At 38.2% G+C, this 72,089-nt stretch overlaps 2 protein-coding genes across 3 annotated transcripts; both read right to left on the bottom strand.

The window, feature by feature from the left end:
- Positions 1-37,179: 37,179 nt before the first annotated feature.
- On the bottom strand, positions 37,180-45,122 carry LOC141610523 (uncharacterized). Of its 2 annotated transcripts, XM_074428623.1 has the most exons (7): positions 44,755-45,122; positions 44,595-44,642; positions 43,304-43,593; positions 39,541-39,751; positions 38,661-39,441; positions 38,373-38,459; positions 37,180-37,464 (listed from the first exon to the last, which is right to left on the bottom strand). In XM_074428623.1, exons 1-6 carry the CDS (start codon positions 44,810-44,812, stop codon positions 38,402-38,404), a joined length of 1,446 nt encoding a protein of 481 aa, XP_074284724.1. In that variant the 5' UTR covers positions 44,813-45,122; the 3' UTR covers positions 37,180-37,464; positions 38,373-38,401. The 2 variants fall into 2 exon arrangements, with proteins under 2 accessions (XP_074284724.1, XP_074284732.1); XM_074428631.1 differs by lacking the exon at positions 44,595-44,642 and having other exon boundaries at positions 44,755-44,946.
- A 12,357-nt stretch (positions 45,123-57,479) lies between these two features.
- LOC141657800 (putative mitochondrial protein AtMg00860) lies at positions 57,480-58,353 on the bottom strand. The gene is made up of 2 exons (XM_074465148.1): positions 58,289-58,353; positions 57,480-58,146 (listed from the first exon to the last, which is right to left on the bottom strand). The coding sequence occupies exons 1-2, from the start codon at positions 58,351-58,353 to the stop codon at positions 57,480-57,482; spliced, it is 732 nt and encodes a 243-aa protein (XP_074321249.1).
- Between the last annotated feature and the right edge of the window lie 13,736 nt (positions 58,354-72,089).

Below are 72,089 nucleotides of genomic sequence, written 5' to 3'. Positions count from 1 at the left end.
AGATGTGAATTCAAGGCAACTAATAACGAGGCAGAATACGAGGCCTTGATATTAGGAATGCAGCTAGCTCTGGAATTAGGGGTCAGGCACCTGCACATATCCAGTGACTCTCTACTAATAGTCAACCACGTGAATGATGAGTTTATAGCCAGAGATTCAAAGATGATTGCATACTTAAAAATAGCAAAAGAGCTAAAACAGAAATTCAAAACTTGCAAGCTCAAGCAGATTCCCAGGGATCGAAATGTGGAAGCAGATGCCTTAGCAACTCTGGGAGCAACGTTCAAGCCAACAGAACTGTCCAGCATTCCTATCGCACATATGCTAGAACCTTCTATCCAGAAGACAGATGAAATAGACAAAGGAGAACTGGAGGATAATCGGGACGAAGTGGGAGTTCAGACAACTACGGAAGCCGGGGAAGGCTCTCAGCCAGTTGACCAGCCGCCTGATCAACCATCTGCACAGGCAGACGACTGGGATTGGTGCACACCCTACCTAGACTGGCTGCGTCATAATAAGCTGCCAGATGACAAGAAGGAAATAAGGGCTTTCAGAGTAAAGGCCTCCAAGTTTATACTTATTGATGATGCACTATTCAGGAAGCCACTAGCAGGTCCCTACCTACGATGCCTAAACAAGGAGGAGGCGCAGACTGTATTACATGCTCTCTACAGTGGTGAATGTGGAAACCATGTAGGGGGCAGGAGTCTATCAAATAAAGCTCTCAGACAAGGATACTTTTGGCCCACAATGAGGGCAGATGCAACAGAATACGCACGTAAGTGTGACGCCTGCCAGCGTTCAGCACCAATGATCCATCAGCCAGCAGAGCCCTTGCACCCTATCATTTCTCCTTGACCGTTCATGACATGGGGCATGGACATAGTAGGCCCCTTACCAAGAGCCACAGGGAACAGAATATGGATGCATGCAATAACAGATTACTTCTCCAAGTGGATAGAGGCAGAAGCATTCACAGAAGTGAAGGACAAACAAGTCATCTCTTTCATAAAATGCAATATCATTTGCAGGTTTAGTATCCCATCAGAGATCATTTGTGACAATGGCTCACAGTCCATCTCCAACGATGCTGAAGGGTACTGTGCCAGATGGAACATCACCTTGAAAAAATCAGCACCCAGGACTCCAAAGTCTAACGGGCAAGCGGAGTCCAGCAACAAAATTATCATGGACAATATGAGAAGGAGGTTACAGGAGTTAGGAGGAAAGTGGGCAGATGAATTGCCACTGGTGTTATGGTCAGATACAACGACGCCAAAGATAGAAACAGGCCAAACACCCTTCAGCCTGGTGTTTGGCACGGAAGCAGTCATTCCATCAGAAGTTCTGGTTCCCACTCACAGGTATGGATGTATGATAGGGGAGCTGAACAATGCAGAGATGGTCAGAAGCCTGGACACAGTAGACGAACTGAGAACAAGTGCAAAAATACATCTGGCTGCCTACAAACAGTCGGTGGCCAGGAGTTACAACAAGAATGTGAAAGTCAGGCTCCTGGAGGTAGGGGACCTAGTTCTCCGTGAAGTATTTCAGAACACTAAAAACCGAGAGGCAGGTAAATTCGCCTACAAATGGGAAGGACCATACCAGGTAGAAGAAGTTGTTGGCCATGGTGTATACAGACTGATGACTATGGATGGTCAAATCATACAATGCCCATGGAACATACTTCACCTGAAGAGATATTACTTTTAATAATAAATAGATTTTAGCTTACGGAGTAATGTACCATGAAAAGCCAAATTATTTTAAGCAAGGAAATAAAATCCGGTAGTAGGAATACTACCAATTCCATATCCTTTCCTGATATCTTTGTTTTCTTTTAACTTTCAAACTACTATTAGATGGTATGGTCTGATAGCGTCCTGGGACCACAATTGCTCTGGTACCCCATGAGATGGCGTTAGGTACTTCATACCATTCTAATAGACTTTTCTTTTTTCAGGCTTCTCTAGGTACATCACTCTGAATCCTAATATCTATGGTACGTTGAAAGTGTATCTAGCAGGACTGTCAACTACCAACGCGGAGTGACAAGGCACATGGCACTCCAACATGCCTAACCTACTTTCTCCACTAGGAGCACCCTCACCAGGCGGACTGTGGAACATACGAAAGGGAGCCTGGTCGACAGCTAAACACGCTTACCCAGCTACCCCTGATACCATCCCCTGGACGTAGCTCGCACTAATCGCAATTAATCAGGGCCCCAGCATGCATGCACACAAATATGGAACGTAAGGATCTCTGAGCTACCAGAATCCTGCAGCGTCCCATCGGTCCTAGAACGACGATAAACTTGCCTAAATTACGCCCCTGTTGGCTTTGAACGTGATGAACACACCTTGCGTCATGAAAAAGGTTAAGTAGTCCAAAAACTGCGGCATACCCCTAAATCAGTCATCAGACTGACACGGTAGCTAGCTGAGTCTAGTTCAACCTCTTCAGGCTGACACGACTGGTCTAAATCAGCCTCTAAGGTTGACACGGCCACCCCTCCTTACACTACGGCACATGCCTATATCAGTCAACAGACTGACATAGCAGCTAGCTGAGTCTGAGTCAGCCTCCTCAAGATGACGTGACTCGCCTAAATCAGCCAACAGGCTTACACGACAACCTCCTAAACTAAGAAAACCTAAGAGACAAGCACACAAGATGTAATTAAAACTTGCCTAATCACGGCAAGGAGCTTTCCAAAACATGGCCAAAAGTACGTCCCCAGAGTTTCATCGCCGCCATGGCGAGCTACCAGAAAAAGTCTAAAATATTACAAATCTGCCACCACAGGGTCAGACTACCCAAAAAAGTTCATTGATATAAAAAAAAACTTCTTAATTATCGGTCACGTTAATGACCTCCACATCTGGCGTCTCCTTTGCCTGCTGACCATCTGTTTCAGGTACCGAACCAGCTTGCACACCCTCAGCTGCCATAGCTTCCTGAGCTCCATCAGCAGCATCATGGGGCAACCCAGCATCTCCATCAGCAACCTGTTCAGCCAGCACAAGAGAATTCACCTCGCCAACCTCAGGCATCAGCACACTCAGATCAGGTTGAGCGGGGTAGAGCATCTCCAGCTGCCTCTCTTCCTCTTCTATGGCTTGCTGGGTTGGAGCCTCCTCAAGGGCAGCACGCATCCCGCTGATCTTTCCCCGCCAGGTGGCATAAGCAACAATATTTGTGGCCAGGGTGATCAGCTCACTGATCCTCTCCTCAGAACGCTTCAAAGAGTCAGAGAACATGGTGTAAACCTCTTGAGTACGAGCCAGCTGATCAGCTCCCTCCTTCAGCTTCCTCTTTGCGCCAGCCAGATCTGCTTTTAGCTCAGCTACCTTCCCCCTCATATCAGCATTAGACGCAATCAGCTCCCTGTTTTTGGCGCTGGTGGCACGGCTGGCGGTCTGCACTATGTTGATCATCTTCCTGTTGTAAAGAGCAGACTGGAGGGTCTGGGGCAAGAAAATTTAAAAATTAGTAAGGAATTAAAGGTAAAATTTAGAGCAGGTGGAAGACGAAGGCTACTCACCATAAAAGCATTATGCACATCATTCTCAGCCATTTCTTCTGGAGAAAATTCTGAGAAGGCCTCTTTTAGAGGAGGAAAAAGCAGCTGGTCGATTTCTGGCCAATATGGCACCTTATCAACGTTCCCAAAGCCCTCTGGGAAGTGAGCAATGATGCCTCCACTAGCTGAGGCACGAGGACTGGTAGGAGGAGTTGGAGGATGACGAGACAACGGGTCGACTTCCAAGGGTTCAGGCCTAGCAGAGGTGGAGTAAGTAGGAGGAGTCAAAAAAGAAGCATCAGAAGCACTCCTCTTGGAGGCAGATGCCACATCAGGGCTGGCAGCGGATCTCTTTCTTTTTCCGCTCTGGAGAATAGCATCCAAAGGGTCAACTTTTGAACCTGCAAGCAAACATCATTTCAGGCATCAGGAAAATTGAGCTATCAGCAAGGTTGCACGCAAACTAAAGCGACAACAGAAAGCTTACCGGAAGACATGCTGTGAGACGATTGAAGGGGGTTGGAGGAAGAAGCAGGAGAAAATCCAGGAAGGAGGTCAGGAAACTTCCTCTCTAACTGAGGAATGCAGAATAACTTGTTGCGGGCAGGGATCTGGGCACCAATGCGGGTCAGGTAGCAGGGACCTGCACGAGGACGATGAAGTAAGCTAATAAGCAGCAAGATAAACGAATCAGATGACAGGAAGGCTACTTACTCGAAGTTATGACCCATTTATCGAAGATGTAATCGGCAAGCGGCTGGATAGAAGCCTTCCTTACAAATAAGAAGTCCTCGAACCATTTCTCATCCCGAGATTTTGACACATGCCTGAAAGGAGCCTCTCTAGAGCTCCGGAACGAGAATTGGCCCCTACCCAGGGACCTGATATCAAACATATGGTCCAGATTGCCCAGAGAGATGGAGTTGCCAGTATTTTGACAAGCGGCCAAGGAGTAGTGAAGAACCCTCCAAACAGTGGCAGAAATTTGTGCCATGGCAAAGTTATTTGTAAAGATGAAGTCTTGAACGAGTTTGGGAAAAGGGAAGCGAAGACCATATCTAAATGGGTATAGATAAAAGCAAACCCACCCTGGACGGATGGCATCAGCCTTTTGGCCGGGTTCAGGAATGGCGACATCCACCCCATCACCAAGACCAAGTAAATCCTTGATCAGAGGGATGTCGGCGTGGGTCAAGGCAGAGTCACAGTCATGGGGGTGAGTGAAGAGTCCTCGGGAAGGAAAGACTGGGTCAGGGTTCCGATTAGAGGGAGTAGAAGTCGATGATGAATGTCGGGTTTTTCTCATGGCGGAGAAAGAGAAAATGAGAATGAAGAAGGAAAGGGAAAGGAAAATACCTGGGAACGACGGGAGTGGAGCAGTGAAGCCGGCAGAGGAAGGAGGGGAGGAAGGTTAAGGATTTGAGAGAGAGAGTATTTATGGGGAGTAATTAATGAAGTAAAGGAAGGGAGTTGGGATTATAAAGGAAGGGAGAGAGGGAGGCGCGAGAAATGAGGAGGAGGGCGGCAACAATGATGGATTTGCATGAAAAGGAGTGCAAATGACGGCTTAGGGTTTTAACAGTTGATACGTAAATTCCTTGTTCGACACCTCGAAGCGTACTTCACAAGAAATTTGGGGCAAACTGTATGGCCTAAAAATCACATAATAGGAAAGGCCCACTTGATAAGTAATGGACCATAAGAGAAGGGATAGAAGAAGGGGAGCCCACGGTTGAGGTAAGCACCAGGAAGGGGGAATGGGCCAGAGCGCGCGTGGGAAGAAGGCAGAAGCCCATTAAAAGAAGCATCTGAACTTAGGAAAAAGGAGTCAGGGAGAAGTCAGGGAGATCAGGGATAATAGAGGAAGATCGTGCTTTATGGCAAGAGTTATTATGGAAGTTGTATTCCTTTCCAAAATCAAGGTAGAATACGTCTAGGGTTCTTACCCTATAAATAGCCAAGGAAGCAATCAAAGAAGGGGATTCACATATACATTCATTCAAGATCTCACACACAAAATACCTCGTGCTATCAAGATTTACATTACGTCTCAATTGTAATCATCCTCCTATTCAAAGCTAGTACAATATTTGGCAGGGTACCGTCCCTCCCGCGGTTGTTCCCACATTGGGTTTTCCGCGTCACCAAATCTTACGTGTCAATTTACATTACAAGCATTATTTCCTTATTTAAGTATCATCATACAAACGATTAATCAAATAACCAACGAGTAAGGCCACATTGACCTAAAACAACCAATTTGGTAAAAATCACCTAGACAGATGAACCTCAAGGGAAAAGCCAAGAAGCTCGTTAAGTCCGCAACCAAGAAGCGCAAGGGCTCCTCTTCATCCGCTCAAGGAGGGATGCCACCAAGACACCACCGCGCTGTGATAATAGGAGGGGTGGAGCAACTTGAGTACTTTCCGGAAGTGATCTTCACTTCCAATGAACATCGCAAAAAGTTCACCACATTGCTAGGTAAGCATTATGAGCCGACTCAATTCATTGATACCAAAGTGTTAGAAGTCCTAGGTATAAGGTATCATACCGAAATGTTCTTTGACGGTTTGGGGCTTGGAAAACTATTCTATGCCCACGAAGAGACCTACCTTAGCCTTACCCTGGAATTCTTGAATAGCCTCCGCATCGTCACAAACACGCAAAGAACCGTTTGTATGGAATTCCGATTGTGCAATCACGACCATAGACTAACCCTCGACCAATTTGCAAGTATTTTTGGTCTTGTTGTGCCAACGGAAAACACCGACAAATTCGCCGACTTTGATGTGGACCAAGTTTGGAGGGCTATTTCCGGGAGGGACTTCATACATTTGAAACAATGCTATACCTTCGCAATTCAGCATCCGGTGATTCGAATCACCGAGCGATTCATTGCCAGCACTATTAATGGAAGATTTAAGCAAGATAGGTGCACTCTTCTTGATTTGACTTTTCTAGAGTCCTATCTAAATGTTCGGGGAACAAGGCCCTATAGCTTCAACACCCCCCTTAAGATGCTCACAAGGTTCTTCGACTTTGCTCAAGGGAGCTCCCAAATCAAGACCTTCGTGATAGGAGGTCTAATTACAATGTTGGCTAATGATCTCTGTCCCGGATTTAACATTTATGGGGCTTATGTGCGACTTGAGGGTAGCACTTTAATTGATGAGGATGCCATCTTCAACCACCACCGGTGGTGTACCTACACTCAAACTGGGAGTGTAGAGTGGTTTACAAAAGGGTGTTCCTCTATTGTTCTTACGGGGTGGAATGTACCCGGTACCGACCCGCGGTTGAGCCGGTATTCACCTATGCCGAGTTACCTCCTCGACATTAAAATATACCCCAACCCCCCTCACAGAGAAGAAGCACCCCGCCAACCTCAACAACCTCGTGGGATGCCGGTAAGGGCTAACGCCCCACCATCCTATGTACCCATCCCACCATACCCCACTCTTCATGTGCCATTCACGCCACGAGTGCCCAATGCTCCGAATGTGAATGATTTGATGGATCTTATGAAGAGGTTTGATCTTGGAGTATATGATGGGAGGGTCGACAACTATTTGGCCCTTTATCCTCAATACTACCAAATGGCACAACAAGGGTATATCGACCCTAATGGCCCTCGTCCATCTTGGGCTCAACTGCACCTTCTGTTCCCTAGTCAAGGGGACCAAGCCGGGAACTTTGGCGGTCAAGGTGGGGGATACTATGGTCAAGGAGGATGATATGACCAAGGAGGTTCTAACGGGTATAGATACCGCGATGATGGTGATTTAGACGAGTGAGAGATGCCTACCACACCATCTCCAATTGTATGATACTCTTCCCTCCTTATCTCTTATGTATAGTTGCATTGCATTTTAAATTACCTTGTATTTAGTTTACGCTTCACTTGCATTTGTATTATATTTCATATTAGTTAGTTCATTTAGTATAGTTTCCATTGTAATATATCTCACATGTCTCATATAGTTAGTTGCATTCGTACATAGTCACTAATGACCAAACATATTCCTTTCTACACTAGAAATAGTGCTTAAATTGGTTTGGGGAGGTTTGATCATAAGTGACCATAGTTTAATAGAAAACATGCATCATTTAGTATAGTTTAGATTGCATTCATTTGTTATATATGTCATATAGAATTGCATTTAGTTAGAGCATGCATTCATTCATATCATTGCATTTATTTAATAATCCAAAAAAACATGTACTTTCTTTTTCATTCCTACTCCTACGTGTACATTGAGGACAATGTCCAAAATAAAGTGGGGGGGTGGGAATTTATATTCCAAAATTCATAAAAATTGAAAATTTTTGAAAAATACAAAAACATGTCTTTTTGTTTCATAAACATAAAACCTATAAAAATTTGAAAAATTGAAAAACCAAAAACATGTTCATTCTTTTATAGTGTAGTATTGTATATATTGTATATACTTGTTTGTTTGTTTGTCAATCCTTTTTCACATTGATTGACTACGCCACATCCGAGACATGAGGATATTGAAGACCGCATGGTATGATCTTTCCAATCTCCTTTTTTCTCTTTATGTTAATGACTATGTGGCTTTATTTTGATTGATGCGGTATAAACAATGTGAATTTAGGATTGCATTTAGTTTATTTGGCATACTAATTGGTAGAAGCATATGCATTAGGTTATATAAATGATAGTTGCATCATGGCATATAGTTTCATTTAGGAAAAATTTTGTGAAATCACCTATTTGGGAAACTTGACAAGTGTATATAGGCCCTTGTAGATACTTTTTCTTCTTGAGACTTTGCTCATTAGAATACTTGTAAAACACCCTAGGATGTGTCATGCTAGTATCCTTTGACCCATGGATTAAGGCCTAGTCAAGAGTACCTTGTGGTGTGATAACTTCTTGGCTACCGTTTATTCCAAGGTGACCCTTGAAACAATGCAACCATCCATCATCCATGTTCTACCACATTTTGTCATCAAAAAGGGAATGGGCACAAAAATTATTCAAATTTGAGTTCAAGCATTGAAATAAAAGTCAAAAAGTTTGCAAATGCATCAAAAGAAAAGAGTAACAAAAATAAAAACTCATATGCTTCAAATATAAGCACCCTCACTACAAATGGGGTGACTTTGAAAATGTTCAAAAGAAAATGCAAAAAGTTGAAAGTTGTCAAGTATTGAAATGCCAAACTTCAAAAGAAATGGCAAAAAGAAATTGTTCTCAAAATGTTAATGCCACAAGAAATTGGGTGGAAAAACAACAACAAAAGCAAACTCCCACATGAAACTCAAATACTAATGATCCCTTTATCCATCGAATCCACTTTTGTGCATGGTAGAGAGGGGACGATCCTTCTTCTTGTCTAGGCAAGAAGGGGAATTCCGCGATCCTCCAGTGTTTCTAACGCCCATAGGGAGTCTACTCTTGATGAAAGCATTTAACAATTGAGGAGAAAGGTACCCTAGCTTGACACAACTTGGAGGTGATTTATTAGCATCCTTCTAGGCTTAGTAGTTTGAAGAAAACATATCTATAATGGAGTGTGTACCCTTAAATTGCTTCCCTTGTAGATAATTTCTGCCACTTAGATAAGGAAAGTGGCTTTTCACTTTTGTAGATGCATCCATTACTTGATCTTGTGTGCTTTAATGCTTGGATGTGTCGCCATTTTGGCAAGCCCTACCTTGCCTTGCAAGAAGACATCCTACCTCATGGTTGTCTTGTTGTGAGTTGAAGGGGCGGAGTGAGACCCACTAATTATCTCACATCGGTTATATTATTAGGATAGTTTAAATAAAGGTCTAGTTTTTGTCACCTCTTTACTCGGGACGAGTAAAGGTTCGGTTTGGGGATATTTGATGTGACTCGTAATTGCGCACATTTAGTCCCCTAATTGAACTTATTTTGCATACCATTATAACATTCCATATCCATTTTATCCGTCAAAGGCTTTCTATTTTGCTTTCCTAGTGCATTTTGTATGTTTTGTAGGAAAGAAGGAAATGAGGCGAAATTCCCGTCTCTCGTGCTTATTTGGAAGGTCATTCATGATATTGGGTGAAAGAGTATAGAAGGAGAGGCAAGAACTAAGGTCAACAATGCAAGAATAAGAAGTATGTGAAAGGAAGAAGCAAAGCATTCTGAAGGACAATCCGAGCCTCCTAACTTCAAGAAGCTCGTCCCCCCCCCCCCCCTCAAGCAATCCGAGCGTCCCGACGATTGAGCCGCTCGTCTCCCCTGCCCACAATCCGAGCGTCTTCTCCCAGAGACGCACGGATTCCTTGGTAGAACCAACCGTGCTTCAAGACGATCCGATCATATTGTGGCGGGACTAGCAACGTAATATGCGCATCTCCTTCGAGAGGAGCAGTTCCTCAACTTTTCACTTAGCAATTCTATTTACTAAACTACCCTTGCTTAACCTAATGATGTACTACTATATATACTCCATTTGTAATAATAAAAAAAAAAAAAAAAAAAAAAAAAAAAAAAAAAAAGAGGGAGAGCCCTCTTATGGAGGCAAGTTCTCTGAGATTAGATTAAACCTTCATTGGGAGTAGATTAGAATAAATTACTCTTTAATCTTTCCATAAATCACACATTAATCTTTCCTTAATTATTGTTCAAGTTTCTTACTTTTGGGTAATTGAAGATTATTGGGTTATTATTGGAGGATTGACAACCCTTCATCAATCAATCAAGCTCTCTTCTTTTATTCTTGCTTTATTATTTGCATCATCTCAAGTTTGGTATAATTCCTTTACTCTTTACTCTTTATTGTTTATTTCCTTAAAGCTCTTATCATGTTTACACTTGTTGTGATGATTGACACCAATAATGACATGTTTCCCATGATAATGCGTGAGTAGTTTTCTTAACTAGGATTAGTGGGTAATTAAGGGAAGTAAACATGGGGAATAATCATGCTTAATCCAATATGTTTCCATAATTAATTTGCTTGCTTGTTGTGATGTCAACCTATGCACATGTTATGTTTGATGAAATGCTAAGCCTATGAATCCTTGCATTTATAACCATCTCTTATCTATTCAACTTGACTTGTAAGATATAAATCAACTCGAGTCTAGTTAGACCATACATAGAAGTGATTAGTGGGAAAGTAAGTCGACTTGTAGGTGTTCTACAATCTAATCGATTCGGCTCCGGGACCCAACTCTTCCTAAGAACCGTAAGACATACACCTGAAGGAAATGTAGATTCATATACATACTAACATACTCTTATATGTCAAAATTAATTTGTCATAAAATTAAATGTGGATTTTATGCATGCAAACAATATAATAAAAGAGAAGAAATCATATCCTTACATTGAAATTTCGGTTCAAATGGGCACAAAAGAAATCTCCTTTTCTTTTGTTCTTGAGCTTTCCAAATGGAAGAACAAGGATTCAAGTGTAGAATCCCTCCCAAAAGCATATACCCAAGGAATACATCTTAATAAACCAATACTATTTAGATCTAGTAATAATAATGGTTTTACAATAAAATTGATACAATATAAATTGTATTTTCACTCTTGAAATTTCGGTCAAGAGGTGGTGTTTTTGTGAGATTTTATTTCTCTAGAATTATCATAAATTGTAGAGAGTTTTCAAGGATTTTCTTACACTAGGAAAAATAAGATGGGAGGAATGAATGATGTAAAAGAGAAGAGCTTTCCTCTCTTTCTTGTTGGTGGTCGAAAAAGGGGCATTGGGTAGTATGCCCAATGCCTTTTGTTTTTGCTCTTCACAAGAGACTAGGCATGCAAGCCTACTACCTAGTGTCATGATTGTGTTTTTATTTAAAAATAAATAACACAATATTTACTAAACACACACCCATATTTCGGTTTTAAGTATAAAATGGAGAATCCATTTTATTTTGTCATTTGTCAAATTTGTCACATGTTACATGACATGTTACGATGCAATGTATTTTTATCATATTAAAAATCAACATACTCATAAAATATGTCATTTACAAAATCGACTAGTAATTCGTAATTACTTGTACCAAAATATTTCACCAATTTATAAATCGTATTTATAATAATTCATTCAAATTTAATTGTTTCTTTAAACAATAATTTCATCCGAGTAATGATACAATTCGATTACTCGGACCGTATCTCATTTAATTACATTTCAATTTGATACGTAAATTATACTCACAAAATCATCCGTCAATTTTAAGCAATTTAATTAACTCGTATCGGTATACGATTAATTAAATAATCAATTAAGAGTATTTCCCTATAGGTATGACCTAAGGGGATCAATAGATCACCACCGTCGCACGACAATAATGTCAAACTCTAGTCACCAATCATTACCGATATGTGTGGACCAGTTGACTTGTAAAATATTACATCCCACATGTATTCTTAAAATGAGATTTAATAATGATATTTAAATCATGTGATCGCACTATTGTTGAGGACACATTTCCCAACAATCTCCCACTTGTCCTCGACAAGTGTGCGTCACCAATTCTCTTGTCCTATTACTATCTCCCACTCAATGCAAGGTGTCTTTCGGTCGTACTTGCAAGTGATCATATCGAGAGTGGTTTCCTCGATCTGGAGAATAACTGATTGACCGGATTTATCTATCATAGATACCTTCCGAGCGTGGCCACGCATTTCCAGTTCATTACTCCTCGAGTGGCCCTGAGATATTGTTTTAACCCTGACAAGGGGATGGACAATTCCTATCGCACTCATTCCCTTCGACTAGCCACAGCCATCATAACCCAAAATATGCCCATTTGACCCCATTTACGAAGATCGTAGTAACACAAATCAAAGTTAATCTGAAGCTGTGCCATCTTAGGTGAATAGTCTTTAGTAAAAAGAATCGACTCATTTGAATACTATAGTAGCTCTCGCCACGACCAGGCTATATAAATTTGCCAGAACTCTATAAGCGGTCATTAGGCCCGACAAAATGTTCCTAACAATCTGCCTATGTGATCGACTAGTCATCTCACATGACTCTATGGCACTTGAACCTGCCATCAATCGCATCACACTCTAGTCACTTCGAGACGTCACCTCATACAAGTGACTATGGGCGAATACTATGTTAATCCGTGTTCACTTTAACGGGGTTCAATTGTCTCTACAACCCGTTTGGATGTAACAAAGTATAATAAAAGAGTTTTAAAGTAAAACTCGAACGACAAATGCGATTATCACATATGAATAGTCAATGCCTGATTACTATTTCATGTTCTATAATCTAATTTGATCTTGTACGTAGTTGTTCATTTCAATTCAATTGAAATGACATGACTCATCATGTTTAGCCTTTGAGAAGGCTTTGGTTAGTAGGTTTTATCAATTTCTTGTACCTTACTTAACCTTACTACATACTCATTTTCCTTTGTAATGTATACATTTCCATCACAAAACTTTCTGAGTATGTGTCGAGATCCAATCAAGACATAGGTCCTCTAGCCTAAGAATAGCTCCCACTGTTTTCACAGTGTGCGGGACTCATCCTCTTGCACATCTCATGATTGCAAGTGTACTCAATTTCCGTTATAAATATCTCTCATTGTTCTTTATTGCCTAGAACGATTCTAGAAAATCTACTTCTTAATTAACATAGCCGCAATGGTATCTTAACCATCCTAATGTGTTTTGATTATGGTTTTGTCGGAAACCATGCGCAATCTCAATTGTCAATTGTCACTTGTGTAACATCCTTACACAAAATTGCATCATAAACACTTTGCTTTACTTCCTTAATGCTTCTGCAAGCACTTAAGGGTAATCTTTACATACTAGGTAAAGATTACTTAAATTCGATTTTGAAAACAATTCATCATACTCAAAGTATATGAAGTGTTATACATCATTACTCATTTAATTGATCTGGCAGCGGAAGCAAATGGAATCAATCAAGTACGTTCAATTTAATTTAACTAGTCATGAATCTTATCAACATAAGACTTCTTACTGACGCTAATATCATGTGGATTTATCTTCATAAATCCGGATATTCCAGATGTATTATAATACTCCAAAAGTCTCAAATCATTCCTAATGATCAATATGTCATCCACATATCGGACTAATTAAAATTTACGTAACTCCCACTAAACTTCATGTATAAACACAACTTCTCGACTTATCGAGAAATGTTTTATCACATGATCAAAATGTTGATTCTAACTCATTGATGTCCTACTTAAGACCCTCTCTTAAGTTTCACATTATCTTAGGATTGCAAGAATCTACTAAACTCAAGACATGTATTGAATACATTCCTTCTATTGAAGAAGTGGGTTTTAGATTCACTCGCTATGTATTTCATAACCTCATAATGAAACACAATCCCTAAGAAGATCCAAATAGACTTAAGCATTTTAATTAGTGCAAGACCCTTTGTCACTAATCAACCAATCTTGCTTTGAAATATCTCTTTATTAGTGCAAAACCCTTTGTCACTAATCAAGCCTTTTATTTCGGATTTTCATGGCTCTAAGCCTTGTATTGAGTTGTGACTTAAAACACTCTTATGTAAGTCATATATTCATTACTTTCTAGAAGTAATCAATTTGAATCAAACAATTTCTCTTGTAAGTTATAAGCTCTTTGCTTTCTTAAAAGTAGCATGAATCATTTTCAACAAGTGACGAACTTTAACCTCCTAGGTTTTAAAGAAACAATGTCTTACACAAAACATCTCATGTAGCCAAGAAAGACCAGTTTCTTGCGACATAACATCTTTGTGGCTCTTTGAATAATTTCTCCCACTCTGTCTTCTAGAAATAAACTTGTATTTTAGAAAGACAGCTTCATGAGCCGCAAACCCGTCGTACTCGTGATAATTGAAAGGGAAAAAATGAGCATTTGTTTCTTGTGATAACTTACAAATATGGCACATTACCATTTCATATCTCATATGATTTAGTGGAAAATAAATTAGACAAAATGATAAATTCCCCAAAAGGATCAAGTAACTCAAAGTAACTTGATTGAAGTCCAAACCATATCGAATAGCGTTTGAATTCACATCCAACCACACATTATTCCATAATGCGTGTTAAGAGAGATTAATTTGTGATACTATATCACATTTCCTTTGGCTTATGTCAAAGTCTTGACTTTGATAATCCCATCACGACTAAATCGTGATTCCTTGAACTCTTTAAACTTCTTCAAAGATTTCTCTATTTACCTTATTAAGTGAACACATTAGCATCAACTTAAATCGTTGGTAAAAGAAAATGATCAACCTATTATGGATCAATGATTTACAACCTCGATCTCCTTTTCAACCAAAAGGCACGAGACATCTTGCTTTGAATACAAGATACGCATATACCATTAACAATCTAATGGTTTCAAGAGTACTCGATAACTCTTTGCGTTTATCATTCCGAAATTTAGGGTTTAATCTTGGGTTACCAATTTGAGTCTTACATCATCTTCATGATATATCATTCTAGTTTGGTTTAGAATATAATCACCTTGATGATGGGCTAGCCATACATCAAATCATGGTGTAAAGTGTCACAAAGGTGAAAATCTCTTTTGTATCTTAACAAGTTTATATTCTTATTTAGAGTTTATGCACTTAATAGTCATAATTAAGTACAACTTTAAATCCAAAAACTAGATTGAGTACACAATTACTCTATCTCTCGACATTATTGTTGCTTGTCGTCATATTCTAATCATCCTATGTATCAAATACAATGATGAAAACCTCCATTGGTTTCTAATATTGACGAAGTAGTACTAGCAAAATTTTATGTTTAATCAAATAAACATTTTAAAGAAGAAGGTCCCATTAGATGTCCCACAACTAACTTGATAATTCTTCAATAATTTGGGGTTGTTTCCTTTCTCGTGTCCAACATTTAAGACAATGGAAACTTCATCGGTCGGGATTGATAGGTTTAGTATCGTCATTCTCAACAACTTTACCTTTAACGTTACCTAGTATCAATTCCATTATAATCTTTACTTCTTGAACCTCGTCTTCATCTTACCGGTTTAAGAGAATGCTCCCACTCATTTCAATGAGTCTTTGCTTTGAGAAGCAAAATTGAATTCATGAAGATTACTCTTCATTTGTTCGTTTTAGTCTTAAAACTTTCATGAAGTGGTTGCGTTATTTTGGTCAATTACGAATTCTGACAAAACTAATTACCAAAATAATTTATCGCTTCAAAGTACTTAATTCACTTAAGTATATGAAAAACAATCCATTGTAAGTAGAAGTGTTAGTCAAGAATCAAAAACCTGTTTGATAATGAATAACTTTAATCTATACTCTTTACAAGAGATCCTTAGCAATGGTTCATACGAGGTCTTTAGAAGAAAATTCATATTTTGTCTTTAGTTACGATGTTTTAATGGAGATTTGAATCAAAATCGAAATGATATCGTATATGAATTGTGGTAAAGAAATAGAACAATATGATAACGGAATAGTGGAAAACAAAACATTCATCGTTATATTAATACTTGTAAACAAGTATAGCATTTACATAGTGACCTCTACCCAACTATGATAAATGATTCCAAGATCCAAATTCATATTAACTTGGGCACGGGGTAGCCGATGAAACCCTTATCAATATAACTCGGTGGATTAACTCTTTAATCGATTCTACTTTTAGAACTCTCGGTCGATAAAATTACTCTAATATTTATCTATAGCCCAAAACACATCAACAAGGGCACGGGGTAGCCGATGAAACCATTATCAATTACTTTTGTTGAGTTCAATCCAAATTTCGAATAAATGTGTCCATTATCCAAACCCACATTAACTTAGGCACGGGGTAGCCGATGAAACCCTCATCAACATGAATTCGGTGGATTAACATTTATCACCCACTTCCCCTACGTAACAAGGTTTGTACCCCGGGGTAGCCGAGTGCACTCCCTCGCGAAATAGGTTTTCATGGTTTCTACTATTTGGTAAGGCTATGTCTCAATTGTTTATTTTAGCGAGAGGTCATGTCAATTTATTATCTATCACGTTTTAAGTGAACTAAAGCGGTGAACTACGATAATTATAATTGACACGGTCGATAAACTCGATAAAATGATAATGCATGTTTAGTTATGGCGATTTAGCAATGCATGTGACATAAAATAAAATGCAAGCATAAAGATAAATAAATCCTAGTATGGCCTTTCCTAAAATAGAAAACTATTTATCTATTACATATTCGGAAACCAACTCCATTGGTCCCTTGAACTTCGGTTGTGGCACGCATCTCGAGGTAACACCGTCTTTATGTATCGCCATTCTTGAAGAAATCCGTCTTTGGGAACTCCGGAATGAATAAAATTACATAATAAATTACATAATTTCCAATTATACATTTGTAACTAAAATAAAATAAATCTATTAAATTACAAAACGGTGAAACGAGATCACAATAAAAATACAACCGAATCGATATTCCCATACATTTCGGGAAATACCAATTAAAATCTAAGGCCATACTAAGTAAAATTACATAATTCAAAAATTACATAAATTAAAATTATGACAATCATAAAGAAAATGCAGCATTATAATATGTATGAACATGCTCAATTTTATGCTAAATCGCCTTTTAATTAGCCAATATCGTATATTACTCGGTTTTTACGGATTTGCGTGATTTCAACATTTTATAATCACAAAAATACATAAACTCATATTTATGCATAAGTTAATTACCCTAACCTCTTAGGACTCAAAACTTAGTCTTCACTAATAATTTGACCATAATTAACTTTTATTTACAAATTTGTTCATAAATGGACCAAAATTACAAAATAAGCTATTAAACTTCAAATAAATCACAAAATTTCAAATAAATTCAAAATTTGAAATTTAAACTCATGAACATTCTGGAAAAATTCCATGACACTCATAATGTTCAAAAACCTTAGGTTAAAAATTTCGAAAATTTACCGGAAAAACAATGTTGCGGTTTATCGATTTTTAATAAAATAATCATAAAAACATGGAAAAATTATTTTCATTAACTTTTCAATTTTAGATCTGAAAAAGATAATAAAATGCAACATTAGACGTTTTTCCTAAGTCATAGATTATGTTTTATTAATTTTCCACTAATAATGTCAATATTTATGCTATTTTTCTTCAAAAATCCATAAATCATGCAAAAAGACTTCTTTATAACCAATTATTTTACACACATCTTGTAAAATTGCATGTGACAACATATTAATTTTCTATGACCAGATTCGAAATTTAACTCATATTAACCTATTTTTCACCTAAATCCGAATTTAATAATGAAAAAATCATTTTTCGAGCATAACAAGTCCAAAAATTATGAAAATTTGCAGGTTATCTCAAAATAATATATGTAACAACATATCCAAAAACCAACTTAAAATTCGAAATATAGCTAATTTTAGACCAAAAATGACATTTTTACTCATAAAATCATATTTAAATGCCATTATTGTAAAATATGAACAATAAAATCCGTAAAATTAACCAAAATATCCTAAAACATTTTAGGACCAGAAATATTAATATGCATGGATTAATTTCGTGATATATCATAATAACACAAATTTTACAAGTTTTATTCGTTATTCTTATAACTCGGAAAAACTTTTAACCGATTTGCATGCAAACAACCGTGGCTCTTGATACCGATTGAAGGAAATGTAGATTCATATACATACTAACATACTCTTATATGTCAAAATTAATTTGTCATAAAATTAAATGTGGATTTTATGCATGCAAACAATATAATAAAAGAGAAGAAATCATATCCTTACATTGAAATTTCGGTTCAAATGGGCACAAAAGAAATCTCCTTTTCTTTTGTTCTTGAGCTTTCCAAATGGAAGAACAAGGATTCAAGTGTAGAATCCCTCCCAAAAGCATATACCCAAGGAATACATCTTAATAAACCAATACTATTTAGATCTAGTAATAATAATGGTTTTACAATAAAATTGATATAATATAAATTGTATTTTCACTCTTGAAATTTCGGTCAAGAGGTGGTGTTTTTGTGAGATTTTATTTCTCTAGAATTATCATAAATTGTAGAGAGTTTTCAAGGATTTTCTTACACTAGGAAAAATAAGATGGGAGGAATGAATGATGTAAAAGAGAAGAGCTTTCCTCTCTTTCTTGTTGGTTGTCGAAAAAGGGGCATTGGGTAGTATGCCCAATGCCTTTTGTTTTTGCTCTTCACAAGAGACTAGGCATGCAAGCCTACTACCTAGTGTCATGATTGTGTTTTTATTTAAAAATAAATAACACAATATTTACTAAACACACACCCATATTTCGGTTTTAAGTATAAAATGGAGAATCCATTTTATTTTGTCATTTGTCAAATTTGTCACATGTTACATGACATGTTACGATGCAATGTATTTTTATCATATTAAAAATCAACATACTCATAAAATATGTCATTTACAAAATCGACTAGTAATTCGTAATTACTTGTACCAAAATATTTCACCAATTTATAAATCGTATTTATAATAATTCATTCAAATTTAATTGTTTCTTTAAACAATAATTTCATCCGAGTAATGATACAATTCGATTACTCAGACCGTATCTCATTTAATTACATTTCAATTTGATACGTAAATTATACTCACAAAATCATCCGTCAATTTTAAGCAATTTAATTAACTCGTATCGGTATACGATTAATTAAATAATCAATTAAGAGTATTTCCCTATAGGTATGACCTAAGGGGATCAACTGATCACCACCGTCGCACGACAGTAATGTCAAACTCTAGTCAGCCAATCATTACCGATAAGTGTGGACCAGTTGACTTGTAAAATATTACATCCCACATGTATTCTTAAAATGAGATTTAATAATGATATTTAAATCATGTGATCGCACTATTGTTGAGGACACATTTCCCAACAACACCAACTCGGTTCCTTTACAACATTAATTGCTTGCAACTTTGTGAACATGTTTGTATGGTTAACTCCCATGAATCCCCTATGAACCCATGATATCCTAGTACTTTTAGTCATTTGTTTACATCCTTCCTTTTATTGCTTGTTTTACTTTATTGCTTGCATTAGTCTAGAATACAACTACAAACTCAAACAAATTGTGACACTAGCATAAATTGAGATAAATAGACTTAGAACCCAAAGCACACCGTCCCATGGATCGACCTCGACTTAACCACTAACTAGTTGTTTTGTTGAGAATATGAATGTGTTTGATTGGATGTGTGATGACCAATTCTTGTTCGTCAATAAGCTACATAATTTACACTTCTTCTCTTCCATATTCTTCTTCTCTTTTTCCATATTCTTCTTCTTCTCTATTCTTCTTCTTCTTCTCTACCATAATATGCACTTCAAAAAACCGTTAGTCACAAGTTGAATTAAAAAATATCATCAATAAAAAAGCTGTAAAAAACCAGAATACACTTACCAACATTAATCAAAAAATGTGTGGCCCAAATCTTTCAAATGATGATTGACATAGAATAGGATGCTATTTATTCGAGAATAGCAAGGATGGCAAGCCAATAAGAGGTTCAATGAACTTTCTTGCAGCAAAATATCAAGTAGACAAGAAAATAATCTTTGAAGTATGGAGGGTTGCTAAACGTCAAAGAGAAGATGGTGATTCTTTGCAGCTGAATTCCAAAATTAAAGGTAAAAAAGGGAGGGAAACTCTTGAAGTCCCAGTAGACAGAATATTAACTACACCTGTGGGAGAAAGGGGATCACTGCATGGATTTGGTGAAGCAATTGGTGTCTCAGCAAAAACAACTTTCAATTGGGTTAAACAAGGTAAACTTTGAAGCCATACGTCAGCATTGCACTCAAGTCTAACTGATGAGAACAAGTTCAACAGGTTGATATTTTCACTTTCAAAGTTAAGTTATGATAGGATATCAAACTCTTTGAAGTTTAAGGACATGAGAAATATAATCCATATTGATGAGAAATGGTTCTATATCTCACAAGATGGAGCTAAGTTTTTTCTATTGTGTGAAGAAATTGATCCTTATAGACATTGTCAAGGCAAAAGTTTCATCACTAAAGTCATGTTTATGGCTGCAGTTTCAAGACCCATTTATGATGGAGATATTCCCATTTACTTTCCAAGATCCAACTAAAAGGAGGTAAAAAAACAGACCTGCTGGAACTCTAGAAACCAAATCAGTGGCTTCAATAAACAAACAAGTTACTAAGTATATGCTAATAAATAAGGTAATCCTAGCCATTCACAGTAAATGGCCAGCATCAATGAGCAAGGAAATCATCATCCAGCAGGATAATGCAAAGCCACATATAAAGGGTACTGACCTTGATTTTTTAATTGCAGCTGATACTGTCGTTTTGTACCAAAAATAAATCTAATTAAAACTAACAAAATAGCTAGTGATAAGCAGGGTCGATCTCCACAGGGAGGCAGGATATCTGTTAAGGTCCGTCTATTTAGGTCACTAAATGGGGTTTTGAATTTGATTTCTAAACTAATAAAGGCTTAAAGGGAAGAGCAGTAAAGGAAGAGCAATAAAAGACAGAAAATATAATAGAGGTGATCAAATGAGAGAGAACATGTCAGGATTTCGGTTCACCATGTTAGTCTAGCAACTCAACTGCAAATAGCCTAGATAATCTACTGTGAGACGGATACATGAAAGGTCCTTCCGGTCCACTTTCTATCCTAGATTTCCACTAACTTAACTTCCGTCGTCGTCAGGGTAGTCTACTGTTCATAGCAGGTCTATTTCGTCCAATCTTCCAAACCAGGAATAAATTTAACCAGATTAAAAGTAACTTAGAAGCGTGCACTCAACTAAGTCGGTATTATAGTTATATTGCCATGGGTACAGATTCTCACAAGTAAACTATCTAGTCTATTCGCTACATCGTCACAATCCTACCATGGATTCCCTAATCCCAACATAAAAGGATTTAGCTACTCATATTACTAATGTTGTCAATAATAATGATGATGAATAAACTAATGAAAGACATGATGCAATAATAGTAATTAAGCATAAACTAATTAGGGCAGAAATTAATCAAGAGAGAAATAAGAATTTAAAGCAATAAATAACAAGATTTAATTAATAAGGGAAGAGAGATTACAATCACAAGCGATCCGGCGTAAAGAACAAACCAAAATCCAAGCAAGAGATTGAAGTGCAAAGTTACAGTAGAAAGTATTCGAGAGAAATTAAGGGAGTAAAGTGGCGTTCTAAAGATGAGTCAAACGTAATTAATAACTTAATTATGAAAGCTTAAATAGACAAAACAAAGTCCATCACGAAATAACATAACACGGGTTAATTAAGCCCATCTAAAATCCAAAACCTCTCGATCGAGTGATATAAAACCACTCGATCGAGGTTTTCAGGAGATAATCCTCTCGATCGAACCAAAATGTCTCTCGATCGAGGAAACCCATAAATCAGCATTTCGATCGAGTACACTAAAGCACTCGATCGACCTCTTCTGCTCACAAACCCACTCGATCGAAGTAGAATGCTTCTCGATCGAGTGTTCTTCCTTCAAGTCAACTTTAAACTCGTCATTGACTGCTTCGTTGACCACCCTTTCATGCACTTCAAGGCATAATCTCGCTCTAACATTCCCGTCTCCTCAAAATGCATGCAAAACAGGACGAAAAGAGTACGGTTTCACCACTTTCAGGTTCATTTCTGCAAAACAGACAAAACAAACCAAAGTAGCCAATTCGGGGCATATTGCAATACAAAACGGTATAAAAATGCATAGAAATACGTGCAAAATAAGACCAAAAAGGCTATATAAAATGCACGTATCAGCAGCCAACTCAAATGGTTTCAACATTAGTTTGACACAACAACCACCAAATTCACCAGATCTCAATGTGTTAGACTTGGGTTTTTTTTAACTCAATACAGTCATTGCAAAAAAAAAAAAAAAAAAAAAAAAAGAGCAAGCACAGTTGATAAGTTGGTGTCCAATGTGTTGGAAGCTTGGGATGAAGAACCAACACAATGCTTAAGTGATGTTTGGCTTAGTCTACAAGCATGTATGTTGGAGATTATTAAGCTAAAAGGACACAATAAGTATAAGGTACCACATCTGAAGAAAAAAGCACAAAGATTGGCTGGAACCTTACCAAGGAATTTAGGTGCAGATGAAGCAATTGTTAGGGAATGTCATAATCATTTACATGTAAATGGCAAGGATGCAAACTTAGATGAAATAAGTGTGCCTCTTGCCTTAACTCATCCCTTTTAGATGAGTGTTTATAACTTAAACATTGCAAACATACAATGTTTAAGCCATAAACATCATTAGGGTTTGGATTTCTTTTGTGCCAATAGACTATGTATTTTGTGATGAGCAATGTTTGAAATGAAAATGATTAAGCTCTCAAAACATTAAGCATTTTTATCACTGAGCTTTATGTTCACACAAGAAATGTCTCCTAAAGCCATATGTACACAATATATGGTGGAATCAATTCTTATATGAATATAGAATGACAAGGCAGCTCTCAAAGCATTAAACTTTATTATCACTGAGCTTCATATTTATGCAATGTTCAGTTTAAATGTCAGATGAAAAAGCCATTAAGCTTCATATTTATGCAGTGAGACATCAACTCTCAGGCCTAAGAATGGCCTCATCATTGAGCTGTGTCAAGTAATAAAGCCTACTTCACACACACACACACACACACACACACACACACACACACACACACACACACACACACACACACACACACACACACACAATATTCTGGTAGACCATGATCGTCAAATAGAGTAATAGCATCACTAATTAAGGCAACAAAGAAAGCTCTTAAACCATTAAGGAACATTCATCATAGAGCTCTAAACTGTATTTGACATATATGAGCACACACACCCATTCAATTGTAGAGCATGTGGTGGCTTAATTACTTGTAGTTATTGGCCACTTACCGTTCAACTCTCCCTAAAAACCTAACTACTCTCAAAGCATTAAGCTTTATCATCACTGAGCAAACTACTAACAGAAAATTTAGTCATTGTGAAGTACTCAACAGAAGCAAATGCAGTACAAACAAATCCTACCAATTAAACCTATCAGCAGATAAATCCCAGCAGCATTAAAATGATCAACTAAAATGATCAAAATAATAGTAACAGGTTTAGATCAAAATTATAACAATAACAGAGAAATTATTTATGCTTAGCATTGAATCTAGCCACATAAGACTACTAACAAAAAACTCAATCATTGTGAAGTACTCAACAGAAGCAAATGCAGTACAAACAAATCCTACCAATTAAACCTATCAGCAGAAAAATCCCAGCAGCATTATATTGTTAAACTGAAATGATGAAAATAACAGTAAAAGGTTTAGATTCAGAAGTATACCAAAAACAGAGAATTAAATATCCTTAGCATTGAATTTAGCCACATAAGCTTCAAATTTTTTAAAGCTTGTTGTTGAACATTCAGCAGGCCCAGTTATACTGTCAGGGGTTTTAGGACGCTTATCCGCCATTCTTTTCAGATAAGCATTTGCGTACTTTGTACATGTGGTTCAGTATTATTGTGTGTTATGCTTAGTCGTTGTCACTGTTGGGGATTGTGTCCTTAACAGTTAGTGCAAGGACTTATAAATCTCTAAAAGGATCAGAGGGCATACTTTTGGTATTATTATCAGTTGATCCACGTTTATCAATAACGGTTGGCTTGCTAGATAAGTTTGACGTTATTGTCATACAGATGGCGGTGATCAACTGGTCCCTAAAAGTCACACCTATAGGATACGTTTGAGAGATGTGACGGTATGAAAATACAGTCATGTTGATGCCTAAAATGACTAAGCAGTTAGTCGGAGTTATTGACTAGTAATTAGTCAGATGCGATGTTGAGATAATTATTTAATACGGATTAAATAATAATGGCTAAAACGAATTAAGCGGTTAATTCGTAAATTAAATATAAATGATTATATTTAATTAATGTATATTGAATTAATTATACAATATTGTCTTTGTCGGACATGTATTAATATTTCAACTAATCCATGTTATTAGTCGATATATTAATAACCGATGACGATTTATAATAAAAACCGTCATATACATTTTAGCATTTTGAATCGGACCACGAACCCAAAAATAAGGAGGAAGTGGAAAGCCCACTCCCTCCTCCATGTACACGGTTTGGCCGAACCAAACAAAAGGAGAGACTCCCTCTCCTTTTGCCCTAAGTCATTCATTTGAGAAAAAGCTAGGGTTTTGGAGATTATTCCTCTGAAACCTAGATCTCACATCTCGAAAACTCACAAAACAACTCTCTCAATATTGCAAGGCAATCAGAGAGTACTTTCTAGCACAAGGGGCATAGTCTCAGACGGTCTTGGGTGCAACGATTAGGAGGAAATCTACTTTGATTTCTGTTCTTAGGCCGCATTCACAAGGACCCGAGGTTGATTCTTGTTCCTTATCGTTTCTCTATTGTATTTCGTTTATGACCATAAATCGCATGTTATATTTACGTTATAATCCTTAAAATTAAGGGAATTTTACGGATATTTCCCTACAAGTGGTATCAGGGCGAGGCCACGTAAATTTACATTGTGATTTTTCATAAATCGATTTGAAACGATTTTGTTTTTGTCATAAAAACCGTGCGGCAGCATCTCGGCAGAATTTTTTTTGTTTTGCACACGGCTGCTTTGCAATTTTTGTCTTGGGAACCGTGTCCAGTTTACACGGTTGCACTTGTTGTTGTTTTTATCTTGAAAACCGTGCCGTCACATGTTTTACACGGCTGTTTTTTGCTTGATTTTTCAATTTGTTCTTTTGCATATTGTTATTTTATACGGAGATTATAACAATATGTTAATTTTTGACAATTGTTGATTTGATTTTCCGCGTTTTAGATCAAAAATTGAAATTGTTTTGCTATGTCAAACTGTTTTCACGAGGGTTTTATGTTTTCAGCATGCTTTTGCCCTTGATCGAACATGTTACTACTCGATCGAGAGCCCTTCTTTGTTGTTTTTGCTCGATCGAGCACTTCCGACTCGATCGACCTGCGTTTAAAACCCCACCTGTTCGATCGAGTAGTCCTCGTACTCGATCGAGCGATCTTGTCTTGATAAAAGTCCTCGATCGACCACCAGTTTTGTCGATCGAGTTCTTTCTGTTTGGCATATCTCTCGATCGACTAGCAGTTCAGTCGATCGAGCCCTCTTGTTCCTCGATCGAGCACTTTTGTCCCTGGATCGAGGGATTTTGTTTTGGCAGCTTTGAATTTTACTCTTTTTGTTTCAAATTCTCTTTTGGCCATAAAATGTACATCATACGGATGTTGTACACTCTCTTGAAAGTGACACGGTTCACTCACGTACCATATAGTTATTTTAAAGCGTATTTAAAGTAACGGATTGTAATAGATTAAAATTAAACTGATAGAAGCGATTTTATCACATAAATTTTAATCGTTAAAAGGTGGTTTGGATAAATTTAACATAATTACGGAATTATGTCACGAATAAATTTGTTTTAGTTGATGCATTTTATTTATCGTTTTTGTTGAATGCCTTGAATGCCTTTTATTACGTATTTATTCATTTTTACAAACAGTTGTAACTTAGTGTGGCCTTAGTAGAACGTGTTACCGTAATGATGGAACACGGTCTTGGTTGTATTTTGAGATCTCGTATCTCCGTTTTGGATTTTTCACTTGTAATTACAGTTTTTGTATTTAGAATGTAAATAGGTTTATATTTGTAAATTTTAAATTGTAATTTTTGAGAAGACCAAAGACGGAGAACCGGATGCTCACTCCCGCTGCATGGACATAGATGGAACATCAAGACAAGCTTCTCGGGTCCAACGGTGGATTCCAAAGTTGTTTATGTTCTTTTTATTAGGATAGGCCACACTAGGAATTTTATTTACGTATTGCATTCTTTTATTTATTTTATCGTAACGATAACTTGCATCATATTCCGCCTAAAACCAAACCACCTAATAATATTTGCATGAAAACTGACTCATATAGAGGTCACGCGTTAGTTTTTCTATGAAATTCTTATGTCACACGATCTTTTTAAGCCATCACCTAAGTTAATTCATTCACGTAATGCTAGTTATTCGTTCACTTAAAATGAATTAAAACTAAGTTGATGGGATCTTCCTCGTATAACCCAAAATTGAGAATAGTCTTTATAGGTCAAACTCCAATGAATCCCTTCTTCGTCGGTAGGCATAATATGACCCCTTCTACGTCGGGTAAGTTGGAACTGATTGACCTATTTTATCTCAACACTATGGTCACTCGTACGATCCTGTGATTATGGTGGACTATAGATAGGATTTACGGAAATCTATCGACCAAGAGTTCTTACGGAAGAATTAGCTAAACAGTTGGCTTATCAATTTACGGAAATTGAGTCTTGGGATCACTTGTATTATTCTTGAGGGAGATCAATTATGCAAGTGCTATGAGTCTACACGTTAAAATGAATTTTAAATAGACTTAAATCACCTCGATGAGTTGCTTATTTCGTTTTGTTTTTCTTCCTTTTTCAGTGTAGAACACGAACATTTAAACTGCTAATAACAAAATGGCTGGTCCTACTAACGACCCAATGCCAAGTGTCACATTGGACCGTGAGTCCTGGCTTCGGATCTTCATGGATCAGATGAATCAGTCTACTCGACTGAAAAATTATGGATCTAACTTCGCGGGCTGGGAGGCGGCATTATGGAATGCTGCCATTGCTGATGGGAAGCTCAAATATCTGACTGAGCCCATCCCACCAAACCCAGGCCCCACGGCTGGAATTAACGAGATCGACAAGTATAACGATTTCGCCATGGAAGCGGGTGCGGTAAAGAACGTACTCATTTTTGCAATGGAATCCAATTTGCAGAAACGCTTCATAGCCCAAGGTGCAAACAAGATTTTCACCACGCTCACTAAGGAATTCTCGAAAGCACCGAGAATCGTGACCTATGAGCTTACCAGTCGCTTCTTTGAGGCGAGACTCCAGAAGGGCCAACCGGTTAGCCCACACATTCTCAGCATGATTGAGAATGTCGAAAAACTGGAGGCACTTGATTGTAAGATCAGTGAGAACATCGTGATTGACCGCATGCTTCATTCACTCCACGATGGTTTTGCGCTCTTCAGAGCCAATTACTATATGAATGATTTGAAGAAAAGTCCTCATGCACTACACTCCCTTCTTGTACGGCACCGAGAAGGACATGAAGTTTAGTGGGAGCATGAAACAGACGTTCTCATTGTGTCAAACAAGGGCAAGGGTAAGGGCAAAGTTCAGCCGGACCTAGCAAAAGAGGTAAGCCGAAGTTTAAGAAGTCGGGATCAGGTAAGAGTGGACCTGGTGAGTCGAGCACCTCATCAGGCACGACAAAGAGCAAGAACGATAACATGGAATGCCATCATTGCCACAAGACTGGGCATTGGAGGCGTACATGTCCTGTTTACCATGAGGACATAAAAGCAGGTCGCGTTAAACCTGTTGGTATGTCTTCATCCTTTTCTACTTTTATTCATATGATTGAGATTAACCACGCAAGTTACGGAACTTGGGTACCGAGATCTTGGTTGTGGTTCTCATCTGTGTAATCATGTGCGGGGGCTCCGGAACATCGAACCCCTCGTAAAGGGTGAGGTGGACCTGCGTATCGGGAATGGAGCACGATTGGCTGCCGTCTCGAGGGGAACATACATGATCCAGCTTCCTAGCGGATTTGAGTTATTTTTATATAACTGTTATTATGTACCCAGTCTTTCTAAAACATTATTTCAGTTTCTGCACTTGACAAACTTGGTTTTTCATTTGTAATAGAGAATAATACTTGCATTTTTTCATTACACAATATGATTTATGGCAAGGCAGTCTCCATGAACGGAATTTATGTTTTAGATCAGACCACCGAAATATTACACGTAATGAATAAAAAGTTAAAGGTTGGTGACAAAGATCAAACGTATCTATGGCACTGCCGTATGGGACACATTAATGAGAAACGCGAAAAAACGGACTCATCAAAAATGGAGCTATCTCGGCCTTTGATTTTCAATCATTTGGCACGTGTGAATCATGTCTCATCGGTAAGATGACTCGTATTTCCTTCAAAGGTGTTGGAATGCGCGATGCTGACCTATTAGGACTCATACGTACGGATGTGTGTAGGCCTATGTCAATCACCGCACGAGAAGGCTATAGGTATTTCATCACTTTCACGGACGATTTAAGTAGATATGGCTATGTCTACTTAATGAAGCACAAAAGTGAATCCCTTGAGAAATTCAAAGAATACCAGAATCGGGTACAGAACCAACTGGGTAGAAAGATTAAAACACTATGTTCAGATCGTGGTGGCGAGTATCTTTCTCACGAGTTTGATCAACACCTTAAAGACTGTGGGATTGCCTTACAGTTAACTCCACCTGGAACACCTCAATTGAATGGTGTGTCCGAACGGAGAAATCGAACACTACTTGATATGGTTCGATCCATGATGAGTCACACGGTATAACCTGATTCATTATGGGGTTATGCTCTTAATCATTTGCTCTAATACTTAATCAAGTCCGTCTAAAGTGTTGACAAGACTCCATATGAACTATGGAAGGGAACGGTCCCTAACTTGTCCTTTATACGGGTTTGGGGCTGCGAGGCTTATGTCAAGTGGAGACACGAGGATAAGCTCGGCACGCGATCGGTCAAGACATACTTTATAGGTTATCCTAAAGGAACACTTGGTCATTACTTCTATTCGCCAACCGAACAACGTGTTTTTGTTGCGGCTAGTGCGACATTCTTAGAGAAGGAATTTCTCGAGAATGCAAAGAGTGATAGAACCTTCGAACTGTCGGAGATTCCAGAACCAAGTACCGAGCAACCATTGGAGGAACCAGTTCCTTCAATCCCGGCTGCGGTTAATATTCCTGAGGAACCTAGGAGGTCGGGTAGAGTCTCTATTCCTCCGGACAGATACATTGGTATGGTCGAGAAACATGACATAGATGACATTCTACTCTTAACGAGTAGTGAACCCGCAACCTATAAAGATGCCATGACTAGTTCCGACTCAAAGCTATGGCTTGAGGCCATGAAATCCGAGGTGGACTCCATTTATGGACTTAAGCAAGCTTCTAGGAGTTGGAATCATCGTATCGACCAAGTGATAAAAGACAATGGATTTACTCGACCAGTCGAGGAACCATGTCTATATATCAAGTCGAGTGGGAGAAAGATTGTCTTCCTAATATTGTATGTTGATGACATACTCCTGATTGGGAATGACATACCTCTCTTAACTTCGGTAAAAGTATGGTTGAAAAACCATTTCCAGATGAAAGATCTGGGTGAGGCACAAAGAATTTTGGACATCCGTATCTATCAAGATAGATCACGTCGGATGTTATCTCTCAGTCAGGAGTCTTACATAGACAAGATTCTAGAGAGATTCAGCATGACTAACTCCAAGAGGGGGTTTCTTCCTATGGCTCCAGGGGTGCATTTGAGCAAGTCTCAGGCACCAGAGACACCGGAAGAGAAAGAGCGCATGACCCGGATTCCTTATGCTTCGGCTATAGGATCAATCATGTATGCCATGATATGCACACGTCCAGACGTGGTATATGCATTGAGTATGACAAGTCGATTCCAACAAAGCATCCGGTGTATCACATTGGATGGTCATCAAGAACATTCTTAAGTACCTACGGAGGACTAAAGATTGGGCATTGACTTATGGATCGAGATGACTCGAAATCTCGATGCCTGGATTCGTTTTTACTCTTAATGGCGCTACGATCGGTGGAAGAGTTCCAAACAAAGTGTTACAGCAGATTCTACGACTGAGTCCGAGTACCATGTCGCGTCTAGACATGTACAACGGAAAGCTCATCTAATCCGAGATTACGTGGAGCAAAAGGAAGTAGTGATAGAAAAGATTGCTACACATGATAATATAGCAGATCCTCTCACTAAACCATTACGACAAGATAAGCATGAAGGGCACGTTAATTCCATGGGAATTAAACGTGTTCCTAAGTTGTAGTACTCTGTTATGGATTAGATTCATTCCCTTATGTACTCTATACGACATCATCGTTTTGATATTTATATATTTTGTTTTTCATGTGGAATTGTACGACAATTTTGAACACCACAAAGTGAACTGAACAAACATTATATTTTTAGTCCTTAATTGCCCACATGAGCTGATAACTCTGGCAATTATTTTGTGACGTTGGTTGATGGTGGGTTCAACGAGCCATAAGTCAACCATTTGACTGACCAATCACAGAGGCGATTTATACGGATATCTCGTAGGACACAATTGTGACATCGACGTGGAGTCCTAAATGTTTTATAACATTCGGTGCCAGGTCGTGGATAGGACCTCCATGGTGATCCTAAGAGTCGATTCTTTTGACTATCGACTGTCTCTTGAGACTACGGCAGATTTTGGGTGACTTTGGTTTCTTTCTCACGGTCATCCGTAACAGGGGGCCAAGTAGATTTTTTCTGGGTCATTTCATGCTGTGCTTAGATCGGAAGGAGTCGAGTTGAAGGAAATATTCAGCCTTTTATCGTGTACTCGATATTTCTCGGGGCCACTCGAGGAGTCAGAATCGAAATGCATGGCCATACTCGAATACGGATTCGTTTTATCAGTTAAGCTACTCTCTAGTCGGGGAAATCACTCTTGATACAGATCGATTGTAAAATACGACCTTTGCGGATCCGGATCTGCAAATTGTTTTACATTGAGTGGGAGAAATTTTTAAATGAATATGAGAATCGGTTATCGCACATACACTTGTACGGACAAGTGGGAGTTTGTTGGAGCTGTGTCCTCCAGTTAGTGCGGATAACGTCATTGCACATACACTAGTACGGACAAGTGGGAGCTTGTTGGGGATGGTGTCCGCAAGGACTTATAAATCTCTAAAAGGATCAAAGGGCATACTTTTGGTATTATTATCAGTTGATCCACGTTTATCAATAACGGTTGGCTTGCTAGATAAGTTTGACGTTATTGTCATACAGATGGCGGTGATCAACTGGTCCCTAAAAGTCACACCTATAGGATACGTTTGAGAGATGTGACGGTATGAAAATACAGTCATGTTGATGCCTAAAATGACTAAGCAGTTAGTCGGAGTTATTGACTAGTAATTAGTCAGATGCGATGTTGAGATAATTATTTAATACGGATTAAATAATAATGGCTAAAACGAATTAAGCGGTTAATTCGTAAATTAAATATAAATGATTATATTTAATTAATGTATATTGAATTAATTATACAATATTGTCTTTGTCGGACATGTATTAATATTTCAACTAATCCGTGTTATTAGTCGATATATTAATAACCGATGACGATTTATAATAAAACCCGTCATATACATTTTAGCATTTTGAATCGGACCACGAACCCAAAAATAAGGAGGAAGTGGAAAGCCCACTCCCTCCTCCATGTACACGGTTTGGCCGAACCAAACAAAAGGAGAGACTCCCTCTCCTTTTGCCCTAAGTCATTCATTTGAGAAAAAGCTAGGGTTTTGGAGATTATTCCTCTGAAACCTAGATCTCACATCTCGAAAACTCACAAAACAACTCTCTCAATATTGCAAGGCAATCAGAGAGTACTTTCTAGCACAAGGGGCATAGTCTCAGACGGTCTTGGGTGCAACGATTAGGAGGAAATCTACTTTGATTTCTGTTCTTAGGCCGCATTCACAAGGACCCGAGGTTGATTCTTGTTCCTTATCGTTTCTCTATTGTATTTCGTTTATGACCATAAATCGCATGTTATATTTACGTTATAATCCTTAAAATTAAGGGAATTTTACGGATATTTCCCTACAGTCACTACCAACCAAAACAATATTTATATCTTCACAAACTACTCTTAGTAGGGTGGTAAGTAAAGGTCGGATCCCAACGGACGGGTATCGATTTAAGATTTCAATTGCAAGTAGCTATGTCTTAGGGTGTCACAAATTGGGTTGAGATGAGATGTAATCTAAACTAATCAACAAGATGAATGTAAATTAATGAAAACAAAGTAAAGCAATTAAAGGGGTTTGTAAACAATTGATTAAAGGCACTAGAGTGTCATGGATTCATAGGGGATTCATGGAAATAGATCATACAAACATGTTCTCAATTAGAAGCAAACACTTATTGTTGTAAAGGGATCGAGTGTATATCTTACAATCCCTAGGAAGATTTAGGTCCCGGAGCCGAGTCGATCAAGACTTTACAACACCTACAAGTCGACTTAGTCTCTTCCTCTTCAACTATATGCATGGTCTAACAAGGCTCGGGTTGGTTTATGTCTTACAAGCCTCATTGAAAAGATAAGAGATGGGTAAAAAATGTAAGGTTTCATAGTCTAGAATTTCATCAAACATAACATGTGTATAGGTTGAAATCATAACAGGCAAGCAATTTAATTATGAAAACATATTAGATTAAGCATAGATCAATTCCCATGATTGTTTCCCCTAATTCCCCATTAACCCTAGCTAAAGGACTACTCACCCATGATCAAGTTTAGCATGCTAATAAGGTTGTCAATCATACTAACAAAGCAAAACATGATGAATAAATGATGTGATTAACAATAATTAAGCAAGGGTAAAAGGGATTATACCTACTTGAGATGATCCAAATAATAAAGCAAAGAATAATAGAAGTAAACTTGATGATTGATGGAAGGTTGTTAATCCTCCAATAAACCCAAATAATCTTCTAATTACCCAACTAAAACTAAGAACAATTGAGAGATTAAGGAAAGATTAAGATGTGATTAATATTGAAATGTGTATTACAACTTTGATTAAGACTAAATTAAGAGAATGATTATGATGAGATGATTCTAAGATAGTACAATAGGGTATTTATACTAAAATTAAGTACAAGGATTAGGGTTACTAAGGGCTTAAATGACGATTAAGACCCTAAGAGAAGCTTAATAATTTTGTTAATCCCGAGGGACATGCGCGGATCATGCATCAACTCCCAAGGGAATCCGCACGTCCTAGCCTGAAGCACGGTTGGTCCTGTAAGAAGATCCGCTCGGGCTGGCAACAAGACGCTCGGATCCTGGCTCTAGGACGCTCGTCTTGAGCCCAAGACGCTCGGATCCTGGTACAAGGTTTTCTCTTGTTCTTGGCTTCCTAACAATTCGTGGGGATTGCCTTGGAGATGCACGGACCTTTCATCATTGCCCATTTCTCTTCATTTATTTGCTTAGGCTTCTTGTGTCGGTCTCATCTTCGATGCTTGGTCATTAGATGCGATTCATTTAGCTCCATTTTGCTCCATAAACGCAAGGCTAGCAATCCTCTCCTACCAAGGACACAAAATCTCAAAGAATATGCAAAATGGGAAACTAAAGATAAGAAATTACCCTAATATATGATAGAAAGCATGAGAACGAGGTTAATTCGGGGACTAAATGTGCTCAAATATGAGTCACGTCAACATGGTGAGTCTGGCTCACCACACACAACACCGTGTTCAACAACAGGACCCATGTCATCATCAAATTCCGTCTCTTCAACAAAACTCCCTAAATCACCCGGATCTAGGGAGTTTACACTAGGTGAATCAAACTCCGTCTCTTCAACCGGACTCCCTTCCTCCTCCACACCAATACCGTTCTCTTTTTTCTCCTTCAAAGGCCCTTTCTGCTTCTCTTCGTTCAGGTGTTCCTCTTCATCCTCCTTCTTTCTCTTTCTCTCCTTTGCATGAAACAAAAAAATATAATCACAATATTAAAAACTGTATGAAAATACTCCCGGAAATAATCAATTTTTAATTTTAAATTTTTATGGAGTATGGATCATCTACTTTAAATTTTCAATAATCGGAAAACTGTATGAAAATACTCCCAAAAATAATCAATTTTATAAATTTTTTACAAAAAATCACAAAAAATTTGTGATGTTATAAGCCATAAATCAATTGTATTTATAATAGATCTAAAAAAAAAAAAGATGTCACCTAACCTTGTTCTTATTTAATGAATATTGCACTTCATCGTATGGGATCTTGACCAACCCAGAAGGATCAACATCACAACCGTCAAACCCATCCTCCGTATCTTGAACAATGTAGCCATGAAGATCAGAATAATGTAAGAGTTGATTTTTATTCGACATTAATAAAGGAAAGATAGAGAAAAAAGCAGAAGAGGAAGTGAGGGAATGAAAAAGGCAGAAAACAACAAAGAAATTCAAACAATGACGGAGAGGAAGTGAGGGAATGAAGAAGAAGAGGCAGTGTGAAAGAGAGATAAGAGGGAGAGTTAAGGTTTTTAGTGAGAGAAGGGAGGCGGAAGAAGAGGCAGTGTGAATGACGGAAGATTCTAGATGAGTATTGAAGGAGGAGAGGTAGGGTTTTATGTGGGAAATTCATAAATGGGTTGGGTAATATGGAGGGAGTCATTAGGGTAATTAGGTTTGGGTTGGGTAGTGTTATTGGGTTAGTGTCTTAAGTAGAAAAATTAGGCCCAAAAAGCAATTGCACATCTTGTAATATCACAATTTGGACAAGGACACTTTAGTCATTTGCATTACTAAATAAGGAAAGAATATAAATGAGGTGAAAATAGATAATTTGCCAAAAAGGGGAAATGGGGTGAAAATAGGAAAATGGAGGGAGTAGTTGTACAATATGGGAACATGGGACGGAGTCGTTATACGTCAATACAATTATTATCACACAAGAGTTTTAGCGTATTTTATACTCAGTTCTTAATACTCTTTCTTAACGAAATAGTTCGCTTACACTACATCATAATCCATTAAAACACAAATTCTTGTCTGAAGCTTAAGACGAAAAGTGGCCGTTATTTTGCAATATATTTGTGTACGGCCATCCCCTCGTACAATATTTTTTCTACGCCCATCCCCCTAGGTAGCACCAAAACGGACAAGGACACGACACGGACACGTGACACGGCATCCCGTGAAATTTAGGACACGGGACACGTTATATAAATTTAATAAAATATATATTTTATAGTTATAAACAATCAATTTTATATTTATAAAAGTATTTGATATTAAATTTAAATAAGTAAAGGTAAAACTTATCCATGATTATAATTCATTTTTATTTCCCATCAAAACCCCTCTTCTAATCAAGCTATTTCAACAGCTCATTTCCCGTCTAAAGAACATCATTCACTCCAAATGATGTCCAAATGTTATGGACACGCGTCGGACACGGCCAAAATACTATGGACAAGCGTCGGACACGTGCCCAAATAAATGTTGAAAGTTAGACACGGTTTTATAGGCGTCCGACACGTTTCGGCGTGTGTCCGAGGAGTATCGTTGTCCGACACGGTGTCGAACACGGGACGGCTGATTAAGAGAAGTGTCCGTGCTACCTAGCCATCCCCTCATACAAGAACTTTTAGAGTGTCAATAATAATTAATAATATGGTCCTAGAAAGGGGCTCTGACCTCCCTCTAAAATTATTAGAGGGAGAAAGTCCTCCAAATATCAGAAAAATCTTAGAAAATGAGAAGTGAGGCTTGAATGTTGTACTGTTCTTGCCTTTCTTCTCATCATTTCTTCTTCTCTATTCCTAGAACTCCATTCTTTTGCATGGTTTATAGAAATAATAAATGGGTTATGAATATCTTTCTTCTCTTCATTTTCTATCTCATTCTATATATAACTTTTTTATTGTGTCTTTTTCCAGAAATTTTCTTCTTTCTAACTTCTTGATTTTTATCCCATATAAGATCCGACTTTATTTGCTCTCCACTTTAGCCTAAGAGAGGTTATTTAGTCATTTATCTTAAGAATCAAGGTCTAAATCAAGAAGTCGAGAAGTTTCATAAAACATTCTTTGAGTTTCTTTTAATGTTTTGATTATATCAAAACAATGAACTATGTTAATTTGTGTTTAGAGTTTTTGTTTTGCTTTGATCTGTAACTATACAAAGGGATTTGTATGGTGATTTTAAGGTCAAGATGGATAGCATGATGAACAACTTTCTATAAGGTTTGTAGTACTTGATTACTGGAAGTTTTTGGACTATTTTCTGCAAAAGTAGGTTCACCTTGAGTTTATGCTCATAGATCTGGTTTCTCTATTTTGGGAATTAGTTTTTGTTTTTGTAATTTTTTTTCTTTTGGGCTTTTAATGATTTCGACTTTCATTTGAGAGTTTTATTTTTGCCCTTGTTATCTTGGTTCGATTATGGTAATATGAAAGCCCTTTTCTTTTTTTTACCGCTTTCATCCGCAAGGATGTTATGGGTTAATTTCGGGGGCGTTTGGTTCGAAGGGAAGGAATGGAATGGATTGGAATCTCATACCATTGTGGTATGGATTCTAAATCCCATACTTGGTTTATATTGTTTGGTTGAACCTTGGAATGGAATGAAATGTTAAACATTATGGAATGGAGTTAGAATCTTAGGTTAAAGGTTGGGTATGAGATTAGAGGGGGTTGGAATGGATTTAGAATGCATCCGGATTCTAACTCCATTCCAAAATAGCTCAACCAAACACTAGAATGGATTAAATCCATTCCATTCCATTCCAACTCCCCCAACCAAACACCCCCGTTTCCTTACCTTATCAATAATAATAATAATAATAATAATAATAATAATAATTAATAGTACATGTGTAAAGTTATCATTCAAATCAAACAAAATGTTCAACACCTCTCGCTACCACATGATGAGAATTAAAACACAGACAAAGACCTAAAGTCGTTATTTTATCACAACAGCTAAAATCAAAGGTTACCCAAGTGCCAAGTACAACCAGACAGTGCATTTCTACTAAAAGACAACATATTGGTAACAAAGTATACCCATCACATTGCAATTCCTTCTAAAACTGTCTACGGGTACACCATTATCGACAACCTGTATCAATCAGCAAGACAAGAGTTTAATCCAAGTGATTTTGTCTAGTTTCAGAGGGGGGGGGGGGGGGGATTAAAGACGTGGAAAGAACTTTAAAGACCCTCGTAGAATCGTGTTGAGGAGTAGCCATCAAGTGATGATATTTATGAACTATGTTATAAATCCGATAGCATAAAAAGTTCCCTTGCGGTTCTGTTTACACGAAAAAACAATTTATGCCTATATTGAATTTGCAAAAGCTTGCATGGTAAAGCACACATCTCCATCCTTCTCTCAAGACCTAATACTTTCTTCATACACCAAATAAGAGTACTCGCAAATGGTGCATTTCCTTTTCACCAAATAAGAAATTTTAAAAGAAAGATACAAGTACAAAATGGAAAAGCAGAAGCAAATTTGGAATTTGAGACCAATCCTCTACAGTAAACAGTAATCATCAATGTCAACTGATACAGAAATGCTTTAAATAACAAATTCTTTAAAAAATAAATCACGGTTGTCATATAAAATGCTCAAAAATGAAGGAAAAAGAGTATGCCCAAAGCGCAAAACTATGTAACCAGCCTCCTGGCATCAAAGTTTGTGACAGACAAAAGTGAAGCAAACCAGTTCACATATATAATGAAAATATAAGAGGGGTTGTTACCCAACTTCATTCTCGGTTGGACTAAATAAACTCAATATGTGCCGTTTAAAGGAAGTGTCTGAAATGATTAAAATCTACAGGCTGTTGCAACACACAGTAAATACAAACCGAAAAATGGCTACGATCGCATAGGTGGCACGGCAAACTAAGGGCTATAGAATAAATTTGCTAAAAAGATGCATAAAGGTTCCAATCTATTCCCACCAGAAAGATGCGGCACAACTGACAAGTAAAAAAGGCAAGATTTTCCAGTGTATCTTACTCATTGATAGGGTGATGGAAAACTTCTGCTCAGTGGGCTATAGTACAAGGTGGGACTTGGCTTGGGGGCAAATTTGATATCTGCATCCTGAAAACACAAAAGGATAAATAACACTATGTAACCACCACTGACTAATTTGAAGATACAAGCTACTAGGTCAAACATTTAACAAGGAAAACGTTCATAATTAGACACAAACGATTTGCAAGTTAAGGATACGACGCCAGAGTCATAATGATTTTAAAGTTTTATTAGATTAAAGAAGAGAGAAGAAATCTTAAGACTTACTGCATCCCATCTTTCGCCTTTTTGTTAGCTTTCTTCTTCTTCCTTCTCCTACTAGAAGCTGATTCATTTGAAGGAGTTTGAGCCTCAGGTGATGGTATGAAATTGATTGGAAGGCAATTTGGTTGAGGAAGGGTCTGGGAGTTTGGGAGTAAACTTGATTGAGAATGTTGAGAAAGCATTTGGGAGTCTGGTAACAAGCTTGGTTGAGGAAGTGTTTGGGTGCTTGGAAGCAGACTTGGTTGAGGAAGTGTGTTGCAGTTTGGTAGTAAGCTTAATTGAGGGTATGTTTGGGGGCCTGAAAGCAGGATTGGTTGAGAAAGTGCATTGGAGTTAGGTAGTAAGCTTGGTTGAGGAAACGTTTGCGTGCTTGGAAGCAAACTTGGTTGAGGAAGTGCTTGCGTATTTGACACCAAGCTCTGTTGAGGGAGAGTTTGGGAGCTTGGGAACAAACTAGGTTGAGGAATTGTCTGGTATCTTGGGAGGAAGCTGGGTTCAGAAACTGTCTCCAAGTTAGGCTGCCTGAATTCAGTTGTACTATCCGGTAATCTAGCCTTTTTGCTGGCGGACTGTTGTTGGATTTCCTCTGACGTTTCAGTCATATCAGTTGTTTGCTTACCGTTATCAGAAACAATCTCTTTGATAGCATATGTCCCAGCATCGCTTCCTGAATTTGGCAAATTTGAAACACTTGTGTTCACTTTCGAGTGTTCATAAACTGCAGAAATAAACTTAGCCTTTGATTTCACAATTTCAGAGAGGAGTGTTTCTACTCCAGAATTGGCTGCACGAGTAAGAAATTTATTTGTGAGATATAGAAGCCAAACAAAAGTTGGAAAATGAAAGTAGTGAACTTGTGCAACACTTGAAAATGCGACGATACCTAAAAGGGATAGGATAACCGCCCGAGCAGCAAACTGCTCAGCTTCTTTCTTGTTTAGACTAGGTTCTCCAGTGTACTTCACCCCATCAAAAACCAATGATGAGACGAAAAGAGGGACCACACTCTCCAATCTAACAGTTTCGTAAGTAGGCGCCGCTAACTTCTTCTTTGCTGCAAATTCGTTCAATATAGACTTGCTAAAGGTTCTATCCTGAAACATGACGGTGATAGTGAAATAACAGACTAAATCATTTAACCATAGCCATCACCGAACACACACACACACACACACACACACACACACACACACACACTGATCAATTATGTAGATGCAAGTCATGACGTTCATGCAAGCCGAAACTCAAAAGAAAGAGACAATGGAAGAATTTCTATCCACCCGGTCTAATACTTACGACAACAATAAGACTTAGTCAAAACTCAAAAGATAATGTGGGGTCATTTAACATGAAACATTATACGAAACAAATAATGGGAATAAAACTCAATGTTACTGCTCTTACATAGTCTTTGTTTCCTGGTACCACAAAGTTGTTTTGAAGTGTATTTGATTTCGGCCGTGTTTCTTTGGACTTAATTTTTCTGAAGTGAACTTATATTGGCTTAACTTTTTTTAACTGAACTTATAGAAAAATAGGTATGGATTGAGCTCAACTTTTCTGAATTGAACTTATAGGAGCTTAATTGAACTTATAAGAGCTTAACTTTTCTGAACTGAACTTATAAGTGCTGAACTTTTCTGAACTTGACTTATAGGAGCTAAACTGAACTTAAAGGGAGTGACTTTAAGTTCAAAAGAACAAGGCCTTAGTCCCAAAAAAAATCACAATATATAACACGCACAGCCAAAACTTCCAAGTTCCAACCTTTTAGTATTGTCCTCTATTACAATGTCAAAACAAGGTTGCCTATACAATCATCTTTGTAGCATCTTTACAAAAGAACTTTGCAAAAATTCTATTTTAGCGTATAATCCCTCCGACTCATTAGGATCTTTACGTTTGTTTTTGGATCAGGTTTTTAGGGTTAGGGAGACAGATATAAATGAGGTATGTGCAAGTCATTTCCATTTTTACCACTTCCCTTTACCATCCACGACCTTGCCCAAACCAGTCAACCACCACCACTCACCCAACCACCACAGTTCAGCCTATGCCCCGCCACTTAGGCTCACCCGCTGGAGAAGACCAAAAGCCACTTACACCCGCCTGAAAACACCCGTATAACCCAAAAGAGCACTCCAACCCGATAGAAATCCGCCCCATCTCGGGAAACCACAAGGTACACACCACCATGTCAAACACCAATCCCAACCCGACAGGGTAGGAGCATGGTTTAAGATCGCGGTAGAATCGTCCTCGACTTAGCCATTGAGCTTTGGGTCGCGTTTATCGCGGTACTATTTATTTTAAAACCTTTTGTAGATATTTTATCATCTATTGTCTATCTCATATCAAGTCAAGATTAAGTCTATTTAGAATAATTAATCTGACCGATATTATACAACTTTTTGGTTTTTTCATTACAAACTTTGGCTGGTTCAACCGTTCAAGTTATAGCTCTTGTCATCAAGGGTTCTTCGCCGGCCGTATCAGGCCAAGTTGAGCCAATACAAGTTATAAATAGGTTGTCTCGGCATATTTTTTTTTCCTATTTATAATTTACTCGCGATATGAGACGTATTGGACGATATTTTAAACCATGGGTGGGAGTGGTGTTCAACGGAGTGGGAGTGGCTTTTATAGGTGGTCGTTTTCCAGCGGTGGTGGGTGGTGGGGTGTCTAGGGGTGGGGCCACTAGGGGGTGCTTATTCTGGCGGGTGTGTGGTGTGAATGGTGCTGGTGGATGAGGATGGCGGTGAGTTAGGTGGCGGTAGGTTGGTTAGGCTATGAAGGTTAGGGAAGTGGGTGGGGAATAGATGAGGGATCTTGACAAGGGTAAATTATTAATTGGGTAAGTGTAAAAGTTTGCCAAACATGAAACATAAAGAACTTGATGAAACACCACGAAAAGGAAACGTAAAGAATCAGATGAGTCAGACTGTCAGAGGAAGTACCAAGTTTGCCCTCAATAAGTGTTTACAGTTTACTAGTATTTGATGCAGTTCCTGACTTCTACTTTGATCATCATTACAAATTTGCCCAATTTCAAATTTTGTGGTTCCAATGTGATAGACAGTAAATGTTTCTTCACTTGCATAACTCTAGTAATCTAAAGCCCGTCAAATAGAAATGCATTCATATGCACACCTCTAAGCTCGAAGAACCCAAAAGGGAATAAGGAAGCTCTATACCAGATATACTAACATTTTATAGATATCGGCTAAAAACTTATGGACAACATGATTGCTGGTGGCTTCTCATGAGTCACGATGTTTACTTAGTGATGTAAATAAAGACCACCTTTATATCTACTGTTCCACTTCCTCTCCAACACTATTGACCAGATTGGCATTTGCTGTTAATAAACATCCTACTTTCTGCTTATCATAATATAGAAGAACAGGTTAATACAGTTGCAATTGGCAATAATTTATCAGGATTACTAAACTAGCAGGTCTCCTCTCAATTGTCAAGGTTTTGCAAGTTGAGCAGGCCCCTAGGCTTCTACACAAGATATGACAACAGGATGAACTAAAAAATAAGTGGTTATGTGACTAGAACACAGTATTCTCATGTGTACTGAGTATAACACTGTAACTCCTCTATAAAAGATGTATGGACATTAAAAAAAATAAAATAAAACACAGGAGTACAATTGTTTCAAAGATTTCTCTACTGAGTGATATGACTAAGGGGTCGCTAGGGATCGAAAATAGTTATTAGGGGAGTAATAGAGCTTAAATTAAGAAGAATGGTGGTTAGAGGTACTAGTGGAGAATCGAAAGACGAGGTGGGGGAGGAACTATTACCCCCATATGGAGATTAATGCACTACTTAGAAGAGAGGTGGGTTACTATTCCCCCAACTATTACCTTCTTTTCCTCATTTCCGCCTTCCACAGTTCCACCACCACTACTCTCCTCCATTTTCTAATAATTACTATCATCCCAAGCAATCACTAAATGTTTTTCCGCTTAGAACATGCAAAATAGTAAAAATAAAATAAAATGGGAAGCACTTGGTGTGCTCTTCATCTACACTCTCCTTTTCGAGAGCAAAAACCAAATTTACACCCACAATAGCAGAACTCTCATACATGATACTTATTTTTTGGTCCCGCCTCTTTGATATTTAAGTGCTGTCACATTTTCCCTTGCTATGGCAAAGTTTTAATAGAGAGCAAGCTCTCGAAGTGCTCTTATGGAAGAGCTATTGAGAACTACTCAAGATTTTTCTGCATGTAGAGCACATGGACAGCATGATAGAACAAGCTATTATAGGCAAAAAAACAGTATTTTTACCTCTGCAACAATAGGGACCATATTTGAGAGTTCTTATTGTACAGGATTTTATTGTTAAGTCTAAAAAAGAAACTTTGGAGAAGGTAATCTTGATCATTCTTATTTGTTGTTCATACTTGCTTTATTTAAGAATGTACACTATACTCGGGCCATAATTCTATGGATATTGCCTTAATCCAATCCAGAACATTAAAAAAAAAAAAAAAAAAAAAAAAAAAAAAAAAATTGGTTTCTAAAACTTTATTGAAAAAGCTTAAGCTAACTTAAATTTCATACTACATAGGGAAAGAAACTCAATTAACATAATTGTACCAAAATAAGAACTACAAAGATGGATCAAACCTCGTGTATTCGAGGAAACGCTTCATCAACGGTCTTATTGGATACATAATTCTTTATAGTTTTTGATATGCCTTCCAAAGCAAGTTTTGCAACATCTTGTTCTGCTGCCTTCCTGGTAGAAAATGTTTTCAAAGATGTATATTTTTTTCCATCCACCTCAACAGTAGACCTAAACCTATTGGACTCACGTGGTTCTTGTTCACTGACAGTATGATAAGATGGTAATGGTAAATTGGCCCTTTGTGCGAACTCCTGTAATCGGTTCTTGTACAACAACTGCTCTTTAGCATCTACATTAATAAGGTACAAAACAAAGACACAATCAATAAACTGGCATACAAAGATCCGCTAAACTCAAACACATTTGTATGTCTTGGTCAAGCTTCATCAATTCTTTGTAGATATTAACTATGATAAAGAAGTTAGCATTACAATATAAAAAATCGAGGAATCTATCACATCATCTACAAGACTATTGTTATTTCAAACAAAAAAGCATCCGCGATAAATGTATTGACCGGCGTATTCCAGGGCTTCTACTAGAATAGTCATTGGGCAAGACTTGAAAATTAAGTATTTAACTCATGCTAGGCGAATATGAAGAGACGACCAATCTACCTCAATGCAATAAGGGTTAAAGAATCAACTGTTAGGTGATAAACAATAGCCCCGGGATTTTCATACATGCCCAATGTTCACATTTGATGATGCAAATTGCAATGGACAAAAATACATTGCATAACAAGCACCGTCACTAAAGTCCATATATTTGTCTTCCCTGAACTATACAATAGGAAGAAGTGCATAACTACTTTGGAAATTAAGTTTTCGACTCCTAAGTACGTACTTGAACACCACATCAACATCAACAATTTCCCGAAAACTCATCTAATAGAACATGGTCATTTTAAAGCCGAGAATGATTAAATAACATGCATATCCTCGAGCAAATAACTATAAAGGGCATCATATTAGTAACAGAAGAATCATAGTTTGAAAATTGCCAAAACTTTTTTCGGCCATTGACAGATAATCAAACTATTAATGAGCATCCAAATGCAAACCAACCATATAATAAACCCGACATTAAAAAAAAAAGACTCACTTCCTCCCAATCATTTATTCCCTCGGTCTCAATCATTTATTTACGATTAAAATACATCTCACAAACATATAAAGGGTAAATAAATGATTGGGATAGAGTGAGTGCTTTGGATAACCTGTGACGGCTATTTTAATTAAAGATAAAAACAAATGACTGAGACGGAGGGAGTATAATAGATTAACTTACTTGGAGGGTGAACTAATTCTTGTTGATTTTGGTCTTGTGGGGTGGTCGCTGAAATTACCAAATCCATAATCATCATGAAATCCAAAAATTAAAAATACTACTCGTAATTAAAACTAAAACGTAGTAGCAAATAATAAAAAATGAAAGATGAAAACTTTACAATGAAGCTGAAACTGCTGAAGTTGATGGGGTAGTGTGAAACTTGATTGTTCACTCATTTTTGATTTCTTCTACTGTTAATTTAGGGGAAAAACAGATTATGTGAATTGTGAAATGGGTGCTTTTTGGAGGAAATAAAATTAGGGTTTTAAAGGGGATAATCTATGATTCTTGTAGCGATTTTTGATGAAAATTCGAGATACTGAGCAAAGTGTCTTTAGTTTACTGTCCCCCTTTCAGCTTTTCCTCATTTTCTTTATTCCCACTTTTCGTATAACTGGTTTACTGCCCTTACTGGTGTATACAGTTCCTTTGGAATAGCTAATTTGTGAATTTGTTGACTAATTTATCTTTCCCAGTAATAAGAATACCCCCTCATTTGTGAGTTGTCACCGATTATATCCGTCACAGGGTCAAATAAAACTCATTGGGGAAGATAAAGACAAGTCATTTGTGATTTTTTAGTCACTCTTACTTTTGTCTTATCTACCCAAGTGGGTGATACTTGATCCGTTACAAGCTTGTGACGGATATACCCGTCACAAGAGAGATATAATAGCATTTAGTTTTGCGTGGTCTTTGAGAGATCGGATTATTTTTCACGTAAACACGACTTTTTTTTATGAAAAAAATATTATTTCTGAAAGACTTTTTCGTAACAATCCAAATACATTAGTTTCAATATTTAAAGTCTAATACTTTTCATTATATTTACCATCAAAAATTTTGAAAGTTGATCTCCGAAAAGTAGATGTTACCAATGAATTGGATAGGAGGGGGTATATCTTAAAGTTGATATTTTAAACACAAATCTATATCTATCTATCTATCTATCTATATTAATAAATGAAACTTTTTTCGAGCGATTACAGAGAGTCCAAATTTCGTGAAATACTTTAGAGCAATATTAACTTAGAATCTTCGACCTCTACCAACTACCTAAAACTAAATCATTTAAATATTAATTTTAATAATTTTACGAATAAAGAGGATAATTTCTGAATTTTACCTCAACTAGGATCTTTAAATTGAAAAAAAAAAATGTGCCACAATTGACTATTACATGAATCTGACAAACAGCTAAATATTGTATATGTATTTAACAAGAGAATTAGACACAGACACAAACTACACAACATCTATTTCAGTAGAATACAAAGTCTCTTGGTTGGTGTATATAAACACTACGTGCGTACATTCTAATCACAAATTTTAAGCTATAATGTAGGAGTACAATAGTACATCCTTTCCCTCGATATTAGCTTATTATTGTTATTGTTAATTGTTACTTTGTTAGTAATATGTTTGTTTGTCAATCTTTAGTTCCACACTATGATACAAGTTACAACTATACAAAACGTTGTATATAATGTCTTTACTAATGGAATTCTTTTGTTTTGTTGATAGGATGAAGATGTCAATAATTATGGTTTCCAAGGTATAGTCATCAATAATATTATATGTGGCTTTAATGATTTTGACGTTGTATTGTTAACCAAAAATGCTTGCTTTTAGACGGTAACCGCAAGAATTAGAGATGAAGTACTAATGATCTTACTTGGTGAGTTTGTGTTTCATACTTACAATGATGACTTTGTTTCCATTTTGCATGAGGTATACTTCGTTCAATCGGAAACTTCACAAGTAACTTTGTGTGACACAATAAATAGGTTGTTGACGCAATTTATTTTTGTGATTAGATAGTTGCATCAAACGAAAAAAGCGGGTTCAGGTACTCGATTACGCCCGACCGCCTTACATATGTGATTACTATGTAGCTGATGCGATTAAGTATTGTGTTCGGATAATTGCGTCGAACTAATTCTACCATCTTTTGTGTTCAAACTCCGCCGGTGAGTGTTTTCGGGCATTCGCTGCCGGTCCCAAGCCCGGATAAAGGAGGAGGGTTGCGGTAGGTCTGTGGCAGCCAGCATAAAAACTTAGTCACATTTTATGGACATGAATCGGAATTTGAACATCGTTGGGCGTCTCCTCGAAGCGACGCGCCGCACTTCTTAGACCGGGTGTAGTGAAAAGTATGTGAGGGTTGCTAGGTCGTCGCCCGGAAGCGACGCGCCATCTTTACATCTGGGGGTGGTGTCAAATAGGTAAGGGTGCGCTACATCTTCTAGACCCGGGTGTAGTGAAAAATATGCAAGGGTTGTTAGGTCGTCGCCCAAAAGCGGCGCGACACCTCGAAGTATGGGTGTGGTGTCAAATAGGTTTGGATCTAGGAAGCATGGTCAAGAGCGGGTAAAGAAATCAGGACATGACTTTAGGAAGGGTAGTAGGTTACGGTTTGGTACTTGGAATGTTGGCTCTTTGTGGGGAGATTAGCCGAGGTAGGGGAGGTTATGAAAAGGAGGAGAGTGCATATAATGTGTCTACAAGAGACAAAGTGGGTCGGAGATAAAGCAAGGGTGATAGCGCCTTGGGGTTATAAGCTTTGGTACACGGGTAAAGACAAAAGTCGTAATGGAGTGGGTATTGTCATTGATAAAGATTACATTGATGATGTGGTAGAAGTATCGAGAAAGAGTCATAGGATTATGAGTATTAAGCTTATAGTCGGGGATGAGGTGGTGACGGTTATAAGTGCTTACGCACATCAAGTAGGTTTGGATGCTTCTTTTCGACGAGCCTTCTGGGAAGATTTGGAAGAGGTTGTAGAACGAGACCCTTTTGGAGAGAAATTGATCATTGGTGGTGACCTCAATGGGCATGTGGGTACTAGTCGAGTTGGCTTTGAGAACATTCATGGGGGTTTTGGGTTCGGGGAGAGAAATGAAGCAGGAAGTGACATATTGGATTTTGCTTTGGCATATGACTTGGGTATAATGAACACTTGGTTCGAGAAAAGACATTCTCATTTGGTGACTTATAGAAGTGGAGGTAATGCTAGTCAAATTGACTTCCTTTTGGTAAGGAATGTGTGGAGGAAAGAGTACACCGATTGCAAGGTCATACCCGGGGAAAGTGCCGCAACCCAACATAGACTAGTGGTTCTTGATTTTCGGGGTAAGAGAGACTTGAGGAAGAGAAAGATAATCGGTGAGGCACGGATCAAGTGGTGGAAGCTACAAGGGGGAAACCAACAAGCGTTTTTGGATAAGGTTGGAAGTAGCGATATTTGGTCGGATTGCGAAGAGAAAGATATTGATGCAACGTGGGATAAATTGGAGCATGTTGTAAAGGATTTGGCGAGGGAGGTGTTAGGGGAATCTAAAGGGAATAGACCATCAAGTAAGGACACATCTTGGTGGAACGATGTGGTGAGACAAGCGATAAAGACTAAACGTGAATGCTATAAGGTTTTGGGGAAATGCATGAGTGATGAGAACTTTGAAAAGTACAAGGAGGCTAGACGAGCCGCTAAAAAGGCCGTACGGGATGCGAGGGCAAAAGTTAACCAAGAAGTGTATGCGAGGTTGGACACGAGAGAAGGAGAGAAGGATATCTATAAACTGGCTCGCATAAGAGACCGAAAGACGAGAGATATTGGGAGAGTTAGGTGTGTGAAAGATATGGACGACAAGGTTCTCGGTTCGGGATAACGAGATAAAGGCTAGATGGAGTTCTTACTTTGATAATTTATTCAATGGGCATCAGGAACAAGGTTTTGGGGATGTAGAGGTAACACCAAGCATGGTTAATCGGGAATTTGTGCGTAGAATACAAAAGAGTGAAGTTAGAAAGGCGTTAAGGAAGATGGGGTCAAAGAAAGCAGAGGGACCGGATGGTATACCCATAGAAGTCTGGAGGTGCTTCGGGGAGAAAGGGATTGAATGGGTAACCATGCTCTTCAACAAGATTTGGAGGAGCAACAAGATGCCATCGGCTTGGAGGAAAAGCACTCTTGTCCCTTTGTACAAGAACAAAGGTGATGTCCAAGAGTGTTCCAATTATCGGGGAATTAAACTTATGAGTCATACAATGAAGTTGTGGGAGCGGGTAATCGAGCAAAGGCTTAGGAGATATGTAGACATCTCGGAAAACCAATTTGGATTTATGCCCAGGAGATCGACTATGGATGCGATTTTTATCATGAGACAGTTGATGGAATACTATCGGGACAAGAAGAAGGATTTGCATATGGTTTTTATTGACTTGGAAAAGGCATATGATAGGGTACCAAGAGAAGTACTTTGGTGGGCTTTGGCGAGAAAGGGTGTGTCGCGAAAATATATTGACCTCATAAAGGACATGTATGAGGGGGCTAGTGCAAGTGTTGGCACTAATGTTGGGAGAACGGAAGAATTTCCTATTACCATTGGGGTGCATCAAGGTTCCGCACTTAGTCCTTTTCTCTTTGCTATAGTTATGGATGAGTTGACAAGGGATATTCAGGACGACATCCCTTGGTGTATGATGTTTGCTGATGATATTGTGTTGATTGATGAGATAAAAGAGGGGGTGGAGAGAAAGTTGGAATTGTGGAGGCAGACTTTAGAGACTCGTGGGTTCAGTGAGCGGGGAGTAAGACCGAGTATTTGAGGTGTCAGTTCACTAAGGTGGCGGCGGGGTTGAGATCGACAGAGGCGGGGAGTATTATTTTCGATGGGAATGTTGTTGAGGGTTTGGATTTCTTCAGATATTTAGGATCTATTATTCAAAAAGATGGGGAGTTAGACGGAGATGTGGCTCACATAATTAAAGCGGGATGGTTGAAATGGAAGAGTGCTTCAGGGTTTCTATGCGATAAAGATATGCCCCAAAGATTAAAGGGAAAATTTTATCGCACGACAATTAGGCCTGCCCTACTTTACGGCTCCGAGTGTTGGGCCGTGAAACATTGTCACATTCAAAAGATGAGTGTGGCGGAGATGCGCATGTTGAGGTGGATGTGCGGACATATAAGGAAAGATCGGTTAAGGAATGAGGTGATTAGGGAAAAGGTAAAAGTGGCGCCAATAGAGGACAAGATGATGGAAAACCGACTAAGATGGTTTGGCCATGTGAGAAGGAGACCTATGGACGCCTTTTGATTAGGAGGCCGGAGACTTGGAGAACAGAAAAGGTCCCTAGAGGCAGAGGAAGACCGAGACAGACATGGTTGAGAGTGATAGAGCACGATATGAGAGTTTTGGGGCTTGAGGAGAGTATGGTGACAGAGAGGGCACAATGGAGGGAAATGATACATGTGGATTTTTAGTATTTGATTTTTTTGACAGATTTAGTGTTTTTTTATTTATTTGATTTAAAGAAATTAATTTATTTATTTTTCTCTCCTTTATTACACACTTTTTCAACAACCACTTTCTTATAGATTTTACCTGATTCATTCCGGATCCTTAACTCTATTTCGGTTTCTAAAAATCGTTTTAATCTTTTCCCTCGATTTAAATTTTAAGTTTTTATAAAAGAAAAACGGAATTCGATTTTAAAACCCCTTAGTTCACCTTGACTTTACATTACATTTTCGTTCTCCCTTTTTGTTTTTCAATTTCCCTTTTATTAGTCGCATTTTGAGGCGTGCGTTCACCCATGGACGGTTCGAAAGGATGATTCATGTCAGCCGACCCCAAATCATTTTGGGATTAAGGCTATGTTGTTGTTGTTGTTGTTGTTGTTGTTGTTGTTGTTGTTGTTGTTGTTGTTGTTGTTGTTGTTGTTGTTAAGCTTTTTTATACTTTGAAAGTCTTTTTATATCACCCCTTTTTAGTTACTTAACGTGGAGACAAATATTATTGCAATAGATTTTGTTATCCTGAGTATTTTTATTTGTAATTTTTATAATATTTTTTCCCTTATGTTCATTATTAACTCATAAGCAGTTTTGAGTATATGTTATGCCATACATTTTGTATCCACTTATAATTTATGTCATAGTATATACTTCCTCCGTTCCATTGAATTGTTTACGTTTGCTTTTTGGGCACTATTCATAAGTGAGAAGAATCTTCAATACAACTTCTAATGCATAATATAAAAGATAGTCATGTGGGATCTTGTTTAAATAGTCTTACCGAGTGCATTATGAATATCAAATTTTTATAATTTTTAATGATACGTAACTAAAGATATGAACAAAATAAAACAAGCATTGACATACGTGCATAAAGCAAACGTAAACTATCATATGGAACGGAGGAAGTATGAATTACTCCCCCTGTCCCGGTCATTTGCTGTCCTTTTCCATTTTATGGTATTTCAGTCAATTGTTATCCTTTCTATTTTAAAAATGACCAGGACGGAGGGAGTAATACATATCAGCGTACGACTTGAGATGGAACTTTCGTAAGTGTTGGAATCAACATAGAATTTCATGGTATTCGAAATCAGGAGTAAATCTATTGTTTTTACTCATAGGTACCACTCAAACATTAATAACAAGAATAAGAATTTGTAGTATTTGCTCGACATTGAGTACAAGTAGAGAAGTATTATTCGACAATATATAGAAGGGAGAAGTTCATCAAGGAATTGCATAACATATAGTGAGACTTTTATGTACTAGTTTACCTCAAAAAATAATTAATAAAATCATAATAGTTCGGTGAAAAGTGGAATATATACAAACATGTTAATAAAAATTTGGAAATAGATTTGGTTTTCAGGCAAAACGTTAACTCTTTTGGTATAAAGCATAACTATAATAAGGAAAATCTCCACATAATCATTTTTTTCCGTGATAATTTATTATCAGCTTTAAAGAAAATTTAAAAAAGACGATATTATTTCTAGGCCCGTGCATCGCACGAGCATTAAATCTAGTCTATATAATAAATGAAGCTTTTTTCGAGCGACTCCAGAGTGTTCAAGCTTTGCGAAATACGTAAAATAAATGATAATATATAATTTAAATTAAAAAAAACTCAAATAAAACTAAAAGATAGAGTTTGTAAGCATAATAAACATTAAATTTAACAATAAGTAGGATAATTAGTACGTTAAGAAGTCTCATCTTTATATACCAGAAAAAGAAGTCTAATATGACTCAAATATAAGACATGCCTCCACTATTGTATATAAATACTCAATGCTACATTGCTACGACATAAGCATAACTATACGACTTTATTCCATTGTTTTTTTTATTTTTACTTTTTATATGTGTTAAGAAGTCAATTCAATATAATTTTTTTTATTTGCTCATATCATTATATTAATTGATGATCTCTTTGTTTTTCCCCTTTTTGCAGCACAATTACGTTTATATCGTATACATGCAACATGCCTAAGTGAATTACCTGCATGATTGTGGGGTTTATGTGATTTTTGTACAAATAAAGGTAACAACTAATCCAAAGATATACTTTGGGTGCGATAATGTTCATTGCAAGGCTGTTTCAATACATATACATCTTTCAAGATTTTGATACTATACTAAACGTGAAATTCCCTAGAGTTCATAATCACGTTAGGCAGTATGAGTATTTGTTATGGCCTTGTGACATATGACATGAATTCTAAAGCAAAACAAATACTAATTAATATGTTATTACATCTGCTTATTTAGCGTGAAACTCTATTTCTTCATCAGTATCGCAGGACATTATAAATGAAGAATAAAATACATGGTTCACTTTTTGGAGCTTCGACCGATTGGGAGGACCGAGAGTCTGAGATTGGGTTTGTAACACCCCGGCCCAAACCGGGTCGGGAGCGGTTACTTATGATAGCTCACCAGGCTGTGTACATGGCCCACAGATCAACACGGGTCCTTTATAGCGCATTTTGTCCTCACTCATGTACATCCCGGGAATCTTCCCAGGAGGTCACCCATCCTAAGACTACTCCTAGCCAAGCACGCTTAACTTTGGAGTTCTTTCGCATGGATGACCATAAAAGAAAGTGCACTTTGTTGATATGAGTAGTACTTCCAATCCCTTTAAGCACTAGTTATTTAAGCCTATCACTGGACCTCTTCAATTAACGTGGGGTGTTACAGTCACCCCCCTACTTGAAGAACGCAACGTTCTCGTTGCGCCTGGGAGCATAACCGCTAACCCAGAATCCTCCCCCGCTAGGTGTGTGATTACAATGGAGCGTATAACCACTGCCTCCAGGAGCGTATAACAACTGCCTCTAATCACCACACGGTCGCAGGGTTGCTCTGATACCACTTGTAACACCCCGGCCCAAACCGGGTCGGGAGCGGTTACTTATGATAGCTCACCAGGCTGTGTACATGGCCCACAGATCAACACGGCTCCTTTATAGCGCATTTTGTCCTCACTCATGTACATCCCGGGAATCTTTCCAGGAGGTCACCCATCCTAAGACTACTCCCAGCCAAGCACGCTTAACTTTGGAGTTCTTTCGCATGGATGACCATAAAAGAAAGTGCACTTTGTTGATATGAGTAGTACTTCCAATCCCTTTAAGCACTAGTCATTTAAGCCTATCACTGGACCTCTTCAATTAACGTGGGGTGTTACAGGGTTAGTCTAAAAAGTCCAAACTACCATTTCTTTGTTATTTATATTTTTTCACGATTCTTATTTGTTTGTATTTAATCGGAGTCATTATTTTAATGATACACTTTAGTCTTCTACTTTTCTACTCCCTGACATCTGATTATCTAATGCAACTCTTTGGACTTTTAATGTTTTGTGTGACAGATTGGTAAGGAAAAAAGTAGCAAATGCGATCACTGTGGAGGTTGAACTGTGATCCATATACTTTTGTTCATCGTAAGAAGACATCGAATCAACTACGTTATAATCCATAATAAAATAAAGGGAAATTTAACAAAAATAACCCAACCTTTAATATGTCTTCCTGAAATAACCCAACCTTTTAACTTCAACAATAATAATCCAACCTTTGTATTTTTGTCACAAAAATATCGTCCCAAAATCTCACCTAAAGTAATTTCTACCTAATATTGAGAAATGATATTTTGTAAAATAGTTTCATAAAGCTTTATATAAAATTTATTTTGCGATATCATACTTAAAAAAAATCATAACCAAAAAAATTGAAACATTATAATTTCCTTAGTTATAAATGGAAAACTAATAAATAAAACAAATATATAATTTTTTGAAAAAAAAAATAGTTTGGAAAAGATTGCAAGTTTCAAACTTTTTTAATGTTAGCGAAAATTTGTAGAGTTGATAAGCCATGTTTGTGATTTCTCAATGAATAAAAGTTTGGTGAAGATGAAAGTTTGGATCTTTTTAATTTTCTACTTGATTATTTGATTTTATGTAGTGTTAATAAACTTTATATAAAGATTTATTAAACTATTTTACAAAATATCATTTCTCAATATTAGGTAGAAATTAGTTTAGGTGAGATTTTGAGATATTTTTGTGACAAAAATACAAAGGTTGGATTATTATTGTTTAAGTTAAAAGGTTGGGTTATTTCTGGAAGACATATCAAAGGATGGGTTATTTTTGTTAAATTTGCCTAAAATAAAATTATATTGTAGTTTTTCATAGCGATTCATAATTAAGTTCATTATTTATACCGAATGTTTCAAAGTTTTAGAACTTCATATCAAAAGATGACGCTTTTGACTTTTCCGTTGTTCTTACCCAAGGCTTTGCCCCATATGCTTTTGTTTATTTATTGTAGAATCTTTGTGAAAATTCTACAAACAAATAGATTTGGAGCAATTATTTTTAGAAATTAACTATTGAAATTTTCGGGAGAGTGGATGATGTAAAACCGGGTACCAATTTGGTGTGAATTTTAGACACAAAAGAGGCCTGATTTGGTGAAGTGTTTTGAGTGATATTTTTGTGTTTTTAGAGTTTAGTTTGCAGCGGAAAATGTTAAGTAAAATGGATATGGATTAGCTAAGAAACCTCGCAAGATAACTCAACTAAAACTCAAATCTCCAACCAAGACCACACAGGAACAAGGAGGAAAACTAATACGTGCATTTTATATAGTCCTTTTTGGCCTTTTTATGCACGTATTTCTATGCTATTATCATAGTTTTATGCTACGAAATGCCCCGAATATGCTACTTTGGTTTGTTTTGTTCTATTTGCAGAAATGGACCAGAAAGTAGTGAAATCGAGCCTTTTACCGTCCGTTTAGCATGTATTTGGAGAAAGAGTGAATTTGGAGCGGAAATGTAGCTGTCTTGAGGTGTGCAAAGAAGTAAGATAGCTAGGCGAGCAAAGGAAGAACTTCAAATTGCTAATGCCTATTTTGGAGAGCCATATCTCGAGTTCTACAACTTATTTTCAGGTTATTCCAATTGGATATGAAAGTTTGTCCTCTTAGCTTTCCAACGCCACCGGAATCGCCCTGTTTGACCAAGTAACGAAGAAATGGCAGCCGTTTGAAGTTCAGTGCGCGAAACAGGAATTGTGCGCTGGAAAGTACTCGATCGAGTACAATTTTACTCGATCGACTCCTTTTTCTACTCGATCGAGTAGTTGTATTTTAGGGTTACTCGATCGAGTATATTTTCTACTCGATCGAGTGGTTTGAGCTTAATTTTACTCGATCGAGTGATATAAAGTTACTCGATCGAGTGGTTTTGTCTTTCATGGGCTTTAATTAGTCCGTGAACTTATAATTAGCTTATAGACTTAGTATTTTTCTATTTAAGCTTGATTAATTAGGTTATTAGGAGCTAATCTATTATCTTATCATCTATCTTTCATCTTTCTACACTACGTTACTTTCTCTCTTTTACTGTAACTTTTGCACTTGGATTGTTTTTGCTCGGATCTAGTTGTTCTTTACGCTGGATTCTTGCGATTGTAATCTCCTTTCCCTTTTTAATATTAATCTTTCTTTTGTTTACTTTAATTCTCTTGTTCTGTTCCTTTAATTCATGCCCTAATCTCTTTTATGCAATTTTATTATAATTTCATTATGTTTATTATTAGTTCATTCATAATTATTAGTCTTGACAATATTGATAATATGAGTAGCTAATTTATTTCATGTTAGGATTAGGGGATCTACGGTAGAATTGTGACGATGTAGTGAATAAGTTAGATGAATTAATTGTGAGATTCTGTCACCAAAGCAATATAACTGTATTTACCAACTTAGTTGAGTGCACGCTTCTGAGTCACCCTTTTAATTTGGTTAAATTTAATCCTGGATCGGAAGATTGGACTAAATAGACCTGCTATGAACAGTAGACTACCCTGACGAGGACAGAAGTTAAGTTAGTGGGAATCTAGGGTAGAAAGTGGACCGGAAGGACCTTTCCGTTATCCTTCTCACAGTAATTTGTCTAAGCTATTTACAGTTGAGTCGCTGAACTACCATAGTGAACCGAAATCCTGACATACCTTCTTTATCTGATCACTTTTATCACATTTTCTTGCTTTATCGCTCTTTCCCTATTTCTCTTCCCCTTAAACCTTTAGCAGTTTAGAAAATCAAATACAAAACCCCCCAACTGTGACATAGATAGACGGACTACAGATAGATACCTTGCCTCCCTGTGGAGATCGACCCTACTTGCTGCTAGCTTCTGTTAGTTGTATTTAGGTATTATTTTTGGTACAGAAACGACCGTATTAGAAACAAAGGATATTTCAACCAAGAACACACAGTAAACAAGGATTAAATAAGGCGCCAACCTCGCAAGGAAGACAAGAACACTCGCAAGCGTTCAAAGTTTAAGAAAAGTTCTCAACACTTGGGTTTATATTTCTGAAATTGGATGATTTACAAATGGGGTATTTCAGCCCTTATATAGAAAAAGATGTGCTTGGGCTCCAAGGCAACATTAAATGCTAGGGGCAATTTCCTAAGTGTGCTTGGGTTTCAAGGCATTATTTAAGACTATGTAGAAAAATATGCTAGATTTTTGTAAAAACTAGGTGAGGAAGACTAGATTTATCCTCTCCTTGAGCGGCACTCTTTTTGGACGGCACTTCTTGGACGGCACTTGTCAGACCAACTAGAGCTCGACGTCCAACTTATCTATGTGACATAGCTCGCATTTTTTTAGTGCCAAAATAAGGATTCGGACCAGCGTTAAATAAGAGTGCGCTAGAGCTCGACATTGATCCTGCATCATTCTCTCCTTCTTCAAAAGAATTTGTCCTCAAATTTTCATCATCCAAGTATGGAGATAGATCACCAATATTGAAAGTAGCACTTATACCACCATATTCATTAGGGAGTTCAATTTTGTAAGCACTTTCACCGTAGCGCTCAAGTACTCGAAATGGACCATCGGCCCTTGGCATTAACTTGTTCTTTCGCTTCGAGGGAAACCTTTATTTGCGAAGATGTAACCAAACAAGATCTCCCACCTTGAAAGTAGGTTGCTTTCGATGCTTATTAGATTTCTCCTTGTATCTTGCATTAGCCTTCTCAATTTGAGCTTTGATTTGCTCACAAGTACGCAAGAATGCAGCTTGTCTTTCTTTAGCTTCAAAACTTACCATCTCCTTCTCGTCCCATGGTTGCGTAGGAACTGGTAAGGGAGTGTAAAGCCCCTTAGTGAATGAACGTTTCGACATTTGGCATGTAGCACACCTTGCTATCACATCTTGCACATCCTTGAGCATCTTAGGTCAATAGCTCTCGAATTGAGCTCTTAGGAATACAAATCTTGTTTCCTTTGAACAAATATCCTTCTTGTACCGAGAACAAATTAGTAGGACTAATAAGTTCATTTGAAAAATCAGAATCATCTTTGTACAATTCTTTCAATTGCTCAAATCCAAGTAACTTCGCATCAAGTGCAACAACCAAACAATGCCTCCTCGAAAGCGCATCAGCCACAACATTAGAGTTTCCCATCTTATACTTTGAAGAAAAGGTAAAAGATTGTAAGAACTCTACCTATTTGGCATGTCTTGCATTCAACTTTTGCTGTCCATGAATGTGCTTTAGAGCCTCGTGATCAGAATGTAGAACAAATGGTTTTGGGCGAAGATAACGAGCCCAATGATCCAGCGCTCGCACAATCGCATAGAACTCTTTGTCATAGGTGGAATACTTCAGCCTTGCTCCACCCAATTTCTCACTAAAGAATGCAATTGGTCTTTTCTCTTGGATTAGAACAGCTCCAACTCCAACTCCACTAGCATCACACTCAACTTCAAACAATTTGTTAAAGTCAGGTAAAGCTATAATAGGTGCTGAACATAGTTTATCTTTGATCTCATCAAATGCTTTTTGTGCGCTAGGATTGTACACAAACTCTATTTTCTTTGTTAGCTCGGTAATAGGTGCAACAATAGAGCTAAAACTTTGAATGAACCTTCGATAAAATGAAGCCAATCCATGAAAACTTCTAACTTCAGTAGTTGTTTTAGGAATAGGCCACGATTGAATTGCTTCCACTTTTGAAGGATCAACGCTCACCCCTTGTTCTCCAACGATGTAACCAAGAAAGGTCACACTAGGCACCATGAACATGCATTTCTCGAGCTTTCCATAAAGTTTCTGTTCTCTTAACTTCTCAAACACCTTTCTCAAATGTTCCAAGTGTTGCTCCTTATTTTTGCTGTAGATAAATTCCTATTTTACAAAACACTTTTCTAAGATAAATGGATCATGTTATGCACCATAAACCCAATTCGGTAAATGGATGTTTAATTTCCGTCTTGCTTGCAAAACAACATTAAATCCAACTTGACATCAATTACTTGATACTTGGATAAACAATCGACTTAGCAAATTTTCGCATGTTAGGTAACTTGTGGATACGCATTCTTGCATTTAAACCGTTTTATCAACTTTTGCACTTAACCAACCAAGATCGATTAGTAGAGGCCGCTGCCGCAGGCGGGATATGGTGTCCGATTAAAGGGCTTCCCAATACGTACCCTCACCTCTTACTCAGAAACTTTGGATAGTGGACGACCTTATCTAGGGCGAACAAGAGTCATTCTAGCGATAAGATGATAAAGAGGAACGATTCCTTATCTTTAGTACCTATGTAAAGCACCGGTTTTTGCCTTAATTGACCTAGGTATAAAGTGGACTCGAATGGTTTCCAGGCATCCCATAATTGCTTGGTGGCGACTACGAACATCTCTGCATAGTTATGAGACCTTTTCTGAGACGAAACCGACCGATCTAAAGCGATCCGTTCAAAAGTATTTCTCAGGCCGCCGAGCGTGGCTTTCCGACCGCTGCATGTCCCACGGATCAGCCTGGCGCGTAGGTGGCCCATGTCCACATATTGGTGACTCCGCTGGGGAAAACTGGGAAACTTGTGTCTCGGCGATCCCTAGATGGTGAAACTCGAACGAGGTCTTGGTTGAAGTGCATTAATTGATATTACGGTCATAATTTGGGTTCCTTGTACGAGCCTATAACCTAACCTTTATCGACCAATTGGCTCGTCCCGTCAGCGTGAGTTTCTCATCCCCGCGTTTTGAATCCCGATTGTGTTAAGCATACCATTGGCGTTACACATTTCTATTTCGTCAAAGAGCATTCACTTCCCACGTGCACAAAGCTAGGGCACTAACCTTACACAGTTTATTTGGATTGACATCCCTCTCGAAAATCGGGGATTGATCGCTTGGTGTGTAACCACCCTTATTAAGCCAAAACCCGTGTTAGAATTATGCATAATATAATGAACTGTGAGTGCTTATGTGTTATGTGATCATAAGTCCTTCCGTGTCATTTCCAAACTTTTAAAACACTCTTTTTGTGCCGTTATAATGGCCATGTCAAACCTCGGTCTTGCACCGACCGTTGCAAACCCTTTTTCATGCCGTCGTAATGACGATTTTCAAACCCCGTTTTACAACCGTTTCAACAAAACACCCTTTTTGCGCTGTTATAAAAGCCATTTCAAACCTCGGTCTTTCTCCGACCGTTGCAAACCCCTTTTCATGCTGTCGTAATGATGATTTCAAACCCGGTTGTACAACCGTTTCAACAAAAACACCCTTTTTGTGCCGTTATAATGGCCATTTCAAACCTCGGTCTTTCGTCGACCGTTGCAAACCTTTTTTCCATGCCCTCGTAATGACGATTTTCAAACCCGGTTTTACAACCGTTTCAACAAAAACACCTTTTTTGCGCCGTTATAATGGCCATTTCAAACCTCAGTCTTTCGCCGAGCGTTGCAACCCCTTTTTTATGCTGTCGTAATGATGATTTTCAAACCCGGTTTTACTACCGTTTCAACAAAAACACCCTTTTTGCGCCGTTATAATGGTCATTTCAAACATTGGTCTTTCGCCGACCTTTGCAAACCCTTTTTCATGCCGTCATAATGGCGATTTTCAAACCCGGTTTCTACAACCATTTCAAAAACACCTTTTTGCGTCGTTATAACGGCCGTTTCAAAACACGGATTTTAAACCGTTTTGCGCCGACATATTGTACTTTTTGCGCCGACATAATGGCCCTTTCAAAACCCGAAAATAAAACACCTTTTTCGAGGCTTTTCAAATCCCGAGAACGACACACCGTTCTCGAGACCACAACAATTTCAAACCCTGATTTTCAAAACACATGATCTTGAATTTCAAAAATACCGTCTTCGGAGACGACACATCGTTTCCAAAGCCGCTGCAACTCTAACTCAAACCGTCTTTTGAAAATAAACCTAAGATGACCCTTTTTAACTGGCTGACTCTTTGGAGATCTTTACTGTTCGAAAGCCGTCCATAAAAGCAATAAACGTATCTTTTTGAAAAATTTTATTTTCGAAAATTTCCGTCCACTACTCCAATTCCGCCTCGTGTCTGCCGAGTCAAAGAAAACGTACTTATGGATCTTTACTTATGAGTCGTCTTACCTCGAGACTCATTCAACGGCGTCACGCCATTACGTTGGACACGAGTTAAAGTCTAGTCAACACCGTCACGTACACCATCAATCGAGTTAGCACCGAGGCACCACACACGGTTGCCCCCGTCTCGTTGAGTCCAAAGTGTATGTCCGTCTTTTGTGTTGTCTGCGTTTAGTCGTTAAACCGTGTCGGATTGATATGTAACGTGAGCCGTTTTCTTCCTCAGAACTGTGGCCCCATCTTCAGCTTCGTCCAACAACAACAACAACGATGATAACAGAGATCTCACAACTGCTCAGTTAGCCAGTCTGCTCATAGCCCTTAAGGTCACTCTGGATCGTGTCGAGACCCGTATCGACACTCTGAAAAACAAGGAAACTGGAGAGCATAATACTCCGCCATTAACCGAAACCGAGAAAAGGCTTAAGCTTTTCGAAGAGCAACTCCTGGCCCGTGGAAACAACATCCACCTCGAGAATAATCGAAGGTTCGAACTCGTCGGGGATCAACTGCCTGACAACTTTACCTTAACTGATGTGCCTAAGTTCAAAGGAGTGGAGGAACCACTAAATCACATTCGGGCCTTCAAGGATTACATGTCCATCAAGGGGGTTAAGCAGGAGCTCTTTACCTGGATCTTTCCATCGTCTTTGGAAGCGATTCCTCGTCAATGGTACTATTACCTCGACCCAAAGAGCATCACCACTTGGGACGAAGTCGCCGTTGAATTCGCTAAGCAATACGCTGACAACGTCGAAACTCAAGCCAACACATGCACCCTTGAAGTCCTAACTCAGAATGACAAAGAGGGATTCACCGAATTCCTAACCCATGGGAGGAGGGTGAGCACCGAATTGGTCAGTAAGCTAAGCGAATCAACGTTGGTGGAGAAATTCGTCAACAACCTCTGTCCAATTTATACCAACCTGCTAAGGTATAAGAAAATTAAAACCTTCCAGGATCTGCAGATCCTCGGGACCCGTATCGAAGATGGCCTGCACATGGGTGTCTTGGCCAAAACTATGGGTAGAGGCTATCATGGGTCTACATCAACTGGGTCTTGTCCCTACGGTCAAGCAAACAAAATTTTAATGAGGTCAACCTCCTCGAACCAACTTCAAAGAAAGCCGAACGTCCATAAAGGACATTCACCAACTTGGGACCAACCTATGCTATCGCCCTAAAAAGGCTCATGAACCAAGGGAAATTGCAACCAATCGGGCCCACTCTGGACCCGCCTGAAGCAAGGAAAACCTACTTTTGGAATCCTAACGCCTATTGCCAATATCAGGAAGGCAAAGGCTTTGACACAGAAACTTGCTTCAAACTGAAGCACGCTATCCAGGATATGATCGAGAAAGGAGAAAAACCCTCACCTCCACCAGCAAAACCAAACAACAAAACAAAACCTTTGGGAGTTCACGCCATCTCAGATGACGAGCCGACTCTGTATTGCTCACATCTCATCTTGCCTATTAAGGACGAGATTAATGCCTTGGAAAAAGACACCCCGGACGAGATGTTCGTGTTCAGCGCCACGTCCATGCTCGCCATGTTTCAGCAAGTCAAGGAAGCCATAACCAGTCTTTCGGAAAGGATCACCCGACTCGAGGATGCTTACCACCGGCTAATATTCAACCCACCAACACTTGCACCACGCCCAAGCTAAGGGAAGGTCCTTCAAATAGCCAAAACTCCCAATTCCAGAAGGGACTACTCCTGCAACCATTCTGGCATGCACATCACCACATAAACCACAATAATCATCCCCATCATAATCAACCCCACAATAATCAGTCTCCCTATAATCACCTTCACAAAAACTACCCACAAAAAAGTTTTCCTCACAAAAAATATCCTCCGATGAATACCCCTTCAAGGTACCCTCGCGACCCTGAAATCAACGGTATCTGGAGAGACGACGTAGAGGATGTCTACATTGTCTCGGGAAAGGGCAAACGAGCCAAAGAGATTGATCACCTTACTCGATCTGGACGCCCTTACCAGAGCCTAAACAACACAACAAACAATCCTCTAACAAACATTTACCAAATCGTCCCAGACGTTGACGTTCAACCTAGAGTTCCTGAGAACTCAATTCTCAAGCAACTCTAGAAGGCCAAGGCCGAAATATCTATTTGGCAACTAATCGCCACATTCTTCGAGCATCAGTAGGCTTTGCTTCAAGCCTTGGGGAAGCTGACAGTGCCTTCCACCTCTTCACCCGAAGAAGTGATATCCCATATGACCATGGATTTCCCTCACCTGAATAACCCAATCAACTTCTTCAACGAAGATATCCCTCCCTTCGAAGCCAATCATAACTTGACCTTATACATCACGTGCAGTGTAATGAGCTGAAGTCGTATGCTCCCAAAGATAATATTTATAACATTTATGACCTTAAACTAAATATAATATATGGTAATAAGGATCGATCCACAGAGAAGGCGATGTAATTAATTGTGTAATAATATAGAGTACAAATAACAATAGAAGGGGGGGTTTGGTTGATTGATTATAACTAATGAACTAATAAGACAAAGCAATATGCAAATAAGATTAATCCAGATGATTAAAAGGTCTTGGGTCAACAAACATCCACTATCAACAAACTAATTGGTCTTCGATTGTCTTTAATTCAATTACTCTCAAGTACTCTATTGTGGAAATACAAGTTTCCTTCTTCCTCTTAAGTATAGTCAACTAACTTGAAACGCGATATTAGAAGACCCTAATTATTGAACAATCTAATCCACATGTCTAGATTTAATCCAACAGCAGCATTAACAATCCAAGGAAGAAATAAAGTAACGATCTTTAACACACGCGGTTAACGATTCAAATTATATGTTTAGTCTCTACTTCGTCCTAATAACATGAAACGCATACAAATTATTAGGGTAAAGTTTGCTACTTTAGTCTAGATTAATTGAACAATTACGGATTCAATTTCTAAACTTGCAATAGATTAATGTAAACAAGTACCAATTGATCAGATTAGCAAGAGGAACAATAATCATAAAATAAGAACAAGAGACATAAACAATACTTGAGAAATAAAGAAAGAAAGAACAATCTCACAATTTAATTAATTGATAGCTTCAATTGTTGATCCAAGAAAGGAGGATTAATTCCCCATAATTTTCTAAGCAAAAGATGAATTAAGGTTCTTGAGTATTGTCTGATGATAGTAATGATAATGATCGAAAAATAATAATAATAACAAAAAGTCTTATGTATAATAACTTCCTAAAACAAAGCAACGAAATTAGGTAAATCACGGTTCAACACTTGGCGACCCGTCATCCCTGACAGGCGACCCGCCAGGTGGCTAGCCTCCCTAGCCTGGCTACTGTGCTGCTTCTTAATCACATTCTGGCCTCCTATGTCGGCTCGCCTGGGTTGCCTGGCTACCCATCTGTGCCGCTTGCTTGGCTTGCTAGGCTAGTCTCTTTCACTGCTTGTATCTTTTTCTTCTTGTCAAAACAAGCCTCTAGCTTTCAAGTCGGGTCTCTGACTTCATCAAACTTCCAAGATCCAAACCCGGTTCCTACCTGGATCATCCATACACGGATAACTCGGTAAAATTACACATAATATGCACGAAACAAGTGCTTAACTTGAACACACACTATGCCGCATAAAATAACACATTTAGCTCCTCCAAAATCACTTAATCAACCATCCTATAATATACAAAACCCGTCATATCAACTTTCCCACACTTAGATCTTTACTCTTCCTCGAGTAAACTCAAAGAATATATGGAAGCTCATACCAACACCGATCCACATAAGCATAAGGAAGCTAACAAGACTTAATGAAACTCTTACTAGACGGTCTTCAACATAACAACGAGAGATAAAATAGCATCGGAAGAATTTTTTTCTCTTACCTAAATCTCTCATTTTGCCTAGAGCTCCCGCCCTTGCGGGTTTTCATTCTAGCTCATCATTTTTTTTAAACTCACTCTACTCTCAGTGGCACACAACTCGATTCTTCATTTTACCCGGAGCGCCCTTTCGGCTTTTCACTCCGTCCTCGGGCACATCCCAATCTTGCCTAGGCGCCCTTTCGGGTTTTCACCTAACCGAGATACTTTGTTTTTTCTTTTTCTTTGAACGGAAATAAATAACTAAAATAAACACACCACACAATTACAAAGGTGTACAAATCGGAACGATTCTCCCTCTCCACACTTGAATGAAACATTCTCCTCAACGTTGCAAGGACATAATAAAGGGAAAGGGAGAACAAACCTTAGTCACACGACTCAATAGACATATCAATCCTCAACACCGCGCGGAATAGATCAATCCACACACCATACCTCCTCCCCACACTTGGCCATTAGCATATTCCATAAAACACAATCACACAAGGCCAACAAAAGATAAGAGTAACTAAAGAAGACTAACGGACCTTATTACTCCATCCTAACAAATGACCAAGTAGCTCTAAAAACATATGTGCCAGCAACAAATTGCGCGCACATAAATAAAATACTTCTACAACTCCGAGCTTGCATGGTCAATCCTAATCTCCTCTACGCCAAATCAACAAACCATCCAACCGCAATAGCAAGGTGCCCACAACAACGCACCGCGGTTACACCACTGACAAGAGTGTCGTCGTGTCTCCCAATGAACACATTTATATTTCACAACAAACAACTAGTTAGTGGCTAAGTCGAGGTCGATCCATGGGACGGTGTGCTTTGGTTCTAATTCTATCCATCTCAATTTATGCTAGTGTCACAATTGATTTGGGTTTGTAGTTGTGTTCTAAACTAATGCAAGCAACAAAGTAAAACAAGCAAATAAAGGTGTAGACAAATAATAAAGGGATACTAGGATGTCATGGGGTCATATGGGGTTCATGGGAGTTGATCATACAAACATGTTCTCAATTAAATAGCAAGCACTTATTATTGTGATGAGATCGAGTTGGTGTAAATCTTACAATCCCTAAGAAGGTTTGGGTCCCGGAGCCGAATCGATTAGATTGTACAACACCTACAAGTCGACTTAGTCCTTCCTATTCAACATTATGCATGGTCTAATGAGGCTCGAGTTGGTTTATGTCTTACAAGTCTCATTGAAAAGATAAGTGATGGGTAAAAAATGCAAGGATTCATAGGCTCGCATTTTATCAAACATAACATGTGCATAAGTTGAAATCATAACAAGCAAGCAAATAAATTATGTGAACATATTAGATTAAGCATGAATCAATCCCCATGTTGGTTTCCCTTAATTACCCATTAATCCTAGCTAAAAAAACTACTCACTCATGATCAAGTTTAACATGTTAATAAGGTTGTCAATCATACTAACAAAGCCAAACATGATGAACAAGTAAGAAATATTAACAATAATTAAAGCAAGAGTAAAAGAGATTATACCTATGAAGATGATTCCAAATAATAAAGCAAAGAATAAAAGAAGAGAACTTGATTGATTGATGAAGAGTTGTCAATTCTCCAATAATAACCCAATAATCTTCAATTACCCAATAATAAACTTGAATTACTCAATAATAAAGTTGAACAATAATTAAGGAAAGATTAATGTGTAATTTGTGAAACGATTAAAGAGTAATCTATTCTAATCTACTCCTAATGAAGGTTTAATCTAATCTAAGAGAACTTGACTCCATAAGAGGGCTTGGTTCTTTGATTATTACAAATGGAGTATATATAGTAGTACATCATTAGGTTAAGTAAGGGTAGATTAGTAAATAGCATTGCTAAGTGAAAAGTTGAGGAAGTGCTCCTCTCCAAGGAGATGCGCATATCCGTTCTGGTAGTCTTCATGGAGTACGCTCGTCCCGAGCGTCTTGGCTGAGGGACGGTTGGTTCTGGAGAAGAATCCGAGCGGATTGTGGGTCGGGACGCTCGGATCATCAGGCCTCAAGATGGGCGTCTTGGCATCGGGACACTCGGATAATAGGAAGGGAATACGAGCGTCTTGGGTCTGGGGACGAGCGTCTTGGGTCTGGGGACGAGCGGATTGGCGGACAGCTTCTCTGTTTGAACTCGGATTGTAAAACGGACGTCATTTTCTCATCCGGACTCCTATTGGAGTGATTCAAAAGCCTACACCACATGATTTTTCGACGCCGTTTCATCTAGTATACTTTCAGAGCCAAAGGAGCAACTCTTGGGTTGGGTTCCGAGCAATTTCTTCATGTAATGGCTTCCTTGCTTTTCCTCCTCTTGCATACCCCTTATTCTTGTGTTGTTGGCACTCGTTCTTGCCTCCTCTTCATACTAGTCCATCCAATATCGTCAAAAATCTTCCAAATAAGCACGGAAGAGGGGGGAAATTCTGCCTCATTTATCTCCTTTTCTACAAAACATATGAAATGCACTAGAAAAGCAAATATGAAGGTTTTAACGGATAAAATGGCCATGAAATGTTATAATAGTATACAAAATAGGCTCAATTAGGGGACTAAATGTGCGCCAATAATAGTCACATCAAATATCCCCAAACCGAACCTTTACTCGTCCCGAGTAAAGAAGTGACTAGAACTAGACCTTTATTTAAACTATCCTAATAATATAACCGATATGAGACAATTAGCGGGTCTCACTCCGCCCCTTCAACTCACAACAAGACAACCATGAGGTAGGATGCCTTCTTGCAAGGCAAGGTGGGGCTTGCCAAAATGGCGATACATCCAAGCATTAAAGCACACAAAACAAGTAATGGATGCATTTACAAAAATGAATAGCCACTTTCCTCATCTAAGTGGCGGAAATTATCTAAAGGGGAAGCAATTCAAGGGTACACATTCTATTATATATACGGTTTCTTCAAACTACTAAGCCTAGAAGGATACCAATAAATCACCTCCAAGTTGTGTCAAGCTAGGGTACCTTTGTCCTGAATCGTTAAATGCTTTCGTCAAGAGTATACTCCCTATGGTGTTAGAAACACTGGAGGATCGCGGAATTCCTCTTCTTGCCTAGACAAGAAGAAGGGTCATCCCCTCTCTACCATGCACAAAAGTGGATACGATGGAAAAGGGATCAATAGAATTTGAGTTTCATTTGGGAGTTTGCTTTGTTGTTGTTTTCCCCCCCAATTTATTTATAATGATGGAAACCCAAAGTGGTAAGATGATAGTTTTGGCAGAGAGAAAACAGCAAAAAGATTTGGTAAATATTTAAGGTTGGTAATTGTGACAACCAAAAACAAAAGAGAGAAGCTTAGTCGTCTTAATAAAAATATATGTTGCAAAAGTAAATTTTACTTATAAAAGTTAATTAAATAGGATAATAAATATTTAGATAAAATATGGCGTATTATAATCTTTCCCCCTTAAAAAGAACTTCGTCTCCGAAGTTCGAGTTTAGCAAAACAGAACCAGTTTAAATTCGAGTGGTATTACATTCCACCCTCCTTAGAAATAAAGTTCGTCCTCGAACGTAAAATTTTCAAAATGAATAAAATGACAGCTTAGATTTAAGAAAATTTTCAAAGTTAAATCGAGCGGTGCTTAGATGTGACGATCTCAACACCTAACGAAGGGGCTTCTCCACAAGAACCCTTCTTGTCCAAATCTTGGACAATATCACGAAGCACCAACCACGATGGATCCCACCCATGCTCCATCTGCTCGACGACATGAACAAGTGTCATGCTACCATACCATCTTGAACCCTCCTTCTTCAAAGCATCAACAAGGAGGTAATCATGCACTAGGCAAAAGGCAAGAGCCCTTCTCCTAGCCACCTCCGATATATTGACATCCAAGCGGTTTGAGAAGATGTTGATAAGAGCCAACATATCAATGCCATGAGGAGCAAGGAGGAAGTTCACTTGGCTCGTCGACAAGCCCAACATAGAACGAAACTTCTCCTTATAACACAACCGAGTTGGAGGAAGCACCAGAGTACAACTCGGCCACCCCCCAATAGCGCCCACTTCTTCGGTAAGGGGGCAAATTTCACCTTTCGGAAAAACAAAAACATGTTGTTTTGAATCTCAAAAACGAGAGCAAGCAACAAGGAACGAGGATTGCACCTTGACTTAACGAAGCACCAACAACTGGCCAACTCCTATTACAATGAGTTGATACTTCTCGGGAGGTGATAAGTCTCGACACCAATGTTGCAACCTATTTTCTAAAGTATCCATGAACTATTTTTGTGGAAGAAGAAGATAAGATTTTCGTAGAGATGTTTTTCGTATTTTAGATGATGAAACAATGAAGCACAAACATCCCTATTTATACAAAACAATCATCACCTTTTTTCCGAAAAAAGGGGGAGGTCCCTTGCATCGCCTAGGAGCTCGCGCCTCTTTGGGCTGCTTCTAAAAACCCGCACCTTGACTTGTCCTTGTCAAGTTGGGTTTCTTTCTGACACCTTGCTTTTCTCGCCTCAAGGTTTGCGCCTCTTTAGGCTTACCCGGAAATTTTTGTGAATTCGACACGGTTTTCACAACGCAGCTTTAAACATACGAGTTTTTCTATTCTTTTTTTAGGGGAGAAGGACTAGTCGCCCCGATCCGCGATGGATCGTTTCCATGTTAGTCGAAAATTTCGAAAATTTTTCGCATTTCCGCAAAATGGATAACATGGCATCAATTCACTTTTGCAAATTCGAGTCTTGATCTCGCAAAAATCAAAATGAACACACTCACAAAAATATTTTTGTAATTCATCCATGGCGGTTTGAGTTTTAATTTTCAAGTTGCAAATCAACATTGGAAAAATTCAATGCGATTTAATTTAAACACGAATTAATTTCTCGAAATTTCAAAACAATTCCAAGCGTGACGTTTTGTTGCGGAATTTTAAAAATTCATTTTGCAAAAAAAAAAAAAAATTTAATTTTAACTTCGAGTCATCGTGGTTATTTTTTCTAAGAAAATATGGAGAGGCTCCTTACATCACACAAAGGCTCGTGCCTCTTTGAGGTGATCCCAGCAAAATGGCGAAATTTTGGGCTTTGGCCCATATTCACACAATTCGCTATTTCTCACAATTTCATACGATGGAATTAAAAAGCGTCAATTTAAAAAAAAAAAAAATAGTGAAATTCAAACTCGTTATTTCTCAAAATTTCAGACGACGGAATTAAAATCTATCATTTTCTTCACAAAAAAACAAAATAGCGAAATTCAAACTCGCTATTTCTCACAGTTTCAAATGACAGAATTAAAAACCGTAATTTTCTTCACAAAAAAAATAAAATAGCAAAATTCAAACTCGTTATTTCTCAAAAATTTCAAACGACGGAACTAAAAACCGTCATTTTCTTCACCAGAAAAAACAAAATAGCGAAATTCAAACTCGCAATTTCTCAAGAATTTCAGACAACGGAATTAAAAACCGTTATTTTCTTCACAAAAAAAAAAAAAACAAGCGAAATTCAAACTCGCTATTTCTCACAAATTTGAAACTGCAGGATAACGAAACTAAAAACTGTTATCTTCCAAACAAAGTAGCAAACGATGAAATTCCAATTCTCTATTTTCACAAACTCCGAGCGAGGCCAATAAAAACCGTTCTCTTCAAAATTACGAATGGCAATAACATAGGCCGCCATCCACAAGAGCCAGGATCAAACTACGAAAAGCCTATCTCTCCCCGGCACCGCAAACATCCCTCAGAAACATCAAAATCCCTCAACGGAACCCCCGGAGACCTCCCCACAGAGTCCACTAACAACAAGCAACCTCTTGAAATAAGCCCGATAAATCCGGCTATTCTCACAGTCGATTACTCGACCCTCAACAGCTGGCGAGCCTCTACGCACCGTCAACAGCTGGCGAGCCTCTACGCACCCTTAACGACTAGACAGTCCCTACGCACCAACCTCTTAAAATATGCCTGATAAATCAGCCAATTTTCCGCAGTTGATTACTCAACCCTCGACGGCTGGCGAGCCTTTACGCGCGAATAAGAAGCAATCCAAGGACATATCCCGAAGATGCCTTATGTATACTCCTTCCTATGGATTGCGAGCCTTTATACGTAGTCTAACAGACTTTAAACGACCCGCACTGGCAGTCGACAGAATCTAAACTGTTCCCGACGGCAGGTCCTTGACTCGAATCCCCGAGTCGCCTCGGCGTCGCCCTTCCCGACGACAGATCCTTGGCCAAATCCTTATGAGCCGCCTCGACGTCGTTTCGGTCTCAAGGGGCTGTACTTTGATTTTTGCGCTGTCCAAGCCTCAGTCAAAGTGGGGGCTCTGTAGATACCTAGTATTTGTTGAATCCCCAACAAACACCCGATGATTATTGGACTACAACATACTTAAGAATCACTACGTTTGATCGAAACTTTATATAAACTACGCGTCGAAAAACTCCAAAATTATTTTAAAAACAAAACATTTTCAAAACATTTCAAAAGTACCTGGAGTGTTTTATGCACGACGACGGGGTTGCAATGACATTAACTGGAGTCAAAACCGACAGCGGACTAAAAACCGACTCAAAATTCAAATCCCGACTCCAACTACGGGTCAAACCGAGTCAAACACAAAAAAACAAAAATCACAAACCTTCCATGCTAAGTATACACGGTATACTTAATGGTAAAGTACAACAATCATGTCCTACAAAACCTAGGATAGAACAAACCACAAATCGAAATGCGTGAGAGTGACAAGACAACTTGAAGACCCACGGACATGCTCGCGCCTCTTCAAGCAGCCCATGTGGCCACGTCGCCCAAAACGCACACAACCACACAATCCTCTATAAATACCCCTCAAATTCCACCGTTTGAAGGCACGTGAGCGTCCGCCCCCTCTTTTCTCTCTTAAAATTCTAGACCTCGACTTCCCGACTCAACAAACGACGCGTATTTTCGACCTACCGATTGAGAATACGAGCCATACACATTGTTTGGTACTGTCATCGTGCATTAAATCACTTGACTAACCACTTCAACCAACTACACCATCACTAAAGCAAAGCAACACTCCATACTTTACAAAAACGGTTTTAAATCGAGTTCTCCGATGCACAGGTTTTTACACTTTGTCGATTTTTCGTCAAGGAACCTAGCATGTAAGTATGAGGGTGCATTAATCCTCTTCTTTTATGTTTTTTTTTACTTTAACAAGATAAAACATGCATAACATGATCCAAAATACGGATTGATTGAGCCAAAACTGAGTTTTGACCTGAAGTAGAAGCCCCTAGTCATAACTAGGTGGCTCGCGCCTCTTCTGGCACCACAGGTCAGAACTCAAATGTGTTTGCATTCATCTTTCCTCTATTTTCATTTCTTATTTGTAATCGGTTTTTACCATATCAAATACTTCAAAAGATTTTTACAACAAGCATTTTTAATCATAAACTACATTCATCCTTGGTTCCTTAAACCATGACGGTTTAATCCGTGTTTCGGTGATAATATTTGGTTAATTACATTTTAAAGAGTATTTTAAAGCCTTTTCTATTAATTTTTTTACATTTGCAAAAACCCATATTAGTCATACATGCATAATAATCCTTGGTTCCACATACCATGTCAGTTTAGCCCGAGTACGATGATGAACTTTGACTAATTACAAAGCAATGAACTTAACATAATTAGTTCATATCAAACATTTTCACATCTTTTTTCACAAAACTATTCATGTCAAGCTTGCAAAACTGAACCCGACATCGAATATTATCAACATAATGATAATTATTTCGAGTCCATTCCTCATA

This window comes from Silene latifolia, chromosome 1 (genome assembly GCF_048544455.1).
Source record: "Silene latifolia isolate original U9 population chromosome 1, ASM4854445v1, whole genome shotgun sequence".
Classification (NCBI taxonomy): Eukaryota; Viridiplantae; Streptophyta; class Magnoliopsida; order Caryophyllales; family Caryophyllaceae; genus Silene; species Silene latifolia.
This window is presented reverse-complemented; position numbering and strand designations above follow the sequence as displayed.

Bases quoted from the DNA above. Each gene is read 5' to 3' on its own strand.
- LOC141657800 (XM_074465148.1), bottom strand. From the start codon at position 58,353: ATGCGTATCCACAAGTTACCTAACATGCGAAAATTTGCTAAGTCGATT. The intron at 58,147-58,288 runs GTAATTGATGTC...ATTTATCTACAG, and splicing joins ATTGTTTATCCAAGTATCAA to CAAAAATAAGGAGCAACACT.
- LOC141610523 (XM_074428623.1), bottom strand. From the start codon at position 44,812: ATGAGTGAACAATCAAGTTTCACACTACCCCATCAACTTCAGCAGTTT. The intron at 44,643-44,754 runs GTAAAGTTTTCA...TGGTAATTTCAG, and splicing joins TCAGCAGTTTCAGCTTCATT to CGACCACCCCACAAGACCAA. The intron at 43,594-44,594 runs GTAAGTTAATCT...TTATTAATGTAG, and splicing joins AGAATTAGTTCACCCTCCAA to ATGCTAAAGAGCAGTTGTTG.